At 50.2% G+C, this 69,990-nt stretch overlaps 4 protein-coding genes across 4 annotated transcripts in view; 3 read left to right on the top strand and 1 right to left on the bottom strand.

The window, feature by feature from the left end:
• Nucleotides 1–11,459, top strand: part of FCAMR (Fc alpha and mu receptor) — a gene marked incomplete at both ends in the record, with an annotated part of 12,429 nt that extends 970 nt beyond the window's left edge. The window contains 6 exons of the mRNA XM_080824491.1: nt 308–617; nt 5,357–5,695; nt 6,595–7,354; nt 8,013–8,131; nt 8,752–8,879; nt 11,307–11,459. Coding sequence (XP_080680617.1) covers nt 308–617; nt 5,357–5,695; nt 6,595–7,354; nt 8,013–8,131; nt 8,752–8,879; nt 11,307–11,459 — 1,809 coding nt within the window. The remainder of the gene's footprint in view (nt 1–307; nt 618–5,356; nt 5,696–6,594; nt 7,355–8,012; nt 8,132–8,751; nt 8,880–11,306) is intronic.
• An 8,075-nt stretch (nt 11,460–19,534) lies between these two features.
• PIGR (polymeric immunoglobulin receptor) lies at nt 19,535–37,510 on the top strand. Its single transcript, XM_080824082.1, has 11 exons — nt 19,535–19,666; nt 26,666–26,761; nt 27,496–27,840; nt 29,240–29,893; nt 31,168–31,500; nt 32,068–32,391; nt 33,265–33,439; nt 33,818–33,939; nt 34,802–34,933; nt 35,064–35,122; nt 36,177–37,510. The coding sequence occupies exons 2-11, from the start codon at nt 26,719–26,721 to the stop codon at nt 36,270–36,272; spliced, it is 2,283 nt and encodes a 760-aa protein (XP_080680208.1). The 5' UTR covers nt 19,535–19,666; nt 26,666–26,718; the 3' UTR covers nt 36,273–37,510.
• Nucleotides 37,511–43,609: 6,099 nt separating this feature from the next.
• Nucleotides 43,610–61,098, top strand: FCMR (Fc mu receptor). Its single transcript, XM_080824626.1, has 8 exons — nt 43,610–43,726; nt 50,506–50,841; nt 51,540–51,671; nt 52,697–52,919; nt 54,567–54,697; nt 55,046–55,201; nt 55,469–55,527; nt 57,785–61,098. The coding sequence occupies exons 1-8, from the start codon at nt 43,690–43,692 to the stop codon at nt 57,959–57,961; spliced, it is 1,251 nt and encodes a 416-aa protein (XP_080680752.1). The 5' UTR covers nt 43,610–43,689; the 3' UTR covers nt 57,962–61,098.
• Nucleotides 59,690–63,178, bottom strand: IL24 (interleukin 24; the record flags this gene model as incomplete). The annotated part of the gene is made up of 5 exons (XM_080824490.1): nt 59,690–59,773; nt 60,644–60,718; nt 61,176–61,334; nt 62,194–62,256; nt 63,008–63,178. The coding sequence occupies 5 exons, from the start codon at nt 63,176–63,178 to the stop codon at nt 59,690–59,692; spliced, it is 552 nt and encodes a 183-aa protein (XP_080680616.1).
• Nucleotides 63,179–69,990: the final 6,812 nt, after the last annotated feature.

The raw sequence follows: 69,990 nt of genomic DNA, 5'->3' as shown, positions 1-69,990 counted from the left end.
AAAAGAAGGGGTGAGGAGGGAAGGGGGAGGGAGCGGCTCTGTACCCAGCACACTGCCAGCACTTCTAACACAATCCAGTTTCAGTTGTGCAACAAGCCCCTGACGCATGTGCTCATTTCCCCGGGGAGGAAACTGACCCCCGAGGCCCCACAGCTCCCGCCTACGTTTCAACTTCAAGCACATGGTCTTTCCACGACCCAAGGCTCCCTCAGATTCAGAGCCCAGGCTGGCAAGTCGGGGTGGGGGGCGCGCTGGGATCCCACAGAGGGAGTTCCAACTCTTCTGAACACAGAAACCCCAAGGGTAGAGATCTTTTCGCCTTGGTGGTCGTGACCCAGGCCAAACATGCGGTCTTGGGGGTGGGAGATGGAGTCATGTTTCTCTCAAGGAGGCAGTTCCAGTCCTGCTCTGGGTGAGATACGGCCCATCAGCCACAACGCTGAGCACACTGAGGTCCTGGAGTGAGAAAGGGCTCACCTCACCCCAGGTCTCCCTGGGCTCCCCTCAGCTTCTCAGCTGCCCCCTCCGGTTTCCTCAAATACAGTGTTTTTTGCAGGTCGCCATCCAGAGGGCAGGATGGAACATGCCCATCCTCCTCATGTTGTTGCTCTTGCAAGGTGAGTCCCAAACATCGCCCAGATGTGAAGCTTGCAAAGCCGGCCCAGAGCCTCCCAGTCTGCGGAGTTTGCTGGTGGGCCACTCAGCGGTGTTCAAGGCTGCCTCGACACTTCAGACTTTCCACCCCTGGCTTTCTCTCCCGGGATCCCGGGCCATGCAGTGCATCCAGGGAAGGGTCAGGTCTGCGTCCGGGGGAATGAGAGAGGCAAGAGCTCACAGGAGAGGGCCAATGCCTGCCATGCTCACTTCTAGAATATTCCCTGTTCTGATAGTCCCAGTGTCTCTGCTCTCTTCCCTTCCAGTTGACTGAAAGTTGTCCGCATTTGCAAGATGAGGGTTCCAGGGCACAGAAGGGGCACTGTTGATTCTCCCTCATTCCAAAAACACTCAGTGCCAGGCGCAGGACTCGGGACGAGGGCAAACCTGCCCTCCTCAAAAGTGTTCAGAGTCTACAAAGAAACCGGCTGGGTAAATAAAATTTGCATTTCTGCATCTAGTGATTTAGTGGACACACGTTTATGGAGGGCTGACCACGTGCCAGTCACAAGGGACGACGGGTGGATGGAGGACAGAGTCCTTGCCCCATAGGTCCTGGCAGGCTGGTATGGTGAGGCTGGCCAGGTATAGATCAGGCTCAGATGACGCACGGCCCATCTCCGGGCTGCGGTGTCTAGATTTTATTTTGAGGGTGATGGGGAATCATTGAGAAAGGTGATAAATATGTCCCCAGAGTGCCTGGTCCTAGAACCTGGTCCTGAGTAGAGACTGAGCAAATAATCATTGAATGAATGAATGAAAATGCTCTGGTAACACCAAAAAAAAAAAAAAAAAAAAAAAGAAAAAAGAAAAAGAAAGAAAGAAAGAAAAGAAAAGGATGAATAATTGTGTTTGGTGTATAAACAAATCAGAATGTTTATGAACCAAAAGTTCATTTTGAGCAAGAACTCTCTGTCATATAATCACCCCACCTCTTTATTTGAAAATTTTAAAAATTTTTGGTAGAAGCATCCCCTGCCTCAAGCGAACACTCAAGCAGGCCCATGATTTTTCTGCTAACATATTAGTGTAGGTAAGAGTCCTAACTCAATTCCATTAAGTCTCAAATGCTGAATGGATACTTTTAATGGTGCAGTTAAATACTTCAGTCTTCCTTCAAAGATATGTCCCCTCATCTCCCCAAGGCCTGTGGTCAGGAAGGCAGCACAGGGGTATGGTGGCCCTCTCCTCTGTTCCTCCCTTTCCTCTCCTCCCCATGTCATGTGGGACCCCAGCAGGGTCACAGGAACCAAAGGGAGGTGAGGCAGAAGGCAGGGAACACTTACTGGATGGGGTGGCAAGGAGTGGAGAGCTGGCTCTTCCTCCTGTGGTCGTATTTGTGAACTAAGATGGTTCCCCTGATGGTCCATCTCCTCCCTTTGCCCAGGTTCTGCTTTGACCCCTCCTCTCAGATGCCGGTGGAGTGGCCCTCTCCCCTCCGGGCCCCGCCTCTGGGCCAGGAAAACACTCCTTCCTTTCTCATCCCTCTGCCAGATGGAAGAGACAGCACTGCAGGTGCAACCTCCCCCTCTGTCCAGCTTCAGACCTCTTGTGCTCCTCAGACCGAGTCGGTGTCCAGTCCATGAGCTCCCTCCTTCTGCAGGCCCCCCTCGCTGCTCCCCAGGGGAAGCCAGAGCCACAGACAACTGCAGGGAAATGATGGGGGCCTCGCCTCCACTGAAGGGCTGAGAATATGTATCAGGGAACCGAGGAAGGCACCCCCTTCATCCTAAAATGCTAGCCCATACCCAATAGATTCTCAATTGCATATAATATAATCTGTATACACCTTAAATCCATGTAACTAAGAGCTACTGATCAGGTATTCACCAAATGAGTTCTCAAGGGCAAGCAAAATTTGGTATTAATGTAAGAAAAAATGTTCATTGTAAGAGCTCATTCAGGATTCTTTTTTTTTATTTTTTTATTTATTTTTTATTTATTTTTTTTTTAATTTTTTATTTATTTTCAGCGTAACAGTATTCATTGTTTTTTCACCACACCCAGTGCTCCATGCAATCTGTGCCCTCCGTAATACCCACCACCTGGTTCCCCCACCCTCCCACCCCGCCCCTTCAAAACCCTCAGGTTGTTTTTCAGAGTCCATAGTCTCTCATGGTTCACCTCCCCTTCCAATTTCCCTCAACTCCCTTCTCCTCTCCATCTACCCTTGTCCTCTATATTATTTGTTATGCTCCACCAATAAGTGAAACCATATGATTATTTTTTTATTTTTTAAAGGATTTTATTTATTTGGCAGAGAGAGGTCACAAGTAGGCGGAGAGGCAGGCAGAGAGAGAGAGGGAAGCAGGCTCCCTGCCAAGCAGAGAGCCCGATGTGGGACTCGATCCCAGGACCCTGAGATCATGACCTGAGCCGAAGGCAGAGGCTTAACCCACTGAGCCACCCAGGCGCCCCGCTCATTCAGGATTCTTAAGCAGCCTTCTCCTGCGAGGTCAGACTGCCCCATCCTGCCAATGAACGGGGCAGAGAGCCTCTCGTATGTGCCATGTGTCGACTGCAAGTATTCCTGAGAACTAGGGTATGAACACCTCATCAGGGCACCATCACTGTTGTCCTGAGACGGTCCTTGTTTATAATTGTGAATATTCTAGACTTTTAAAGAAAAGTTGCCATTTAGCTTTATTAATAGTGACATGGCTGGTGGCATGCCATTTAATTAAACCTACAGTGAGTAGTGTTATAGTCATAGCATTTCCTATAATTAGACCTCAAGTCATATGCAGCAGGCAGGCTGGCTTCATGAGCATGTGCCCTGGGCAGTCACAGGGCCTCATACTCAGAAGGCGCTCGGTTTAATGCTCCACTAGCATCATAGAGAATGGGGCTTACTAGCCTCCGAGCAAGGAGTTCTGTACTTCCATTTTGCACCGGGCTTTGCCATTCTATAGCCAGTTCTGGCAACGGGATATTAAACTTGGATACTAAACTGAACCTTCTTGGGGCACCAGGGTGGCTCAGTTGGTTGAATGTCTGCCTTCGGCTCAGGTCATGATCTCTGGGGTCCTGAGATCGAGCCCTGCGTCAGGTTCCCTGCTCGGCGGGAAGTCTGTTTCTCCCTCTCCCTCTGCCCCTCCTCTGCTTGTGCGCTCGCTCTCTCTCTCTCTCTCTCTCTCTCTCTGTCAAATAAATAAATAAAATCTTTAGAAACAAACAAGCAAAAAAAAAACCCTGAACCTTCTCAGCTTCAGAGGGCCCTAGAGACAGAGACCAAATCGACCGATGCCAGGCAGCCACATCTGAAAGCCAGATGTTTAAGCGCCTGTGCAGGACCGTGGAGAGACTGCCCAGCAGGCTGTGCCAGCGACAGCCCCCCACGTAGCTGTCTGAGGAATCAGGGGAGGGCAGCTGAGCTCACTGAAGAAGTGCTGTGGAGAGAGGTGTCAGTGTGTTGGGCTTGTCTCCACCTGCACCCCCGGGGTGGGGGGGCGGGAGGGATCACGTCCCCCTCACGTTCACTCAAATAAGAGAAGGAACTTGTAGAATGCTGCTCGCCAAGGGGACCCATGTCCCAGCTTCTCCTGACAGCAGGACCAAAGCGTGCTTCCTGTGATCAAATGTGGGACCTACAGAAAGGAGCTGGCCCGGGCGACCCCACCACAAAGGCCACCCAGAAAGGGCTGTGACCACAGAAAGAAGGGCAGGTGGCCCGAAGTCACAGGTGTGGTTTTGGAGGAGGCACAAGAGGCCCCAGGAGAGGCAGTTCTTACAAGGAAGGAACTGCAGCCAGACGGCCTGGAACAGTCTGGGAGGCCAAAGTTCTAGGAAGAGCTCTGGATATCCCTTGTGCCCAGAGAGCTCTTCCCGTCACCTTCCCCTCTGCCCCGCCACAGGCGATCCCCGCGGGGCCTGACCTGCAGTTTTGAACAGAGGAAGGAGCAGAGATGGGAGTTGCAGTCAGTCCTGGGACTGGGCTGCATATATTGGTTTTGAGCAGACTGGACTTTTTCCAGTCTAAGTGAGACCGTGAACGTTCCCGCACCTGAAATCGTGCCTGAGATTTATCGAGGAGCAGAGCCAGTGTGAAGAGACAGTGCGAGACCAAGCTCTGTTTCTGCCACATCAGGTCAAGTTCACGTCACTCAGTAAACAGGCCGTGGACGTGTGCAGGCCTGGTGTTCGCCCCTTGCCAAAGCAGACATGTTCACGGCGTGGTTCGTCTGTGCTTTGACGGTGGTACGTGGCTGTTTGTATTTCTGCAGAAAAGTGTCAGGTGTGAATATTCTTCAACTGCCTGGTCCACTACGTGGACCACGATTCTTGCGTTCAGGGCACCCTTCCCTCTCCGGGGAATGCACAGTAACCCACCCTCCCCTACTTACCTCCTCTCTTGTGTGTTCCATCAAACAAACCGTAGCCCCTTCCGTCAGATGCTGACCGGGCTCTGGAAGGACTTGGCTGAGAACGTTGGGCACGTGACGGGCGCTAGCTAGATAGCTGGTGGGAGCATTCTCGCATTTCTGTCTCTCAGATGGGGCCTTAGGTGAAGCTCCATTCCACATTTGGGGGTGCTCCTGAGCTCCCAAGTGTCCACATGCATTCCTCTTTCCTTCACTTTCAGGACGGCATTTTCTGACCTGTTCCCTAATTCCGGCAGAGTCTGGAGCTTGTAACCTGCAAACAGTGACTATAGCCAGCGCTCCATTTCCTTTGACTTTTCTCCCCCGCTCTCTGCCCACAGCTGCAAATGCACTGAAAGGCCCGAGGCTGGTGTCTGGGAGGCCTGGGGCAGCTGTCACCATCCGCTGCCACTACAGCCCCTTGTCCATCAACAAGCACGTGAGGAAGTACTGGTGCCGCATAAGCCCCGTGACACGGATCTGCCACACCGTCGTGTCCACCACCAACTACACTCACCTCCACTACCGCGGCCGCGTGGCCCTAGCAGACTACCCGCAGGGCGGCTTGTTTGTGGTGACGCTGTCCCAACTGTCCCCGGATGACGTGGGGCGCTATCGCTGTGGCATTGGGAACAGAAACAACATGTTCTTCTTCAGCATGAATCTGACTGTCTCCACAGGTACGGGCTGGTGGGTCCAGTTTGGCGAAGTGAATGCGGGGAGGAGGGGAGGTGCAGGAGCAGATCGACAGGTCCAAGAGGGCTTTAAGCTTAAGGAGGGGCGGTGATGAGGAAAAGCTGGGGGGTGACACAGGGACTTTAGGAAGTCAGCTTTCATTCCAGAAAGCAATTACCTTCAGAAGGAAGGTAGGTATTTGGAAAACTGCCTAAATGAATGCATGCCAGCTGTCCTGCCCACATTCCCCCAAATTCTGTGGCCTGGATACTTGGAGAGGACTCCAAGAAGGGGGCGAGTTGAATAATGCAGCTTCTTAGGCTCACGAAATCTCTTTGTTCAGACAAGCAGACCACGTGAGACATTCAGGATAGAAGTGGTTTCTCCTGAGACCGAGCCCCTTGGCAGACATCCCATAAGCTACCAAGACCATGCTCTGCCTGGTAGGATCCAGAGACATTACCTGGAGTTGGGCACCCAGAGTCCACGGAAGGGGGCCCAGGCAGTGGCCGGCAGGGACAGGTGGCATGGCAGGGAGCAGGCAGAGCCTGGGTTTGCATGTGTCCGGTGAGATGTTGCTCATATATCTGCTGAGATGGCTGCTGTGTCTGAGAAGCAGTACGGGGTGGGCTGCGGAAAAGGGGCCAGCGTGGGAGTGCGGGACGGCTCAGTAGAGAGAATGTGGGCATAAAACAAGGAGAAAGGACCACAGAATGTCAGTATGTGCAACAGGCTAGAGAACACGCCTGGTTTTCCCTAATTTTTATTTTTTCCAACATATTAACCAAAGACTGTGTGGCTTAGTGAGGATGCAGTCCTTTGGAGCAGGCACACTAAATCCTTTGCTAAATCCTGCGGGCAACCAGGGTAGCCTTCCCATGTGGTCTCCCTCTGCCGTTCACAGATCCTTCCAGCACCAACCCCTCAGCCACTCTGGCTGCAGGTGAGCGCATCATGAGATCCTCTGAAACAGTGTCACCAGCGGCCAACGGACAGACCTCAGGAACCACCCAGACTGTAGAAAGACAGAGGACAGGATGGGACAGAGTTGCTCTGCCTCCAGGAACCAACAAAACAAGAGCGTCAGCTGAGGGAAAGCAGACCCCAGGGACAACTGAGGCAGTAGCTGTGGGGACAGCCAGCCAGGGAGAGGGTTCTGTCTGGGCAACAGTCCCCATTCCAGAGAGTCCGGCTTCAACAATCCGAGGTGCGTCCAGAATGACAGAAGGTATTTGGGTGTGGGACACCAGAGGCTCAGTAGCAAATACAGCTAGGCCCAGTGAGGAAGAGAGGGAGACAGCTACTGAGGCCGATAGACCACCAGAAGAAACAGACCGGGTCAGAACAGCTCTGGATGTCACTGGGAAGGTCCCAGGGACTGTTAGGCCATCAACTCTGGTCTCAGGAAAATGGGTGCAGGAAATCCTGTCAGAAACAGCGACAACTGTTGCTCAGCCACAAGCCCTGGGCTCCAACGAAGGAAGCACCCCAGCCGTGAGTGTGTGGACCCCGGGACCCACCAGCATAGAGATGGCGTCTGAGCAGGAAGCCACCAAAGGGGACCTAGACATGCCTGTTGGAGACAGCGATCCCCAAGCCACACCAAGCCAGGCCCCAGCTGCTGGGTCCGTGATGCCCATGGGCAAGAGGTCCTCCATGATGAGGTAAACTCCCAGACCCTGGTCTCAGCCGGGGCTCCGTATCTGCCCCACTCCCGGCATGCTCCTCCGTGGGCTGACCTCTGTACCCCACTCCATGTGCTCACTTCTCTCTTTGTAACCCCAGGACAACAAAGGGCAAGGACCATAAAAATCACAGACCTCCCTTGTTCAAGATTCAAGAGTCCTTGCTAAGAAACCCAGAGTATTTTCATGTGGTTTTCAAGTAAAAATCTAAACATTAGGAAAACAGAATATTTAGGTGGAAACTTTGGGACTTTTTTTTTTTTTAAAGATGAGGAACAAAAGCTCTAGAGAGGGGAGGTACTTGCTGAAGCCACAAGGAAAGATTGTGGCAGAGCCAAATGCCCAGGGTGGGTGACCTGACTCACTCGGTCCTCTTTCCCACTGGCCCCCAGGGGGGCCCATACCTGGGCAGTGCAGTGGGGACCAGGATTCAGGGCTTGCGAACCTGAAGACAGGGGTTCTGGTCCCAGCCCTGCTACTAACCCGCTGTGGGAATGAAGGCGGCCAACTTCCCCCACCTTAGCGTCTCACCTGTAAAGCGAGGGGCGAGGGCCATATGCCCTTCAGTCTCCTGTCCAGCTCCAACCGTCCCTCCCCTGTGCTCTTTCTCTCCCCCCACCGGCTACTTCCACTGCAGCGCTTCTCCAGGAGAGAAAAACATCTCTCGGATCCTGATTCCCGTCTCCACGGTGCTGTGCCCCCTGGCCCTTGTGGCTTTTGGCCTATTGCAAAAGAAGCTCCAGACAAAGGAGATGAGTGAGTGCCCTTGGAGTAGCCCCGAGGCTGGGGAGGGAGTGTTTGTTCTGCTCGGACACCTTCGGGACTGGGTCGGAGTCGGGGACAAGACCTCTGGAGAGAGAAATGCTAAGTTCTAGTTTGAGCCATTTCACCGCTCCTGGCCTTGGTTTATCAATGAAATGGGGGAACCGTCTCTGCACTTACGCCTCAGTGACATCCCAGAGCTGAAGGAGAGGCTCCTCAGAGGAAGGCAAGACAGACGTTCCCCACAGGCATGCGAACCGCAGGACCAGTCCCCACGTGGAGGTCCCAGATGTGGGAGTGAACTACGCTTGTGCCCTCTCCACGGCCTGGCTGAAAATCTCTTCCAGCCCATGTTTAAATGCTCCCCAAATGAGTGCTCCACAGTGGTTAGCTCTGATGAAGAGAGGGTGAGATTTACGGGAGCAGGTAGAAGAGACTACAATGATCACAGCCAGGACCCCAAAGGCCCGGCCCCACCCTCTTCAGTCAAAGGGCTCCACTGCGTTCTTCTGTGTCAGGAAGTTCCCAGCATCTTTCGGGGGTGGGGGGTTGGGGTTCTCAGGGAATCAAATTCAGTCCCCAGTCCCCTCACAGCACGCTCTGTGTCTGTGCAGCTCAGGAGACAGAGAGGACAGCAGCAGTCACCTTGATTCAGATGACATATCTCCTGGCACTGAGCCTGCAGCCAGACCAGCTGCCCCACACGGAAAGGAACATGCTCCAGGATGACTGTCCTCCCCAGGTCAGTCTGACCGTCCCAGAGACACACCCCGGACCCCGAGGAATGGAAGCATAAGCTGCTCCGTCACCATGGAAGGAGAGCCAGGACGAAGGACCATAGCTTCAGCCTTTCCTCATTCTTCCTCTGCCTGTATGAAGCGGAGCGAATGGAGTGGACACTCCCTCTGGGGAAGCAGAGGCTTCCCTTGGGCCCAGGAAGGTCAAGCACTTCCCACAGCCGCAGGTGATGCATGACTCAGAGAAGGCTTCAAGAAAGGTTTGATTGAACCCTGGTGGAGGTCACCTAGGAAAGTGTGGAATTTCCTTTCCTGGGGTTTTGAAAATATAGGAGTCCTCTGATTGCTGTAACTTCTTAGCTACCACTCCTCGCCCTTGCTAGCCGCCTTCTTTTCTGAAGTCCGTTAGCGCTCAGCCTGCTGCACACATTTCATCAGATTCGTGTACATGACGCTTGCCTTCTCAAGTACACTCTGAGCTCCTGTGGGGCAGTAATCGTGTTAGATCCACCTCACTGAGTCCCCAGAGGACCTCCAGCTCTGTGGGGCCCCCAATAAATATTTGAGATTGAAAGGCCGACTGGAGGGCATAGGCTTAGTGGCCTCTGAGATGCTGAGTCCCCTTCATTTGGGAGTTCCCCTGGTTGACTCCAGTGGAAGGTGCCTTCTCCATGGAAACCAAAAAGAACCCCCATTCTTCAAATCACCCCTTCCCATTTGAGCCCATACTCATTATGCCACAGACCTTTTCACCCAGGCAAGATTTTCTGGTATTTTCCTAAACGCATGGATGAGGAGGGAATTTTTCAGTAGATTCTCACCTTCTTCATAAAGCTCCTCTTGTTCCGCTGTTTATAAATCTTTAATATCCAAAGGACTGTTGATGAAGCTGGGAAATGGTCATTTTAAGGGGAGGGCGGTGTTCACAGAGAAGGTGGCCAGAAGGAATTTTATGTGGATTCTGCTTCATAAACACTTCATTCCATGTCTATCGGGGAACTTTCACTCCACCCTTGCTCCCACTGTCTTTTCAGGGGTCACATCTGCTCTTTTATTCTGTCAAATCTGTTAGCCAGCTGTCTGAACTTTGTGTCTGGGCAAAGCAGCCTTTGAGCAATGGGAGAGAAAGAAAGGAAGGACTCTGGTATCCAGTTGAGAATTTTCGGATCGACATTTCCAGAAGGATCAGCCCTGCCTCCATTGTTGTCAGCAACACTAGAAACCCTCCATTAATACCACCTCAGCTGGCGCTGAGCACAGATGCTGTCCCCAGAAAATCACGGAGATTTAGTCTTCCAAGTTGGTGAGAGAGACCCCATTGTTTCAGAGAAGTAGGGAAGTTGGATGTGTCTAGCCGAATGGAATCATAGGCTTTCAGAGCTAACAGAGGCTTAGAGTCCTGGGTGAAGCAACTGAGGCCCTATGGGGAGAAGTAATCTGGTTAAAGCTAGCAAGTAATAGAGTAAGGATCCGAAAAGGGGACCCCTAATCTTTATCTAGTGCTTTCTCTCTTCGCCATTGCTAAACAACGTATCAAAGCAAAACTAATAAAATCAATGACGTTGCCGTTTCTTGCCCCAGATAATTTTTATGAACACTCTGTCAGTTCTCAGTGACCCTCCTGCACAGTCTGTAAGAGGGACAGGGAAGCCAGAAGAGCCACATTACCCCATTCAACCAATGAGGAAGCGGGTGCGGGGGCGGAGGCCGTCCAGCCAAGGTCACTTGGCCCATTAGAGACAGGGTCAGGCTGAGAACTCAGGCGGTAAAGGATCATTCCACCTACCCAGTGTTTACCAGGGGCGTCCACAGAAGGCGAGTTCTCAAGATCGTTAAGAGGTGTTCTGAGGGAAGAAAAAAAGTTGCGGTAGATCAGACGAGTTTGGGAAATGCTGGTTAAACAATAAATGGGTTCTTGTGCATATGACTTTTTGGAGCCTTTGATACACTAAGGTACCTTGTGAAAAGCCCTGGGGTGTGGGGACATTAGGAGTGTTTCCCTAGCGTTTTGGACTCTGGTGTCTTGGTGATGCAATCTCCCTGGACTGGGTTCCTCGGATCGCTGTTTGGGAAAGCTGGGTGCGCTAAAGCAGGGGTCTGCAATCCTTTTCTGTCAAGGGCCTGGGAGTAAATACTTTAGACTTTGTAGGACATGTAGGCTCTGCTGCAACTAGGCAGCTCTGCTGTTGTGGCCCCAAAGCGACCAAGGACAATACGTAAAAATGACACTGGCTGTGAGCCAACACAATTTTATTTACAGACACAGGTGTCAGGCTGGATCTGGCTCTAGAGCCAGGATTTGCCAACCCCTGAGCTAAGCCATACAAGCATACAAGACTGTCCTGTTCCCACTCTGATGTCAAGGATCAGGCCCCACTCTTCTTCATAAGCTTCCCTGCCTCCCCCTGCCTCCCCCTGAATAACCCTCTCAGGGACCTCTCCTTCCTCCAACCTCCTGTAACAGTGTCTGCTTGGGGTTCAGCGGGGAGGAAGCCCAGTCTGACAATGCCGTCTTGGGGAAAGAGGGGAGCAGCCTGGCAAGAGTGTTAGCCAAGTGGCTGGAGGCGGGTGACTTCCGGAAGTAGAACCGGTTGGCGCGTCCGGGTGCATTAGGGGAAGCTGAGGTCTGCCAGGAGGAGGGGCCGGCGATAGTTCAAAGTGTCAGAGCAGAGTCAAGATCAGAGTCTCAGGGCCTACAGTTTATTACTAGGCAGAGATAAGATCAGAGGGAAACTCTCACCTGGAAAGAAATGGGGCAGCCCCAAGTCTTTATAGCTTTCCTCTATGGGCTAACTGATGCCTGCAGTGGGGCAGGAGTCAAACAGACAGAGTGGGCCAACTCCACCACGTGGCATGGTCAGTGGCTTGGCTTTTGTCTTCTATCCCCAGCTAGCATGGTAGTCACATCACTGGGACGAGGGGCAGGGAAACATCCATCGCTAGGCTAGAATCAGGGAAGTCTCTGTGGAGATTTAGAATTCAAGATGCAGGGAGCACCGACTTTCCCGTGATCAAGCAGGTTCTCCCCAAGAGGGCAGAGCTCTTAATGTGGATGCTCCTTGCCTTGGTATCTCTGCGTAGCAGGCACCTCCCTTGGTTTTTGCTTTGCACTTGATGCAACAGTTCTGTAAGGCAGGCATGAGAATTCTCGCTTTCCAGATGCAAAAGCTGAGGTCAGAGAAACGAAGAAGTTAGACCTCTAGGGAAAGGGCAAGTGGAGAATTGAACGCAAAGCAGTCTCCTCTCATGGAGAAATTCTTGATCCATACCCCTGGCTGCCTTCCTCCTCACTTGGGTTTATGTCCTGGAATCTATTCAGGTCCTTTCCTGTTTAACCTTCGAGAGCTTTCTTTGTTTTCCTGTTAGGCCCGTGTGTAGAAGGTTTTATAATCATTTCCAGTGATTTGTTTTCTTTGGTCACCCAGCGGGTGGATTCCCAGCCTGGCTAAGCGAAGCATACAAGTTCATGGAGCTGGAACGGAGAGCTGAAATTTCAGTCACTGCCCCGAGGTCCTTCCCGGCATTATAGAGCCCAGACCTTTCATTCCCTGTGGGGATGTCCATCCATCTTAGGTAACCCAGGGCAAATGCTTGACAACCCAGGCAACTTGTCACTGTTCTCCATTAAGGTTTTGGGCTTTCTTCCTCTCCTCCAGTAGCTAGTGTGGTCTGGGAACTCCGGAATCAGTTTAAACACAGCTTTAGTCAGACACAGAAAGGAAGGTATTTCCACGGAATGATCTGTAATGCACTTAAGCCGAGTCAACATGAATTGTGTGATTATTTTCCAAGGGTACAGACACTCCAGGGCTAAGAGCTTGACAAATGTTCGATGGAAATGGAGATCCTACACAAAAGGCAACAGACCCTCTGGCAGGGTCCAGCCCACCAAGCTCTTCCCTTCCCATTAAGGGATGCCACTTGGCTCGAGGACACTCCCCACAACCCCGGGGCCAGCCTGCTCCCTTCACTCTAAGCAGGAGGACAAATTGTCATCCCCCTGCCTGTTCCCGAAGGGGTCAGCAGAAACCCAGAAGGACAGCAGAGGGGCAGGGGAGGACACTATCCCACACTTCTGGAGGGGTGTAGAAATCATGAACACTGGGGCACTGGGCCAGTCAGCCACTATGTGTCCCCTGGTCCCATTTTGTTGAAGACACAAATTCCCTGGTTAGCATCCAGAGTCTTCTCTGTTCTGCCTTTTCCAACCTCTGGCTGAGTTCCCAACCTTTGCTTATTTGCTGACTTGGTCTAGATCTACCAGTTCTGCTCTGAGAGAATAAGGTCAAAGAAAGGCCACTCTTTTCCCTAATGTTACAAATTCCTGACTCCCCCCGAGGATCTTAGCTAAGAGAGGAAACGCCAGGACTACCATGACCAAAGGTGTTTTCCATGTTGCCCGGCAAGGTCAGATGTTGCCCTTGAGACAAGAGTTCAGGAAAAGAGCATCGGGGAGTTTTGCCTCTGTAGAGCCTGGCATGGGAAAGGGCAGATGGTTAGTGAATGCAACGGCCTACACTCTTCATTTTGCCAGCACACGACTCCACCCGCACAGCACAGACAACTAAAAATTAACTATAGTACATATCCCCAGAAAAAGTGGATTTTATACCATTGCACAGATGGGAATGTTGAGGCTCGGAGGGGCATGGGCTGCAGGGATCACAGAGGATGTTTTTCCAGTGGCCGTCCGACAGGCACACTGTGGGCTGAAGGCCAGGCTCAGATCAGGAACAAGGAAACAGCACTTCTGCAGAAGGACCCCAGTGGCTTATGAGAGGGGCTGGGCCCTGTTACCTGACACCCTGCCTGTTGACTTTGGATGTCTACTCTGAAAATCTTCCTCCTTCCGCCCCTCCCTGGACAGGGTCTGGAGGTAGGAGAGGGCAAGAGAGCAGTTTGGAAACTTCAGAAGAGGCTGGTTCATTTGTTCCTGCCTCTCAAAACAGAGACCAAAAGTCTCTGGGGCTCTAGGATTGGCCCAGGGAAACTGAGAGAGGCTCTGGACCAAGGCCAACTCTCCAGCCCAGCTTCACTCCTCCCGGCTCTTCACAGCAAGTTCTTTGGGACAAGACCCCGCCAGTTTCAGGGGGCTCCCACCACAGTCCCTGCCTTCATCGCTCTGCCACCCAAATGACGAAGACAACCCTCCCCCACCCCAGGACCCCCCAAGAAATGTTATTTTTCACTCTCTGATTCAGAGTGAACAGAACTAGGGAAACAGGAGAGGGGTAGGACATGTGGGCAATGACACAGGGAGGCAGGTCATCAGGGAGAAGCAGGCAGCTCAGTGAGTTCATGGGGAAGAAGAGCGTTCAGGCTCTCATATGTACTTTGTCCAGTAAGCCGCCCTCCCCAATACTCTCCGGTGACCAGAACCACCTTCTATCCCACCCTCCACGCATCCACCACCCAGCTGGCCATTGTCCGACTTTTCACTCATTCAGGTTGTTCTTGACATGGACGCGATACTGCCAGTCCCAGTCGCAGATATCAGGCTCTGAGCTCCTTGAGAAGGGCCTGGAGAGCCTCTATGAAATCAGTCCATAGCCAGGCAAATACAGACTATTTATAGCTCCCTAACTGGGAGGCTCACCTCAAAAAAGGCTCAGGCCTCCAAACATATGTGTGCACTCAGGAGCTGCCCAAAAGCCTACCCGAGCTCAGCCAACTAGACTATGGCAGTGCCCACTTTCACGGTGGGGTCCCAGGCGGCGAGCACACTAGGGCCTGCCTTCCCGGCCCGCAGCACTCAGCTGAGCACCAGCGGCCGTAGTCCCCATCCCGTGGCTATCTCCAGCCCAGGACAGGAAGAGTCCCTGCTGTGCTCCTGCCAGCGCAAGACAGCGAGGGGCAGGGATGACTAGAGTATTACCTGCTGATGACTAAGGTAGGGCTGCTTGGACATGATAATCCCACACAGTCAATATCCTTAAAGGTGGGGGCGGGGGGGATTTGATATTTAGTTTTGGTAGATTCACGGTCATGATTCTACTTTCCCAGTGATGGACACTGACATGACTGTATGATCGGTTTGCTGAGGAATGCTGGATTTGGGGGCTGGCTGGCCTGGGATTAAACATTGACTCTACATGAGGTTAAACATTGACTCAGCCAAAGATTTGCTCTTGGGAGCAGAGAACTGGCAGTAAACAGCCGCGATAGGCTGTTTTATGTGTCGGCTCTTATCTCCCTCGGCTGGCGAAAGCCACACTCATAGGGGCCATCTGCAGGGAGGGATGCCAGGATGCCAGAAGGATAAGGGAGGTCCGGGGAAGGACCCTGCAGCTCAGGCCTCCCCTTCTCTCTCTGGGTGGCTAGGTCAACCCTAGCTCTTGCAGTGTCCGGCTGATGATGCCAGCCTGCGGGGTCGGACCTGCATAGGCCTGTATGTTTGGTCCTCTCCAGTCTTCCCTGAATTGGCAGAAAGTACAGATTGAAGCCTGTTGCTGCCCATGCAAACATGATTTAAAAGACTCATCTGGAGAGTGAAGTGGGAAGTGGAAGAAACTTCCTAATGCTGGAAAACCTTGGTTCTCAACCCATCTCGGCCATGACCTCATTGTGTGAACTTGGGCAAGTCATTCCACTTCTCTGCCCTTGGTTCCTCATTGATCAGTGGGAATCACTCTTGGTTCTGAAAGCCTGTAAGATGCCAGCCTCTGCACATATCATACTTAGTATCTGTAACAAACACACAGGCCAAGTCTAATTAGGCCCATTTTATAAAGGAGAATACTGAGGTCCAGAGACCCTAAGAAACTTGGCAAGGGTCCCCTGGCCCAGCAGGTGGCAGGGCTTGGATGTGAACCCGGGCATTCTGGGTCTGGAGCCTGTGACCTTTCCCCAAGGCTGCCTCAGCGCGCTGGCTACTGCCCAACTGGTGTTGCTCCTTGGCAGTGGTGTGTGGGGTGACGGCTCCTCAGTTAGACCAGATGCCCTTGGGGAGCAGGGGGGCACACAGCTAATGTCTGGACTCTCCCTGGACCTCACTCAGACTGGTCATGGGCATCGTAGATGCTTACAGTAGGCTACAAAATGTACCCCCAAAGACATGCTCACCTCCTGATCCCTGGGATCTGTAAATGTTACCTTACTTGGGAAAAGGGTCTTTGCAGATATGATTCAGTCCAGGCACTTGAGATGAAGAGATCATCCTGAATTATCCGAATGGGCCCTAAATGCCCTTGTAAGAGAGAGTGGAGAAACATTTGAGGCACACACAGAAGGCAACATGAGCACAGGGACAAGACGGGCATGATGAAGCCACAGGCGAAAAAATACCCAGGGATCCAGCAGCCGCTGGAGGCAAGGCAAAGACTCCCCCCTTGAGCCTCCAATGGGAGCACGGCTCTGTCCACTCCTGATTCAGACTCTCGGCCTCCAGAACTGAGAACGTGTTTCTGTTCTTTTAAGCCAGCAAAATTACAGTGATGTGTTACAGCAGCCATAGGAGTCAAATGCAGAGCGCACTCAAACACAGAAGCCTAGGACTGGAAAAGCCTTGGAGAACGCGTGGCCCAGGCCTCCCATTGAACGGAAGAATCAACCACAGCCCTAAAGGAGAAATCGATTTGGCAAAGGTCACTCAGCAAGGTAGAGGCAGAGCCAGGACCAGGACACGTGTTCCGAGTCCAGACTGGTGCTCATGTTGAGTTCCAGGGTCACAAAAGTCTAATGAGAAGCCCTAGTTCTTATTATTAGTATATTCTTCTCCTATTATTATTTCAAGACGGAGGGGGGAGCTTTAAAGCACGTGATGGGATGTGAGTTTCAGAGGGTATGATTACTGCTCTCATTATCGTTGTTGCTGTGCTGGGCAGTTGGACCCTCTTGGCCAGTCCCTCCCCTCTCAGGACTGGGAGGCAGGGGCCACGCTTTAGGGCCACTAAGTTCCCGATAGGGAAGCCACAGTGAGAGAGGGGAAGTTGGGTGGCTTCAACCACACCACTAGCATGTGGCTGAGCCCAAAATAAGATGCAGGGTTTTGACTTCCCAACTCTTCCCTACATCTTACTTCTTGTTTCCCCTTTCGCCTAAGCTGGATCAGTAGGCCCTATGGGCTGTGCGTATGTGCGTGTGTGCTAAGACAGTTTTGGGGTCCCTGGGAGCACACACCACAGGAAATTCTCCCCAGTGCAGAATAAGGAAATGGAGTGGGAGATCTTGGGATCCCGAGACAGCCTGAAAAGCAACCATTGCATGGGTGTTCTTCCCTCCCACCCTGCAAACATTTATCAGGTTTCTGTCCTTGGACTCAGTGGGCCTCCCTTAACTCCTATTCTAGCCCAGACCACTAGATCCAAGTTATCCCCTGCCTTGGGGAAAGTGAGTTAATGCAAAATAAGAGAAGAAAACCTACAGAAATCTGATGATTGGGTTTGAAAAGAGAGAAGCATAAGAAGGAAACCTTTTTTTTAAAATTTTATTTATTTATTTGACAGAGAGAGAGATCACAAGTAGGCAGAGAGGCAGGCAGAGAGAGAGGGGGAAGCAGGCTCCCCGCTGAGCAGAGAGCCCGATGTGGGGCTCCATCCCAGGACCCTGGGATCATGACCTGAGCCAAAGGCAGAGGCTTTAACCCACTGAGCCACCCAGGTGTCCCAAGAAGGAAAACCTTTGAAAGGAGTTGTAACCTGGCAGAACCAGGCTTGTCCTATCCCCATCCCCACACCATCTCCCTCTCCCCTCCCACCCTCCCATGTATAGCCACCCTGGGCCAGGGCAGGAGAAAGACTGCTTAGCTGTTGATGCGCCTGTGTGCCCTTCCATTCACCACAGTGGAGCTTACTCCAGGTTACGGGTGGGAAGTAGACATGGCAACGGTGGAGCTATCCAGAACAGTTTGGGGGTGCCAGACCTGGGGCAACCGTACCTTGCTTGTCCCGAATTGTACTTCAGTGGGCGATGGTTTTGTCGACACTCGCTGCAACTCCAGTTACATGGGAACAATGGAGCTCAGAAGGCTACAAGGGGCGTTAAGGTAGAATGGGTTCTGCTGCCCAGGATCTCCCAAAGGCGTCGGGAGGATGCAGGTGAGCCCGACTTAGCCTGCGTCCATAAGAAAGGCAACGAAAGGCTGAGAGATCACAAAAGTCCTACCTGAAGGAGCCCCGAAGTAGGGACAAGGAGAGCATAGAGTAGATCATACAGCCTCAGGATGGGCAGAGACAAGGGCCACTGACTGGCCACCGACCAGCAGAACAAATCACATCTCAGAAGACAAAGCTATTTGCTGCCCCAGGATGAAGCCAACATAGAACCACGACAAAGCAAGGTCAAAATAATAGGGCATTCCTTCTTACTGCCTCGACAGCAGTGTTGACATAAGCCATCCCCTTGTGCATGCCCCGTTCCCCCAGACTTAACATAAAACCAGAAGGGAGAAGAGAGACAAAAAGGAAAGTGAGTCCTGAATGAGACTGAGTTTTAAACCGGGAGCGAGGTGCAGGAGAGCTTGTTGAATGGCACCGAGGTTGCCCGGAAGTGACTAGGTAATTTTATTTTCTAATATTAGCCAAATTGCGCTTTTGGGGTCTGAAATTAAGTTCCATGCTAGAAAATGCAATTTCTTTTCCTGCCATGCAAACCAGTCGTTGCAGGTTGATACTCACTCCTGAGTGAGTGGTGAGCTAAAATAAGACTCAGGGCTCTGACCATCTTGCGTTTTCCAGGGCTCTATTTCTCCTTTCCTCCTTCCCCTTCTGGGCTTGGCCTGAAGGACGCTGTAAGGACAGCTTGGGTCAGTCCCGCACAGGTAGGTTGGGGCAGGATTCTGTGGGAGCGGGTGTGTGGTGAAGGGTGGGGGAACATACAAGTGTGTGCTGAGTAGGCTTCACTTGTGTGACATGGGACTGCTGAGATCATTTGGGGCACCTCTGGAAGTCCTAACCGGATCATGGCCGGGAGACCACCAATGACCTCCTGAGGAAGGGAAGGAGGTCCCCCACCCAGCTTGGCAGATAAGCACCGACTTTGCTATGGCGTAGAGCCCAGGTCCCAACATGGCTCTCAGGTCCGCCATTTTCAGGAGAGCCCGGAAGAAGCCCATCTTTAATCCCAGGAGGGAGTAAAATGGGAGAGCCACAGTTCCCCTAAGTTCCTGGAAGCCCTGGGGCTGGTGAAAGGGGGCTCTTCAGAAGATGTGTAAAGAGCGGACTTCATCCAGGCTAAGTTTCCTAGAAAGTAGGGGGTTCCCGAGTTCCTGAGTAGGTTCTCCTACTTTCCTAGAAAGTAGGGAGATGAGGCCAAGGACTGAGAGCCCTTCCTGCCACCTGTGTTCCATCAAATGCATATGAACCTTATACCATACCTGGACCAGGGTTTTATATCTAATAACTGGCTCTACCCACAACCTGTAGGTTTGGGATTACTATCCCTATCTGTCTGATGAAAAGAAATATAAAGAAGACTTGCCTAGGATCTTGTAGCTAGAAAAAGTCAGAGTAAGTTCTTCGTGCTTTACTCTGTCTCTCATCCTGCAGCTGAAATGATGGAGGGTTCCCTGGTAACAGTCTCCCCAAGGTCAAGGGGAGCAAATGGAACCAGTCAGAAAAACGGAAAGGAAAGGAAAGCAAGGGATCCGTGAGAGTCACGTGCCCCTGGCCGGCCGCCAGGCCATGGGAGAGTGTCCCTTTAAGAGCCCAGGTGTGGGTCAAGCATTGCACAGTTTCAGTTTTGGCAGCAACATCCAGTGTCCTGCTGGCAACTTTTGGAAAACCCCAGGCTGTGGACCAGCCAGCAGGCTGTGCCCCCGAATCTGAGTTGCTGGGAGAGAAGAAAGTGGCTTAAAGTAAGTGTGGCTGCTCTGGGTTCTACAACGGGATGCCGTCTGGGAAGGGCCTGGGATGGGGGCTCAGGCAACCTTCCACATTCACAGCTTGCAGATCGCGGGCTGAGGAGGACAGGGGCCGCAGCGTGGGCAGCTGAGCATGTGGCCGGGGAGCAGAGGTCCGTGGCCCAGAGATGAGCAAGGGTGCATGTGGGTGGGGGACTCTCCCCAACCTCTTTTCTGAGAAATATCAGCCAGGGAGAAGAAGGAATGTCTGCGGTCAGCATCTGCAGGTTTTCTCTAAGTTCATCACCTGAATTCCCAACTAACGCCTCCATAGTTTAACTGTGTGACCTTAGGCAAGTCACCTCATGGCTCTCTGAGCCTCCATTTCTTAATCTGTAAAATGGAGATCCAAATCATGCCTATCGCTCAGGTATGTGGGGTTCAAATGGGAAAATATGTGTGAAGTTGCTTTGTAACCTTCAGAGCAAAATAGCAATGGTTTGGTGTTTTTCAAATTGGTTCAGTTACTCAAGGACTTAACCAAGCATCAGACAGACCTGGATAAGATCATGCATAGCAGTCCTCCAGTCTTGGAAGCTTTCCAGCTCCAGCTTGCCGGGGAGGGCACCTGCAGCCCCCTTTTCTGGGTTTTGGAGAGGCTCTGGGATCCTTTCCTGTTTGAACCTTGTTTTGATACCGTTGATTCCTGCCGTACGGAGGCATGATATATATGGTCATATCACCCTGCCCTCGCTACGGTGGGGAAAGGTACGTCCTCCCGGGGTGAGTAGGCTGGGCAAAGCCCCCTCCCAGGCACAGACAGCATTCCGAGTCCCGATGCTCCCCTTGGCTCTGCAGCCAGGAGTCCCCTTTCCCTCCACGTTCTCGCCTTGCCCATCCCGACAGCACCCCCAGCCAGCCACGGGACCCTCGTCCATAAGCACAGTGGCTGCACCGGCTCCATTCTCAGGGCCCCCAGCGCCACTTGTGCAACTGTCCTAGGCCTGGGGCCAACCAAGCTGCTGGTGGTTTTGCACCAAAACCTGCACCATTGCTCTCCCCCTTCACTAGAGGAATTACAGGTTCTCGAACATCTGGAGAGGGGATGTGCCCGCTCATGGGTTAGGGTAGAAGGCAGCTATCTGCCCACCCAGAGCCAGCCCTGGAAGTCTTCATCCGTCCATCCTTCACCTCAGTCCTGGATGTGGGCATGTAGCCGAAAGAGCAATGAGCCAGGAGGCAGGAGAGCCATTAGCTCCGTAGTCGTTCCTGTCTCTCGGCGCCTCTAGACCTCGGTGGCTTTATTTTATCAATAGTGTGAAGACAGCAAATTCCATGTCGTGAATTCACTTACCCCCGGCTTTCAGAGCATGATCTCACTCCCGCCTGAACTAAATCTAGCAGGCGGGCATGGTAGGTACAGAATCCTGCCTGTCGGTGAGGAAGCTAGTCCTCCACGAGTAACTGCGAGTGGTATAAAGTCACCCAGCAAGTATGAACAAGGACAGTTTGGTACAGACATTTTGACAGGGTCATGAGGACCTTTTGACATCACCTATAAAACAAAATACCCAACTTTTTAAAAAGTGAAATTATCCATGCACGTGCTTGGCCGAGACCCTCCTCAGCTATGTCTTGCCCTCACTCTGGGTGGGCCAGGGCTCAGATCCCAAAGTCCCTGGCACCGACCATGTGGAAAAAGGCTTTGGAGGCAATGTGTCCAGTTACAGGAAACAAACCTAATGTGCCTTACACGTGGTAGGGGCTACATCAATAGCAGCTATTATTATTTTTCAGGAAGAAATTTCTCTGTTGGCACCTACCTCTGGGTTCAGGTATCTTTACAGGAACTACCTTTCCTGTGAATAGTGAAGAGGAGAGAATGGACTGACTTCTCTAAGAGTGGCTTTCCTGCTCCCTCCTCTCCTGACCGCTTCCTGTCAATTTCAAGACCCGCCTAGTACAGCTTAGCCTCTGTTCTTGGTCCAGAGCACCTGAACTTGAATCCCATGGCAGTCACTTACCAGCTTTGTAACCCCGGGCAGATTTCTTACTCCTCTGTGCCTCAGTTTTCTCATCAGTGAAATGGGTTTGCCCATTTTATTCTCCCTCCTAGGGTCGCTGCAAAGATTAAGTGAGATAAACACATGGAAAGCCCTTGAAAAAAACTCCGTATGTGCTAGCTAAAATTCTATCTCCCACTTCTAACCTACTCTCCTCCTTCAGACCATGCTGGTCCAATCTGAGTAGCTCACTCCCGGTCTTCAAGGGATGCCCAGTGGACAGACTTCTATTCTCCTCTCACTCTAGGACAGGAAAAACAGAGGACTACTGACTTTAGAGAGGAGATTGGAAAGGAACTAACATTTTTTAAGCTGACACCATACTAAGGACTTTACATATGTTGTTTTATTTAATCCTTAGAGCGATTCTCTCTACTACATGCAGTTGTCTCTAGTTTATAAGTGAGGACTTGAGGCTCGAAGAGTTTAAATATCCTGCCCCCGAATTACACAGCCCCCAAGTGAGAGAGCTGAAAACCAAGCGGTGGAGCCCATACTCTGTGCCACTCTCCAAGTGCTCAGCAACCATGAAAGTCAAGTGGACAGACCCGCACTGCCTTGCTTAAGAGTGATTGTAAGCTCCTACTTCGGAAGGGCACTTTATACTATTTGAAGTACTTCCATACGCATATCCCGTTATCCCCTCCCTATTCCCCCATCCCACAGAAGCATGTCTCTCTAGAAGACTCAGGGACTATGATGTTCATTTTATAGGTGAAGGAGTTGGGCCAGTGTATTTTGTCCAAGTGCTAGAGCTCTTCGGCTAGCCTGTGACACAGAAGGACTTGGGACCTCTGGGTTCTCTTCCATCCCCTAGGCTCCTCTTCATGCAACTGCCCCTTGCGTGTCCCAAACTAAGAAGGCATTTGGCAAAATGAAAGAAATCAGCCCTGACTTGGCCCTTCCCATAGAGAGGATAGAGATGGAACCCTTTCCAATCCCATTCAACTTCGCTGAGCAGCTGGTCCTCGCCAGATGTTCTCACACAAGCCTCTCTGGGTTGTAGAGACCGATCCCAGTTGGCCCCTGCCTTCCAGGAGAGAGCCATTTGGTTGAGTGGACGAGATAAGTATCTACACATTAAGGTACAATGGGGTGGAATCAATAAAAGGTTCTAAGTTTTTACAGAAAGGTCGTCTAGACCTCCATGAAGCTTATTCCCAGAGCTTCATGGAGCTGGTATTTTAAATGTTTAATTCTGCTTAAATTTTGCATTCATACAGGCCACTTTTGACAGGGGTGGGATTAGAAAGTCTTGAGTATTTCTAGGTCATACATTCTTCAGACCCCTTGTCTGTTCTCTCTCCACCTTCTTGTCCTCTAGAATTCTTATTCCCTTCCCCCAAATGTTGCCTTTACATGGAGACTGTCCCACACGTCAGGACTTACATAAACTACATAAACTCTCCTAAGCGCCTACTTGTCATTTCATGTCTGAGGCCCTTCCAAAGCACACAGTGATCATGCAGTTTCCGGGATCACTCTAGTATGCGCTCTGCTCCTGCACCCGAGGGAGACAGAAGGGATAGCCCCACATGGACTCAGGCGGTGCCTCTTCTAGAAGTAGGGGAAGGCGCTGCTCAGGTCAGGCCAAGGAAAGCCCCGTCCCCAGCCAGGCCAGCTGCTCCAAGCTTCTTGCTCCTCCAAGTTCACACTCACAGGAAGATGTCAGAAACTGCCAACGTGGCTTTGAGTCCCTGTCGTGCACACTCTCCCTCCTCTCTGAAGCCCCTGGGGCTGAGAGCCCTGACTGGCCCTGTGCGATGTACCAAACAGAGGAAGAGCTCCGAGAGCCTGAAGGTCAAATGGTGCGCCGGCAGCTGTGCTAGGACCTAGTCTGTCCGGGAGATCCCTCTCCCTCCGAATAAAGAAAATGAAACTATAGATTCGGTGGACAAAGGTTTGGATTCCAACCTAGTAGAGCTGAAGTTCAGTCACTCTAACCAAAGGGGAAATGGGTATATTAATTTTATAAGGTAAAAAACTCTATTCTCCAGTACAGTCGACAATCCTGCCCCAATCCACAATGTGTAGACATGTTATAAATGTGTCAGGGGTAGTAATTTGGTAACATGAGAGTGATTTAGAATACCCCAGCCTACCTGGGGAAAAGAACAAGTCCTGTTCTAAGGACAAGAAAAAGTGCCTTCGTGCTGGGTATCCCAGCCTATGTAGATTCCAAAAGGACAGGTCCCTCTGCTCATGTAAGGAATGATAATATGGTAGTGATTTAATTCTGCTGTGGGTCTTGGGGCCAAGAATCTCGCTAACCTTTTGATCTTTCATCTACAACATGAAGGTAATTTTATCTGTCTCTTGGGTTCCTGTGATGATGGATGGATTCATGTGAGAAAAGCAGTTAGCAAAGCATCTGCTGCCCTAGTAAGTGCCCAGTAAATAGTATGCTCTTTCCTTAAGCAAATTGCTTAAGCCAGCTCTAACCACCATGGCCTGGGGCCTCCCAGAGACCTGAATTTCCCAGGTTTGGGAAAAAAGTTTGGTTTGGAGAAGAAGGGATCTCTAATGATTGTCAAAGCCCAGGGTCATGTCAGCTGCTAGCAGAGAAACGGTGCTTCAAGTTTATCTTTGGACAAAGATTTCCTGCCCCCTAGAGTGGGGGTGCCCTTGCCTTCCCATCATCTCACCTGTGGTTAGACTGTGTGTTCCTCACCAAGGTCACTCTCTGCCAGGTTTGCCCTTCCAGCTGTGCACATCCGATGCTCTCATCCCTGCCCCGAGGCTGTGCAAAGGCTCATGGGTCCATGTGCATGTCGTCTCCCCAGGCGGAGAGTCACAGCCACGTAAGCATGTCACAAACGAGAGGAAGCCTGGGCCAAACGTTGGGACTTCCACTTGGGAAAAGCAGGCACCTGCCTCTCTGTGACCCAGAACAAGTCCCTTTTAGCAGTCCAGGGAGGTACCCATTCCTGGCATACAGAAATGTTAGAGAGCTCGCTTGTCTGAAGGTGAGAGTAGGAACCAGCACGGAGGGAAGCTCTGCTGGTTTGGCGCTTCAAAGCACGTGGCATTTTGTCACTGTACCCAAGGCCCGATTTACCCAAGGTAATTTCCCTGGGGCTCTGCACCCAGTCCATGCCAAGTCTTCCAGAAGAGAGAGACTTGCCAGCCTTCTGAGGCCTGGTCCCCCCTGAAAGTCTGTCTCATGGTAACCTGTAGTGACCACTCAGACGGTTCCTCAAGCCAGCATCCCCCGAATGCATCCAGTTTGGGGCTGACACTGGCATTTGGCTGAGAACCTCCCCCAGGAGTTAATCATTGGCCTGGCGTGAAAAGTCTGGGGCAATTAACTGGCATCAAGAGAACCTCAAGCTGCCATCTGGCACCATATCTGTCCCCTCCTTGCCGAACCCACTCCCCTTACTCTCCCAAAGAACTGGAGAAACAGAATACCTTTATCTGCACAAGGAAATAAAAAGGTTCCTTGCTGGGGAATTCCCTCCCGGAAAAGAAATAACCAAGATAAACAGCTCTATTGCCTTTGGCTCAAGCTAATGAAGGGAGTCTCTGGGGGCGGGAGCAGGGGCCAGGGTGGTAAGGGGAGCCTAGGACTTCACTCTCTGGGCTCCCAAGTGCTTAGGGCTCCCTTATCTTTATAGGTGCTCATTATCACCCTGGGCTTATTGACAAGGTTTTCTCCCTTAATGTTCTCATCCATCGTCAAATCCACTCCCAAGGTTAAAGCCTGCTGAAGTTCGTGGGAAAGTGGGGCTCCTCTGTCCACCTCTCTCCTCCTCTGGGCTGCAGTTTGGGATCCTAAGGATAGCGGTGGTAAGGTTGAGCCCTGGTACCCTCAAGCTGCACCCACCCCACCCCAGCCCAAAGCTACATCCACAGACATGGCAAGATTTACCCACACGGGACCCTGCAAGGGGCCTTATTTTGGATTCTCCAGCTTCCTCTGCCCTGAATGACAAGGCAAGATAATAAGCCACAATACTTACGCTTTAAACTCTGACCCCATAACCAAATCTCTGGGAAATCTTGGACCTATCACTCAGCATCTCAAGATCTTGATTTTCTTATCCATAAAACAGTTGTAATTATATCCATTCTGTCTTAGCTAAAGGGCAGTTATGAAGCTCCAGGAAGGCATGAATGACAATACTTTGATAAACAATGGAGGCTCTGCAACAGACAAGAATGAGCACAGGGCTAAGCCGGCTACTGTGTTTGAGGTGTGACCCAGTGCATCAGGAGAAGGCAAAGAGCTTGGACTGCGGAGTCAGACAAGTTTGGGTTCAAATCTTGCCCATCTCCCCCACCCCCATCCTGCCCACCCCCACAGTTAAGTCTTATACGACCTTGAGGAAAGCACTTAGTTTTAAGCTTCCGTTTCTTCCTACGTAAAATGTGGGAAGAACAACCACTTCCGAGGGTGATATTAAGTTTAAATGAGATAATACATGTACATTATTTAACACAGTGCCCGGAAGGAGCTAATGTAAGAGACCATCATTATGACATTTAAACTTTAATCCCTATCAGGCCTTCTCGAGGGGTCTCAGTTTGCTCATATGAACACACCATAAAGTATGCGAGGGCTGTAGGGAGGGCAACCGAAACAGAGAGACGGGACCACTGGTCGGTATAACCCATGATCCCGTGAGCGGTTCTGAGACCTTACAGAGCTAACCCTAGGACCATGCCACCCAGACGGGGACACAGGAAAAATGGCACCTGTGTCCTTACTCCAAAGGAACATGCAGTTTAGTTGAGAAGACAAATAGCTACTTGGAACTATTAAGGAATGAAAAGCTCCGTGGAATAATGGGACTTTGAAATATAATGGGAAAGGCGGAGCCATTCATTCTTTCAACAGGCTTTCTGTCCGTCACTGGAGCTACAAAATCAAATAGGTGTTACAGGAACTGTAAAGCCAACTGGCCTTGGAAAACACAAGAGCTTCATCCTTTCTGCTACTCTCTTTCAGCTTCCCACAAAGAAGTCGGCCTGGGTGGCACAGCCCCTTGAGAACCACAAGCCATGGGGCTCCTCTTCCTCGCCTGCCTGCTGGCTGTCTTCCCAGGTGCGTCTGTCAGGCCCCCGTCCACCCCTCCAGGACCCAGGGTGCCGGGAACACTGAAACCTGGCCTGTCCCCGGGGATGCCACTCTCAAAACTTGCACTGACTCAAGGAGGAGTCACACAGACGGTATTGAAAGGTCACGTCTGAAAAAAGACATGGTGACCAGTGTTGGGGATTGGGAACAGGAGTGGCAATTACTTGTTTCAAGGCCAAGAGTCTAGTTAGGATTCTTTACCAGGAAAAAAAATAAAAACCAGACCTAGACCTCAAATCAGACCTCTCAGGAGTTGCTATGGGGTTTGGGGGAAATGACTTTTCCTTCTGGCTCCCAATATTTTTATCTGGAAAAGAAAAGAAAAGAAAAGAATCTACCAAATGTTTTTAGAAATATAAGAAAATAATAGATAACAAATGCAATGGTGTTGCACCCCACAAAGTGGCTTTTTATTAATGGACAAGGATATGAAGTAAGTTTGCCGTTCCATTGTCCTTAAAATGGCGATCCTTAATGAGATAGTTAGAATGTAATAACGTTTAATCAGTCATTTTACCCAATTGCAGCAAGTCATGTAGAATTGTCCAGCAGCAGTTATCCTGCTGTCGTACATCGCAAATAATCGACAGAAAGCACATGTATCAGGGGAGAATTTCATCTCCTCAGGAAGGCTTTTGGGATCATTTGAGCAGGTTTTACCTGCCAGGGCCTCGGAAAACCTCTGCCTTTTGTCCCCACAGTGGTCTCCATGAAGAGTCCCATATTTGGTCCCCAGGAAGTGAGCCGTGTGGAAGGGGGCTCAGTATCTATCACGTGCTACTACCCAGACTCCTCCGTCAACCGGCATACCCGGAAGTACTGGTGCCGACAGGGGGCCCAGGGCCGCTGCACGACCCTCATCTCTTCAGAAGGTTACATCTCCAAGGACTATGAGGGCAGAGCCAACCTCACCAACTTCCCAGAGAGCAACACATTTGTGGTGAACATTGACCATCTCACTCTGGGCGACGCTGGGCGCTACAAGTGTGGTCTGGGCATTAACAGCCGAGGCCTGTCCTTTGATGTGAGCCTGGAGGTCCTCCAGGGTAAGAACCCAGGCTCTTTGGGCTCCTTGGAAAAGTGAGAGGGACTCATCTCAGTTGCTGTGGGAGGGCTGGAGGAAGCATTTCCTGAGAGGGAAGAGGTCCGGCATGGGGTGGGGAAGACTGTGAGTTCTCTTTCCAGAGGCAAGGACTTTTCATAATAGAATATGGAAATGAGACAGATGGCACACCCTTGGGGATGGTGAGTACAACTTTCTAAGTCTTCAGGGCCTATGACATTTGAGGGTTTTACTAAAGCGGTAGCTTAGAAGAGCATCAGGAGGACAAGTTCTCTTACTGTTTGTTCCAGGGCGGGGCAAGAGGTCTTTGAACTGAGGGAGACAGAAAAGGCAGGGAGAGGTTTCTAGGGATCCCTAAATTCCTGCCATTAGTGCACCCTTCAGATCAGGACCTTAAGGTCACCAGAAGGCTTCTTTCAAAATGCATTTTTGATCTGGGATCCATTAGTCCATCAACACCCTTAGCATAAATGAAATGATCAATTGTTGCCCAAAGACCAGAGCCTTGCAAGAGTGGGCCACTGAAGAAGGCTGTTCTAGTTAAGAGAAGAGAAAAATAGGAAAGATCTTTCTGACAAGGGTTCAACAACAAAGGGCATTTCAGATAATCAAGGGAAATTAAGAGAGAAAGAAGTCTTAAAGGGGGAAAATTGGAGGGGTTCTCAAAGATATGTCTCAAAGATATTGCCCTGGATGTGCCTCGGGGTTATCTGTGGACTGAATAAAGAGTTCATTCAGGTGGTCATGGAGAGCCATAAAATGGAAGAATTTTAAGAGCCGAGGAGAACTTGGAGTTGACCTTATACAGGATGTCTGAAAGAACACTGGAGATGATGGGTATACAGACTCTGATTAAACACTTGAAATGGCAGAAATTCACTACTTTACAAAGCAGATCCTTCCATATTTGGACTGTTGTAAGTTTTAGAAACTTCCATCACAGTGCACTGAAATCCATCACCCTATCCTTACATTCATTCTGTTTATTTTGACATACGTTACTTTGGGTTCCTACCACGTATAGTCATCGTGCTGGGCACTGCGGGGGGGAATCACACATGGGTAAAGTATGTCTTTGCTCTCAAGGCACTTACGGGCTATGGGGAACATAATTAACTCTAGGCAAGATCAGATGTAATAAGAGATAACAGATGTAAGTGTCAAGAGAGCACAGAGGAGGAAAAGATTAGCGCCGGCTTGGGGAGGGCTTCATGGAGGAGACAGCAGTAAGGCTGGTCCTTGGAAGACATTCTGGTAGTGTCCTTCTTGGAAGGAAGGCAGTGAAGGTGATAGGTATACCCAGACCCTCACTGGGAATACTGAACAGCCCTCTATTGCAAGAAAGTGAAATCACAATTGGCCACCTGCCCATTATCCTGCAGGTCCTGGGCTCCATAATGGCGTTGATGTCTACATTGCTGACTTGCGTGGAACAGCGACCATCAAATGCCCTTTCAAGCCTGAGAATTCTGAGAAGAGGAAGTCCGTGTGCAAGAAGACAGACCAGCTCTGTGTTCTAGTCGTTGACTCCTATGGCAATGTGAACTCCAACTATAAAGACAGAGCAGAGATCGATATTCCGGACACCAGCCAATTAAAGTTCAGTTTCATTATGAAGGGAGTCCGGCTCAGCGATGCTGGGATGTACGTCTGCCAGACTGGGGATGGCCCCAGTAGTGAGAAGAGTAATGCTTATCTCCAGGTGCTGAAGCCTGAGCCTGAACTGCTTTATGGAGATCTGAGGGGCTCCGTGACCTTTGACTGTGCCCCAGGCTCCAAGATGCCAGATACAGTCAGATTTCTGTGCCGAAAACGCAACGGGGAAGACTGTGACATGGTCATCAACACCCTGGGGCAGAAGGATCAGGCTTTTGAGGGCAGGATCCTGCTTATTCTCAAGGAGGAGGGCTCTTTCAGTGTGCATATCACCAACCTGAGGAAAGAAGATGCCGGGTACTACCTGTGTGGAACCCACTCTGACCGTCAGCCTCAAGAAGGCTACCCCACCCAGCCCTGGCAACTCTTTGTCAATGAAGGTGAGACCTGAAATGGGGAGGGGAAGAAGAGTGTCAGCCCAGCAGGTGGGCACCTGTCTCATGCCCTGGGAGTCTATCCATTATCCATCAGTCAGTCAATGTCGTCCTCTCCCCATCGAGCCCTGAACTACATGCTATGTAGGCAGCTGGACAGGAGTGCTAGAAAACACAGCCTCAGCCTTGTATTATCTACCAATTTTTCTCTGTCAAAGGCCTTCTGATGGCTGTCCCTGATTAACAAGAAGGAGAGCGAAGCTCCTCATTGAGGCAAGACCCGCAGAATGTCTGGGTCTCAGAGAGCCATGGTGAGGACCTAGCATGGAACCCCAGTGCCATGGCAAGGCTTACAAGGGCCACCTGTCCCTTCTCCCTAGTCTTTCAAGCAGGATAGCACCTCATCCCTTAATCTGTAATGGGAGGTTTATCTTGGGCTTTTCTTGGCCTTATCTTGGCCTCAGTGCTGTCCCAGGAAAACAATACCCCAGCCTCTGAGTTTCCCCCTCAACATCTCGTAAGGGTATTTGTGATTCCACCACCTGGCCTACATAGCTCTAGTTTGGCAGGCCAGCAAGGTGGTGAAATCATTAAATCCCTGCTCCCCTCACCGGGGAGCACCCTGCAGAGAGTTACCCTCATGAGAAACAGCAAACCAGTACTTGCAGTTCAATGTCACCTGTGACTTTTCCTTAAGGGGATCACATTCCCTGGGCAGTACTTTTATATCCAGCTTGGCCCTCACTACATTCCTCAGCATCTTCATATGATGTCCATCTTCCCACTGGACATCAGCTTTAGTTTTTGGAGAGCGGCCATCTTTTTTTTCCTGAGATGGCCCTCAGAGTCGTCAACTAGTAAACCTTCTGTGCTATGTAGTTTATATTTTAAAGCATACCATCCTAAATATATTTTCTTAATTTGGAGAAAAACCATCTGGCCATTTTAATGGGATGAGCTAATAAACAGACAAAAATTTGTATATAGTGAGATTTTATAAGAAGCCCAAGGAGAACTGAGAGTCGTTCCTTAAACTCCTTCCATTCTCTGCCAAGAATAAAGTGGGGAAAGGAAACAAAATGCCCAGACTAGTGGTGAAGGTCACTGGAGTCTGGCTGGACGTCTTCAGCTACAGGCTCTGTACATTAGGAAAGTCTTTCTCATTTTCTGAGGAGAGTGAGGTAAATGATCTAAACTTCACTCTCTGCCCTAGCTGAGACCATGGGGAAGAGCTACCCAGACCGTGTTGCTGATGTTCCATTCCATCTCTGTACTTCCAGAGACCGTAATGCCCCAGATTCCCTCTGTGGTGAAAGGTGTGGTTGGTGGCTCTGTGGCAGTGCTCTGCCCCTACAACCCCAAGGAAGCAGACAGCCTGAAGTACTGGTGTCGCTGGGAAGACACTCAAAATGGCCGCTGCCAGCCGCTGGTGGAGAGTGAGGGGCTGGTTAAGGAGCAGTACAAGGGCAGGCTCACACTGCACGAAGAGCCAGGCAATGGCACCTACACGGTCATACTCAACCAGCTCACCCCCGAGGATGCTGGCTTCTATTGGTGTTTGACCAATGGCGATAATCGCTGGAGGTACATGGTGGAGCTCAAGATTGTCGAAGGTAAGAGCTGAACCGGGACAAAAGGGAGGGGAGGCAGCCCCAGGACCCTTCAGTCAGCAGTGACATCCCCCTCAACCACTCTTCCTCTTATCTCATCCCATGCTGATGGGACAAACCTCAGGAGAGAGCCCAACGATCGAGACATCATGTTTCTGTAACTATATCAAGCACCCTTTCCTGCACATACTCCACACTCTCCAAACCACCACGTGTAGCACCTTTTAGTATCATTAACAGTGGCCTCTTTTACAGTATATATGCCATCAGCTGAAGTAGAGTGTGGCTCTTTGTATTGAGTCTAGAAGAGAAGATCAAGGAAAGCAAACTGAGGCCAATGGGTAAGACCCTATGTTTAATGATAGACTAGATTAATGCATGAGGGTCATCAATAGTAATTATTACATAGGCACATAATCACATTCTTTATGTGTTCAGTATAATGTATTTATTTATAATGCTCTCCGGAGAGGAAATGGGCCATGGACAAAGGTCCCCACCACAGTTACTTCCCTGTAGTCTCACCAGTGCCAACCTGCATGCCTATCTCTCCCTCCTGCCCTGCTCCAGGAGAACCAGGCCTCAAGGCAAACAAGAATGCCGTTGCTCGGGTGGGGGAGACCTTCAAGCTCCCCTGTCACTTCCCATGCAAATACTACTCCTTCGAGAAATACTGGTGCAAGTGGAATAAGAGAGGCTGCAAAACTCTGCCCAGCCAAGATGAAGGGCCCAGCCAGGCCTTTGTGAACTGTGACCAGAAGAGCCAGATCATTTCCATGACCCTGAACCCAGTCTCCAAGGCAGATGAAGGCTGGTACTGGTGCGGGGTGAAGGATGGGCCCCGATACGGAGAGACCATGGCTGTCTATTTGTCAGTCGAGGAAAGGGTAAAGGGTAAGTCTCTGAGGTCAAGGTCTATGTCCCCTGGGGTTACCAGAGAAGGTTCCTGCCTACCAGCTCGTCCATCAGAGGCGGCCCCCCAGTCTGGCTATAAGCGACTGGAGGCAGGGGGAGAGTAAGCCTCTGCTGAGTCTCATTTAGCCCTCTACAAGAAGCATCTGAAAAAAGCATACAAACCGAAAAAAAAAGTAGGTTTGCCATATAACCACAGGTTCAAGACAAGTCCTATAGTTGCCCCTTCAGGCTATTTTGAAGCCCTTACTGTAAGAGAGATCGTCTATATCGTGAAATTTCAAAGTCACTATCACATGGGATACATTCTGCCAAAGCCTGCTCTCGGAAGAGGCCAGATATCGTCATGTATAAGATATAACAAAAAAAAATTAAGGCTAATTCTTCGAGCATGTTTGCATTTTAAGGCTCTTTTTTAAACTGTCACATGAAATGTTTTGTCCCTAGTGAGGGTATTATAAGAATCCTAGAAATCCTACCATACCTGGGTCCCACTGGTCTCATTCACTAAGGGGAGCCATTGCCAAGCTACCACCAGGGGGCAGCACAATCGCACCCAGCAGACCTGGGGCAGAGTTTCAAAAAGCTGAGAAAAATGTCAGTCTCCAAACGATCGGCCAGCCCCTATGCAGAGCTGGAGCTATGCCCTGGAGCCTTGGAGATGGAAATGAGTTTGGTATGAATGGGACAGAGATCATCTATTTCTACTGTTATTCTGGACTCGACTCTAATAGCCTTGAGATCTCACCCTGACCCCGTGATTGCTACTGAAGTCCCACTCCTGGCATTCCCTGACACCAAGGAGGGAAAACAGAGAAAGAACAAACAATCCAGCCCCTGCCTGTCTTTCTCCAGGGTCCCAAGACATCAGCCAAATTGATTCGGCGTCCGGTGAAGAAGTGGTAGAGTCGAGTGTCAGGGAGGTTGAGAGCAAAGTCATTCAGAATCCCAGGCTTTTTGTGGATGACAAAACAGTGAAGGATGTCGGAGACCCTGTAGATGGGAGCAAAGTGTCCGCAGATGCCAGCAGGTGAGGGAGAATATCCCAGAGGATGAGGACCTGATCTTGGGCTGTGGGGAGCACAGAGGAGGGCCTGTCCTCCTCTCGCTGGTGGGGCAGCCCTCTCTGCCTTGGCTTGTGCTCAGGAGGGGCCCGTGGTACTCTTTGCCCTTCTCCTGAGGCCGGGGGTGTGGGGGGGGTGTCCACCATTTAGTTCAATTTCCCAGACCTGGGATGCAGAGAAGGTTCAGTCCTTGCCTTTGCCATGTCTGGGAAGTCTCCCTAGAAGAATGGAGCTAAAGGGCTGTACCAAGAGGAGGGAAAGAAAGGGCTGGGGGGACCCAAACTGCTGGGATGTCCTGGGACCCCAGGCTTCCCTTCCGGTGACTAACTCAGCCCTTCCTCCAGCTCTGCAGGACAAAGCGGGAGCTCCACAGTGCTTGTCTCCACCCTGGTGCCCCTGGGCCTGGTGCTGGCAGTGGGGGGCGTGGTTGTGGCGGTGCTCAGGGCACGGCATAGGAAGAACGTTGGTGAGTGCCCGAGAGGCCCTTGCCCCCCATCTCCAGTCCTGATCCCTTGGACCTCAGTGGGGGGGCTTAGCTGCCCTTAGTGTGGGGCTGCCACTGTCTCTTCTCTTTCACAGGCTCTGAGAAAGGGTTCTGGGAAAGCAGGGTGGGGAAAGATAAACTCATACCCAAAACTCACATTGAGTGCCGCTGTCCCAGGAAGGCCACCTGTCATGGCTCAGGGTCCAAGTTCAGAGGCGGGACCTCCAGGACGAGGAGCTCAGGATGCAGGGGGAGCTACACTTCCGGCCGACTTTGAGAACTGGCTGGCTGTGTGACTTCGGGTGTCCCCATTTCATGCCTCCATTTCCTCAGGGTTCAAGGCGGGGATAATAATACATGCCTCACAGGGCTGATGTGAGGGCAGAACGAGGCACTGTGCCTTGAAAGGTCAGGGGCTCTTGGGGCGCCTGGGAGGCTCAGTCGGTTGAGCCTCTGCCTCTTGGTTTTGGTTCAGGTCATGATCTCAGGGTAGTGAGAAGGAGCCCCGCATTGGACTCCGCTCTCAGTGGGGGATCTGCTTCTTTCCCACTCTCTCCCTCTCCCTGTGTCCCTTCTCCTGCTCCCTCTCGCTCTCACACACACAAATAAATAATCTTAAAAAAAAAAAAAAAAGAAGGGTCAGGGGTTATTGAGTCTTGATTCTCCTTGAGAAGGGACGGGGAAGGAGCCTCTGATCATTTCGATTCTGCTCCGGGTCAGAGTCAGAGATGAGCAACGTGCCACACTGTCCTCTCCGGCTATCCTGTGGGGCTCCCGCAGAGGCAGCGTGTCCTGCTCACATATGTCCTCTGTCCCTACATCAACTCCTCTTTCTCCTGGACAGACCGGGTTTCAATTAGAAGCTATAGGACAGACATCAGCATGTCCGACTTTGAGAACTCCAAGGATTTTGGTGCCAATGACAACATGGGAGCCTCGCCAGTCACTCAGGAGACAACGCTCGGAGGAAAAGATGGTACGTCCCTCACTCAAAGGGAATGCCCGAGCCCCTGGGGGAGCGAGAATGAGACCCGACCCTGCCTCTGGGGTGGGAATATAAGGCCAGTAAAGGCTAAGACATCCCCCCTCCCCCGCTCCTCACACAGAGTGCGGCACCGCCACCAAGAACACCGCGGAGACCGAAGAACCCAAGAAGGCAAAACGGGTGAGAACGAGGAGGGAGAGGGAGGCCTCACTTTTGTGACAAGGAAGTGCAGCACAGGGGGACGGCAGTTAGAGCTCAGGAGAAGCTACCTCAGTGTTGGGGCTGATGTCAGAAGAGGGAAGGCAATGAAAATAGTTTTCAGGAGAACTTCCTGAGGGCAAGGCCTGCCTTCCTGGCTGTGCTGTTGATGTGACTGAGGCAGAGGCCGGAGGTAAGCGGACGGGCTGTGAACATGCCAGAGGCAGGGAGAGCGAGGGATGAGAAGGAAGGACAAAGGAACCGCAGACACAGGGTGGGGAAGGTCAAATGTCAAATGCCGGTGATTAGGTGGATCCCCTTCCTGGGCTGTGGAACCTGTGGGCTCCAGGCCACCCAGCCTCCCTTGAGAGTTTGCTCAGGACCAGCCTTCCACTTGGGTCTGAAAGACATCTGCCGGCCACGGGCACTTCGGTAGTCACCAGAAGCCCTCCCCCACCCCAGTCAAGTGCCATGTTGCTTACAACCCTACCAGAGGTGATTCCTGGCTCTGGGTCACGTATTTCCCTCCTCCCATCCCCTGGGCCTCCTAGTCCAGGGTTCTAATGCTTGCTATCCTATCTACTCTCCCTGGCAGCAGAGACCCCAAATCTGGAACAAGTAGGGGAGGAGGCTCATCCTGGAGACAGCCTTGCCCTCTAGCCCTGTGTTGTTGCTGAGCTCCATCTCTGAGCAGGCAGTGAAAGAAAAACGTGAACCACTGTGGCTGACATCAGTCTAGACCACCTTGCCCATGGACTGTGTGGGCAGAGCTTCCGGGGACAGGCCCAAGCAACAGAGGTGGTTCCACTCCACGTGTCGGAAGGAGGTAGTGAGACAGAGGGAGGTATTTTTAGAAACTGCAACTTTCCGCTTCTCAAAATTAGTCCTTGGTGAGCCTGAGGAGCTAGAATAAGAGCAGCAGGTAACACAGGCTTGGGTTGCTTAGGCCAAGATTATGAAGCGCCTACACTCCCTCCGACCCCCACCCGCTGAGCCAGTGCCCCAAACACTGACTCCTGTCCTCTTGCCCCCTTAGTCCTCCAAGGAGGAAGCTGACATGGCCTACACCGCCTTCTTGCTCCAGACCAACAACATGGCTGCCAAAGTCCAGGAGGGCCCTGAGAAAGTCTAGGCACCAGTGGCTCTCTCCGCTCCCACCACTCATGACAATCGCCTTCAAAATCATGTTGATCCTCAGGGGACCTTGGCTCCAGCGGGCTTCGATGCGTGCACTCACATCCCACTTTCCCTTCCTCAGAGGGTTTGCTGGTCCCTCCTCAGTGGTATCCAAGCCTGGCCTAACTGTTCCTGGTGGGGTGGAGGGACCAAGAGGGGTCCCCTCTGCAGCTTATTTTAATGAAGGAACCCAAGATGGCGAAGGAGAATTAAGATCTCAGAGGCACCTGTCAGAAAGAAGAGAGATCCTGTGGGTGGGAAGATCATTTCAAAAAGGCAGCTTTCCCACATCCTTCTCGTGGTATTCTCCGTGGTATCCGCCGTGGTATTTGCCATGGAATTCTCCTCTCCCCGTCACCCTTCCTTCTCTTCATCTCCCCTCCCTTCCATCTTCTCTTCTTTCCTTCATTGAAAATACATATTTGGATACTTACTAGAATCCAGGCTCTTCTAGATGCTGGGACAGAGAGGCCACAGACCCAGCCAGTAGCCTTTTTGTAAACATCCCTAAATTCTTGGAAGCTGCAGCTCCTCTCAGTATAGTGACCCTCACCGAGGCCTGAAATCCCCACCAGGGACACTCCCCTCCACCCACAGTAGGAGAAATCATAAACTGCCTGGAGTCCTGGGGCCTGAGGGATCAGGTTACATGGGCATACATACAAGGACTCGTAAACACACCTGCTAACCATTTCACAGGAGAGAAAACTGAGATCCCGAGAGGTGATGAGGTTTGCTCAAGGGGACCACATAGCATAAACTAGTATCAAAACCAGGGGTGGCATCTCCTGTCCTCTTGACCAGGCCTCTCTCTACAAGAGCCCCTGCACTCCTGATGGAGGCAGAGTTCTAGAATAAAGAGGAGGTAGAGGAGGAGAAAAACATAATGGAGACTGGTCTTTCATAAACCCCACCTCAGGGAAGAGGACTCTTTCCCTTTCTGTCACTCAGATGGACCCAAAGGGAAAAACGAGTGGTCAAACACTTGTACGTCACTTATGTGAAGAATTCCCAACCAAAGGAAAGTTAAGAAGGTGTCTGATGATGCCAGGGAGGGGCTGATCTCCCAAGAGCTAAGGTTTAAGGTCTTTTTCCCTCTGAGCTCTGTACTTCAACCAGCACCTACCAGCTGACACTCGCTTACAAATCAAAAATACGACTTTATTAATAATTAAAGACCGTGATTGCCACCAAGGAGGCTCAGGCTGCATTTGTCCCCATACCTTCTATTTCCCAGACAGCCTTTTTGCTTTGGTCCCACTCTCAGGCACTCCAGCCTGTGGGCCCAAGCCAAAGTTCCCTCTCCCTCCAAGGCTGGGTTGAGAGCGGGGGTGGGAGACTGCCTACAAGTGGGACCAAGATGATCTGCAGAAGAAGAATAGTTTGGGCTCTACACCAATGGTCAAGATCCCAAAGCTCTGTGTTATAGAATGTAATCAGGACATTTGAATGGAACAAACTGAAAGCAAGTATAACCGTACTTCTCTTTGGCATTGAAAAAAAAATCTTGGGTAAGCATCCATGGAACACTTGACCTTGAATCTCATACCTTTCTGGGATATCGTCCCAGATGGAGAGGCTATTAATAAAAAATCAAGTAACCAAATGAGTAAACTCCCTCCACAGAAATATCAACCAGAAGCCAGGTAATTGATAGCTTAGCTTTTAGAGTAGTTAACCCAGAGTGTCTTGGGGTACAGCAATTAGATAAAGGACCCCTTTGTCTTCCAAGGCCATTCCTAGGTTCTGGCACTAAACCTTGTCATGTCCTATCAGCCCCCAGTCCATGCTGGACTCATCCCCAGGGCCTCTGTGTATGAGAGCTCTCTCTAGGAGAAAGCTCTTCCCAGGCTTCCATCCTGCCTGATGTGGGGCAGAACCTTTGCTTCCACACGGACCTTGAACATACTGTTTCTGATACTTCATGCTTCTAAGCCTGCCCTTGACAGGACTCAGACTTCAGTCCTCCTTGGTCTCCTCTCCTGCTTTACCAGCTGCAGTGCCCAGGCTTTATTGCCAGACCATGACCTAGGTCAGAGCATGGGGCTCCACCCCGGCCTGGAGAGGTGGTCGTCAGGAATGTTTATTTCTCTGTTCTCTATAATGGAGTGGCACATCTAGCTTCTTCTGGCATGATGGCCCATCATTCCAGAAGAACCAAAACTACAAAGTCCATCAGAACCAATCGATCTTTTCCCCCTGGAAGGGGCTCCCTGACCTCCAGTGCATCATCCTAGGGCAGAAGGACTAAGAGACAGCTTCCATATTAATGCCAATAACCCACAAGCCTATCCTGACCTCAGACAGCCTATCCTGGTCCCTAGGATCAAAGGCCAAGAAATGCCACTGAAGCCACAGACAACCTTACATTATTTTTAACTGATAGTATAAATAGGTGGTAGCAGATAGAAAAATGAACTCCCCAAAGTCCACTTTAAATCTTTCCATGAATAAGGAAGCTGGTCTGTAGCCAAAACGGGATATCTAATTAAGTTAAAAACTCACCAGTTTGGTGGAGTATATTAATTTCCCAGGGCCACTGTAACAAAGTACCATAAACCGGGTGGCTTAAAATAACGATAATTTAGTCTCTCATCATTCTAGAGGTTTGAAGTCTGAAATCAAGATGTCCACAGGGTTGGTTCCTTCGGGAGGCTGTGAGGGGACATCTGTGAAGGGGCTTGTGCCTTTCTCCTCGCTGCCAGGGGCTGCCAGGCACCTCCAGCAGTGCTCAGGGATCCTTGGCGACAGCTGCAAGGCTCCAACCTCTGCCCGTCCTCCCTTGACTTTCTCCCACTGTGTCTCTCTGTGTCTTCACAAGGCCTTCCTACAAGGACACTTGTCATTGGGTTTAGGGCCCACATTGATCCAGTGTGGCCTCATCTTAATGAATTGCATCAACAAAGTGCCCATTTCTAAGTAAGGTCATACTCCGAGGTTCCAGGTGGACATAAATTTTGGAAGGACATTATTCAGCCCAGGACTGGGGAGTAACCATCAACTGTGGGGTTAATGATAAACCAAATGCAACGATCAGTGTCCAGCGATCACTCAGAGAACTATTTAAATATTTCTGATGACAAAAGAATCTTCCTCAAGTCCTTGAATTACCTTGATTTTTTTTCTTTAAAAAAATCTATTACATAATAATGATTACATATTACTGAGGTCCAATAGTGCCTGCGAATTTGCTTATAGCAGTTGATTTTAATGTGTGAAGATATATTTATATATCTCATTTGTCCAAGACTTTCCCAAGAGTCAGGACAGAACATGTCTCCCAAGAACAGTAGACAGCAGAGAGAAGCTGACTGGCATAAGGTCTTGAAACTGGTCCCCAAGGCAGGGAAACAAGGACTGTCCCCTGACCCCACAAGCTTCTCTGAAATGATGAACTCTACCAAGGAGTCTATACAATAAAAATAATAAGAGATCACCTCTGAAAGACCACATATCTAAGTAGACGGGGGACACACCATGAGAGGAGATGGTGAGACCATTGGCCCCCAGCTGGCCGGGGAGCTGAAACAGGGAAGGAAGGGGGAAGGGGAAGGAAGATGGTCCTGTAAGACTCCAGGAGTTTCTCAAGCTTGGTAAGCCCCTCCTAAGGCTGATAAGGAAATGGGCAGCCAATGCACGCTCACTAGAGTCAACGTCTTTGACTAAATGTATGGAGGTGATTACTCTAAATTTCAGATTTTTGCTCTTAAGTCACATTAAAATTCATGCAAAATTCTACGTATGCAGGTTCTAACCTTAGAATACTACCAGAAGTATAGCCATATTCAGCTAAGAAGTCTTACCATTTCTTGTAGCAGAAAGCCATGAGTAGGCTTATAGTAAAGGTTAACTCTCCCAAAGCCCCATTCCTGTGGACTGGCTCACTCTGGTCCAGGTTGTTGGAAGGTGGAAACTACAGGATGCCTGAGCCAGGTACCTCTACCTGAGTGGGATCCCCACTGAGTCCAGCAGGTGGGGGGATTTTCAGGGTCTGTCTTTGGGGAGAGCAGTGTTGGGTCATGGTGAGGACCACCTAGGATCTCAGCTCTTGGTCTGGAAAGGCCCAGGAGATGGCTCTTCAGAGACTGGCGACATGGGAGGTCAAAGTGGGATGATGCTATGACAGAGCCCAACCCATAAGGACAACTTCCACCTCAGTGACAAGGGCTGATTGCCATGACACTTACACTGTACTTCAGGCATCGTGCTAAACCCTCTGTAATGCTCTCCTCAGGCAATCCTCACAGCAACCTGATGAGAATTCTCTTTCTTACCCCATCTATAACATAGGGAGGGTAATAAAACCCAAGTTTTTAGGAGGACTAAGTGAATTTTCCTGAAGACTTAGAACACTTCCCAGTGTACCTGGTGTTATTTATTCTATCCACCTGCCTGTTATGAGACTTGCCATTTTTTCCCTGGGCTTCATCCCTCTGGTCAAGCACTGGCCCCAGAGGATGGTAAGCCCTCAGGTCCCCGCATGTCAGTGGGCTTCAGCTTCTTATCCCTTCCCCTGGGAGTGGGAACTCCAGGACACTGCAGCTGCCTGAGAGGCAGAAAGGAGAGAGAAAATACAGTTGGAGAAAACAAGAGAGGGAGAAGAGAATGAAGACAGTAAACTTCTTCCACTTTGAGTTTAGCTAGGGTTCGGCCTTCCCCTGGGGACCCAGTCCTCGAGACCCTGGTGCAACATCTGGAGGTAGAGACGGACAGCCCAGGTTTGGGAGTTTTGATTCCTCAGACTCCCAACATTCCCTTCCTGCCTGGCAGTCATGAGACCCCTAATTCTTGCTCTTAACCCCAGTGTGATATCTCTAAGGGTTTTATCTGGGCCACACATCTCCAGACAATGCCAAGCAGGAGACCGCCATAGTGCATCCAACCTGCATCTTTATATACACATGTTCACACACGTAGCCTGTTCACACACACACACCATACACTCTGCACACATTTGCACACTCACAGACATATGCCACACGTTCACACATCACATCACACACATTCACACATGTAGTCTGTTCACACACACATACCACACACTCCCACACACTCCCCCACACACACACCACAATTCACACATCACATCACACATGTTCACACATGCAACCTGTTAACACCCACCTTCCACACACCCACACACCCTGCACACATTCACACACTCACAACCACATACCACACATTCACACATCACACATGTTCACACACACAGCATGTTCACATCCACACATCACTCTCAGACACCCCACACATATTTGCACACTCACAACCACACACCACATATGCCACACACACAACACATACATTCACATACTTACAACCATATGCTACACATTCACACATCACACACATTTACACACTCAGTCACGCATCTCATAATCACACCTCACATGCCACACACACATTTTTACGCCACACATCATATACTCACACACTAACCTGTCACACATGACACGTTCCCATGCCATTCCTCCCACTGTCCCACATGGTGTGTACATCACACACACATCACAGTCATAGAGCACACACACACACACATCACAGTCATAGAGCACTCATCGCTCACATACCACACACCCACATCTACACACTCACGACCACACGGCACACACTCACACACTACACATTCACACACACACACACACACACACACACAAACCCTCTTAGGCCCACTGTCACGCACATGTCACATTCTCTCTCTCCAAGTTTGTCCCAGGCCTTGAGCCCAGTGAACGGCAGAGCCCGGGAGTGGGACAGCTGTGGGGAACTGGGAAGAGCCCTCTCAGTAGGGTAGGGTGGAGGCCAACCAGAACCAAGACCTCTGGTGGTCACTCACTGACCAGAGTCCTCAGGCCTGTCCTCTGCCACCTTGGCCCAGTTCGTGGTTGGAGGAAATCAGAACAACAGTAGCTCTGTGCTGGTGGAAACCCATGTAGGGGCGGGGAGGGCAGGCTGCCCACCCACACACCCATTTCCTCTGCACCTGCTCTGGGCCTCCCATGCGACTTCTACTGAGGATGTTGTCTTTTTGTGTTTTGGAGAGCATGTGACAAATCGGGGGTGTGGGGCCAGGGAAGAGCAGTGTGCACAGGACCACTGAGAAGCCTTCCCAGAAAAGAGGTGGGAAGCCTCAGTCCTCCATGGGCTCTAGAAGCTGCAGCACCTGGAGGTGGGGATGCTGGGAAGCCACCTAAAATGTCACCACCAGGAATGAAGCCCTGGGGATACCCTTTTAAGGATCAGCCCCATGCATCTCCACAACAAAAGGTTCTTCAACCACCTCTATGACCACAGCTCCTGCTGGGCCTCATGAAAGCCCTATGATGTACACAGGGCAGGGACCATCCCTATTTATCAATGAGAAAACTGAGGCCAGAAGCTAGTAAGCACCAAGCCAGGACCAGAACCCACATCTTCTGACTGGAATCCAAGGCTCTGTCTGCGACACCTTGTGACCATGGGCCTCAACATTTTGTTCTTCTCCATCAATCATTGGACCTCCCCCGATGGTCTATTGGGGGCTTGAAGGTCAGCTCTGCTAGGCTGTGTGACTTTCGGCACTGTCACATCATCTCCCGGCAGGCCCCTGTGGTCACTGTGTGGAGGCATAGGCCCCAGCCTAAAGGCAACCCCTTTAGGGGCATAGCTGGGGATATGAGGGGTGATTGATATCAGGTGCTGGGGAAACTGAGGTTCATTAAGACTCGAGGAACAACGATCTGTATGAGGGAATGCCAGGCTCATCTAGTCCCACCTTCATTTTCTAGATAAAAAGATCTAGGCTTAGAGAAAGGGAGTGAATTCCTCAAAACCTATGGTTAGGATTCCCACATAGTAGGTGCTCAAAATTATTTCTCATATAAGTTCAAGGTCTACAACCAGAATCTTCTGACTTCAGGCCTAAGCTTCTATCCATATTGTTTCCTCCAGGTGGAGAAAATTGGTGATAAGTCTCTTTTGTCCCAAAGGCAGGGATAAAGCAAGTGACTGTGGTTCTGAAGTTAACAAACAGACATAAAGCGTGAGGACCTCCGAGAGAAAGTCCCCAAGGCAAAGAAATAGCATACCTGAGCATTTCTAGTAGCTTTCAGGAGCTGCCTAGAAGCTTTTTGAACTCTGGTGACCCATTCGCCCTCAACATAACATGTTTTCTTAATTCCTAACTTCCGCTGTGGTTTGCTGGTATTTTCTTTTTTAGTCTAAGACTAGTTAGCAAACAAGACAAGTTGTCATTTCCTCATTTTCAAGCCTTGCCCCTCGTGGGGCCAGAGATCTCTTTCAAGCTCCAGATTGTAAAGGTTTCCTGGGTGAGCAGTGGGTCTCTGCTCTGGTCTTCAGGGGCTCTTGGATGGGACCTTGCTCTGGAAGGAGCCATGGACTTCTGGCTTTGGTCACTTTGCTTCCTGCCAGGTAAGTGCCACGGGAAAACACCCCGCATATCTTAGGAGGTTCGAATTGGCCACAGGTAGGGGAGTTGTGGGCCATCTCTAGCTCTGCTGTTCCTGGATGGGTTTAGTTGCAGACCAGTACCTAGGGCAGAATAAGGATGGAGACCATGTAAGGGCCTCTTGAGAAGCCCTCTCTACTTTCTGCTAGTGCTCCTCTCTCCACTCCAGACACATCTCCTGTGGGGCTCAGGTGTTGACTCATGAGAGCTGAAGGTGTCACTCCTCCTAGACACATTAACTTGATAATGGGGGATTTTAAAGCAAGTGCCTCCAAATTCCTTTCTTCCTACCTCTACATTCTCTTCCTTTGGGTTTCTTTCACTGCTCATTTTCAACTTCAACTTTAAATGAAGCCTCCCTGATCCATTCAGTAACCCTAGTCCATTCTCCAAGTTCCATGTATTAAGTTACAGCTCTCTTCTAGGAATCCCCACTTCAATATCCCATGAAGATCTGAAATGCAATATGCCTAATACTTTACTTCAAGTTCCTCGTTGGTCCCCAACAAACCAGACACTCTATCCATCTTAACTATCTCTGATATCAGCTACAGAATGCAGAATGTTTTTTTTGCCACCTCTTCCCATTTATCCCAACCCAGACTTTGACACAGTCAATGGCCAATTCATGTAGTTTCTGGATTAGTATTACCAGAAGGAGCAGCAGTGGCAGTCTCTACAAAAAGGTAACAGGGAATGGGAAGGAAGAGAACACACAGTCATCCCATAACTATCTTTCCCACTTCTTTCAACCTGATTTGCCCACAACTCCAGATTCCTCTTCATAATGCTTGACTCTAATTATAGGAGTGCCCTTCCCAGCAACCTTCAATGGTTCCCACTTCCTACAAACTCGTCCCTTGTGCTCCCCTTTTACTCTCTGAGCTTACCACAATCCCCTGAACTTCCTAACCTCCAGCCAAAGAGGAGTCCTCCTTGAACATGTGCTAGACATTCTTGCCACCATGTTCTTCCTCATGCCATTCCTTCTGCTGGGAACGTCCCTCCTCTCAGCTTCACCTTTTACCCTTCAAAGTCTACCTCATCCTCCACTTCCTTTTAATAACACTTTTCAGAACCCATCTTCTGAATCTCCATAACTGACCTCATTCTGTTTTATATTGTGACTTGACATATATTCACTTCATTCTGTTGATGAAACAGTAAACCCCTTGAGGGTCAACATTATTTTCTTATTCATATTTTCTTCCTTCCTGATAGCTTGAATATGGAAGAAAGTCAAATATTTGTTGAGTTGAAGATTAAAAACCCCTAAAAATCTAAGGAAATGCAACTTTAATGAAATGTCAGACTCTGTACGTGGTAAGCAAAATGTCAGACTCTGTGGGAGATAGTAGGACTTAGGTGAACAAGTTGATGGTTAACTAAACTTAGGCCTGAGAGGAGAGAGGGGTTGGATGGAGGTAGAAGATCTCTAATAGTGAAGGGTACTTAAATTGTACCACTGCAGTCTATCCCAAGCAATACCACCATTCTAGCTGGGCCAGAGTGATCCCTGCTCTGGGTCCAGAACATCTCCCTTTTGTGCCCTTCCCCAAAGGGTGAGGAGTTCACAGACCCAAGGAGATTGTCCACCTCAAGCCCCATTCATGTCCCCTCTTCTAAACCTCAAGTTTCCTGTCCAAATGACTCTGGGCCCACTCTTAATGACTGTGTGAGCCTCTATCTTGATCTTCTATCCTAGTATTCTAATTCCATAGAAGAGTGGCCACAGGTGGCCATTCGGAATGAGATGGGTGGAACTATTACATATAAGCTGGGTTATCTGTCATGTCCATACCAGGACTCTTGTGGTGTGAACAGGAGCCAGGGATGAGAAAAGAAGGGAGATGGGACAGAGGCTAGGAATGTGGGGAACATTATTCCCAAACAGAAGTGGTTTAGAATGGACATCTAAGGAGCATTTGAATTTGCCAAGATGGGGTATAGAACACACTTTTTTCAGCAGTTCATTAGCTTTATTTATAACTTTAAAATACTTATACATGTGCTCGCTTTGGCAGCACATATACTAAAATACTTAGACATACGATAGCTGGGCCTTTATTTGCACTTCTGTACCAGGTTGTACAAAGGTTGGAGTGGTCCTGGTTCCCAGGAACCAGGTCTAGGTCCCAAGCCATAGGCCATCGTGCCTGGAGCCCTAAATGAATTTCTGTAATAAAGCAAGGCAGTATTACATGTTGGAGGCTTTCAAATCTTCTTTTACCTTGACCCCCAAAATAATAATACATACACTTGATGTTGTGACCGGGTCCATGCATGTGCACATACACACATGCACACGCGCACACGCACACACCCTTAAATTTATTCTTGATTTTTTAATATAATATGGGAATGAGTTTTGGTTTTCAGCACCTGGATAGATGCTGGTGTATCTTCTGAAACAGGAAGAGCTTAGAAGAAATAGGTTTTGGGAGAGAAATCAAGAATTTTTTTGTTGTTTTTGTTTGTTTGTTTTGCCATTGTAAGTTTGAAATACATCTCAGATATTCAAGTAGTTCCAAGTGGAGATATCAGAAAGGTGAGTCTAGGGAAGACAAGCCTGGAGGTCAATGTTCTGGTGAAATCTACAGAGAGCTAGCATTACAAGCCATGGACCTAAAGGAGCTAGTGTGGGGAGAGTAAGGGAAGACCAAGAAAAGAACCGGCCCAAGTTCCAGGCCCTGGGGGAACCCAACACTGAGAGATGGATAGAGAGGGAGAAGAAAGTAGGGAAATTGAAAAGGAGCATTCAGAATGCGGTGTCAGGGAAGCCACAGACATAAGTGTTTCAAAGTAGAAGGGCTCAGTTCCCTCAAATGCTGCCAAGAGGCAAGTAAAACAAAAACACCAAATGTAGGGAAAACTTGGGGAAAAAGGAAATTTGGGGAAAAAAGGAAACTTTTGCTGAACTTGACCAGCAGTTCTGGTGGAATCTTGGAGACAAAATTCTGACAGGTGTGGGTGGAAGAGGAAGTAGTAGGCGTGGAGGTGGAGGTCCATGATTATGACGACTCGTCTGAGAAAGAGAACAGAAGAGAGGTAGCAAACAAGTAAACGGAGGGTTTTTTCAACACAGACGTTATTAGAGCAGGTGTGTAAGCCACGGCAATGCGGGCAGAGAAGAGACCAACGGTACAGGGAGGAGAGAGGGACAGCGGCACCGGAGAAGTTCTAAAGAAAATGAGCAGGACGGACTCAGGACGCAGGAGGAGGGACTGGCTTGTGGGAGGAGAGAGGGCACTCCATTCCTCGTGACAGGACAAAGAGCAGACCGCCAGCCTGGACATACATGTTGGGTATGCAGAGACGAGAAGCTGTCAGATGTTTCTCATTCTTTTTTAAAAATTCACACTCCATCTGACAAATATAAAAATCTCAGGCCAGCTCCCTTCTTCCAGACATAGTTCTGCTGTGACTTGAGTTGACAGGGTTCTCATCACCTGCAAAACCATAGTTACAGAATCCAAAGTCTACCTCCAGAGCGCCACCCCAGCCAAGGCCCTGTGGGCATTCACCATGTTTCTCATCATGGAAATAATGTGTTTTTCCCCATGCTCCAAATACACACACACACACACACACACACACACACACACACACACTTATATCCAATTATATGTTGAGAGGGACTTTTCAAAGCACGTATATCCCTGTCCCCTACCATCACCATGAAAACCAAGTCACCAGCTTAGAGATCAATGCCGCTGACTGAGGAGTCCCTCTAAAATACCAATATTATGCAGGGTGGGTCCTTAGGCACCTCTTCCGCCCCTCCCGTTAGTCCCCAGAATCATTTGGAAATACAGCTATATAGTTTGGAATTGGAAAATTCAAGGGCGCCTAGGATGCTTATTTTAAAATGCAGGTGCACTGGCCCCGCCGTAGATAAACGTAACCACCTTGCTGAAGGGGGAGATCAGGTGGCTTGCAGCCTAGTAAGTTTCTCCAACACGAATCTAATGCACACGGAGCATAAGTTCTATTTTTAAAAAAAAATATTTTATTTATTTATAGAAAGAGAAAGAATAAGCAGGGGATAGGTAAGGGCAGAGGGAGAAGCAGACTCCCAGCTAAGCAGGCAGCCCAACGTAGGACCCCATCCCAGGATCCTACGATCATAACCCAAGCCGAAGGCAGATGCTTAACCAACTGAGCCATCCAGGTGCCCCTGTGCATAAGTTCAAAGCCAGGAGGTTATATCTGTCTTTTCTCTCTTTGGGAAATCTGCTTTACTAAGCCTTGTGTGTGGGCTAGGAGCTCCTATGAACTCCACAGAGGTCTGGGGTCTGGCCATTTCACATCTCACCGACTCGTGCTTCCTTGGGACCAGAGATCAGTGTAGCCAGCAGCTTTTCTTGTGTTTCATCCATTCAGAGTTCTCACAGTAAGGATGCCTTAGTCTGTTCTGGCTGCCTCAATAAAATACCATAGACCTTGCGACTTTAACAGAAGATAGTTATTTCTCGCAGTCCTGGAAACTAGAAGCCCAAGATCAAGGTGCAAATACTATCCTTGGTGATGGTCGTCTCCCTGGCTTACAGACAGCCCCCATCTCCTTGGGTATCCACGTGGCCTCTGCTTGTGTCCGTGGAGGGAATGAGAACACTAATCCCATTATGAGGGCTTCACTAACCTCCTCTAACTCTGATTACTTCCCAAAGGCCCCACCTCCTAGGACCATCACATTGAAGGTTAGGGCTTCAAACCATTAATTCTAACGGGACATAAGCATGCAGCCCGTAACAGAGGATCTGGGTAAGCCAAGGCTTTACCCGAAGCTCATCCCTGAGCGGAGTGAGGTCACTGGAAGTGTCTGCACAGGTGGAGGCCCCCCTCTGGTCTATCTTGCCCCTGCCCACACTACAGCATCTTGCTCTTAGGAAAGCAGCATTCACTCCCCTTTCTGGCTGGGTTGGTCCAAAAATACATGTTCACTGGCAGGTGCTGGGCCTCACACACAGGTGCGGGCTGTCTGGTCACACAGGGTAATTCCCCCACCCCTTGACTGGGTCTTTGTCTTTTGAATGGGTCACCCTTCCATTGCCATGTTCCAGTCATGAGGCTGCCTCACACACCTCAGTTGCTGGCAGGTTGGAAGCAAGGTTGGATTACTTGTGTGAGGGCCGCGGCAGAGATCACGTGTCTGGCTGGCCCCTGTGCTTCTCCCTACCCCGTGGGCCCCAGCTACACTCTCAGACTTGAACAGGCTCCTGTAAATAGTCCCCGCCCAGCACCTCGTCCCCGCTCACACTCCCAGGGTGGTTTCAACCTCTTCACTGTTCTCCACATGCTCTCCCGTCTCTGCAGAACGTCCTCCTCAGCTCCCTCTCTGCTCATCCAGAAACCCCAAGCCCTGCTTCTTTCCTTGACTTCCCTTCTTGCCTTTCCTCACCTTACTAAACTCATTGGAGCTATTCTTAATGTGGTCGGTGGATGAACTCCCAGAAATTCGTCAACTCCTCTCTGCCCCCATGAACACGCCATGTTCTCTCTCCCACCCTCGCCTCTTTGGGGGCCGTACTCACTGCCTGGAAGAGTCTTTCCTCCTCCAAGCAAACCCCCTGGCCCCTCCCCCCCCACACACATTCCAGCCTATTCCCTCTTCCCAGAAATATGTGGACATTTATCGGGACCCACTTGGCTGATAATTAATCATAGTCGGACTTAGCCTCCTCTCCAGCTGACTCAACAGCATTAGACCTGCCTTCTCTCAGCCAGAGCATAAGCTCTTTGATTTCAGGGACTCATGAGCCATGACGTATTCCTCCCTGTGTCACCCCCTCCCTGCACACACTCAGTGCACACGCCTGGGCCCATAAGCACGCACACTGACACACTCCCTTGGGTTCCGTCCGTGTTCCCTGCTTCAGGGAAGGTGATCATCACTCTCTCGGCAGCCCTTCACGCCCAGTCTTCCAGGTCACAATGGAGACATCACTTCTTCCAGAATCCCTCCCTCACGCTACACCATAGCGCTGCATGTCCTCACTGCTTCCTTCCTCACAGGGAACATTGCGTATTTCCGTCGTGGGCTTTACCCCACTGGGCTGGTGCTACAGTGACTGGCCGTTTGTATCGCCCACTAAAGGAGTCACTCTGTGCATGGAGGGAGGCCAGCAGCCTTCCTGCCACATGAAAGGCATTCGATAAATGTTCTGGTTTTGGTTTTTGCTTTTGTTTTTTTAATGATTTAACAAATGAAACCAAGGGTGAACAGGTGTTTTGGCTGAGTGGATCTGAGCAAAACAGAATTAGCCAGAAAACCTCCTGCAGCAAAATCGCCCTGTGCCTCCCAGCTCCACACGGAAGTCACTGGGGCACTACGGGCTGTGTAGGGTCGCCGTGGGAGAGCCTCTCTCCTTGGAGTAGGGCAGTACTTTGACTATATTCTTAGGGGGTTGCTGTCTGGAAACTTATGGGTTTGGGTTTGAATGAGGTTGAAGGTTATGTTAAGGCTTAGGCTGGGAGAGATCTGGCTGGAAGCCAGGTTTGGGCCAAAGGGACCAGGGCATAGAGGTGGGCTGAGGACATACATAGGGTCAGGGATGAGGCCAGGGCTAGAGATCAGAAGAGGGCTGGGGCTAAGGGCCAGCTGAGGCTTGGGCTGATGATGAGATGGGCTGGAGCTAGGGATGAGTGCGAGGCTGGGCGGGGCCTGGTTTGGAAATAGGGCTGGGGTTGGAGTTGTGGTTGGGAACGGGGCTTCCTCTACATTAACTCTCTCTCCCTGCAGTGGCTGGGGCTCTGAAGATCCTCCCAGAAGTAAAGATGGAGGGAGTGCTGGGTGGGTCCATTACCATCGAGTGCCCACTTCCCCAGATGCATCTGAGGCTCTACTTGTGCCGGGAAATGGCCAAGACTGGAGGCTGTGCCACCGTGGTGTCCAGCAAGAACTTTGTCAAGGAAGAATACAAGGAACGAGTCACCCTGAAGCCTTGTCCAGATAAGAATCTGTTCCTCGTAGAAGTGACAGAGCTGACCAAGAGCGATAGTGGGGTCTATGCCTGTGGGACAGGCATGAACACAGACCGAGGCAAGACCCAACTAGTCACCCTAACTGTCTTCAGTGGTAGGTGTCCCAGGCTCAGTGCACCCAGCAAATGTCTCACCCGCAACAGCTGAGACAGCCACCGGTCCCCCAGGATCTCAGGCTATTGCTATTGCCATGTTAGCCAATCCAGAGATAGTTGAAACCTCACAGTCCCCCCAATTTCCCATCCAAACCATATGAAAGGAACAAGACCAGCACTCTTCTTGCAACACTTACTGTGCTGTACTGTATCCATCCTACCCAAGGCCTAAGAGGAGTGGGGGTTTAAGATTGAGGAGGGGCTCTGAGACAGGAAGAAGTTTGAAGTGAAAGGACATGATTGTCCTACACATAAGAAATACCAGGGACAACTATTAAGGAAAGACAGTCATTTTTCAAGCCACATTTGTAAGCCAAACTTGGTACTTTATAATCGGATCCTTTCCATATGTCTTCTGAATCTCACCTTCTTCCATTCCTCCACTGACTTCCTAGTCAAATGCAGCCTCGAATCCCAGTGGTGTTTAGTGCAAAAGTTGGCTGAGTGAAGGTGAAAGAGAATTTCTTTTGGGGAAGTCTCCAGTCCACTTCTTTTTGTGCTCTTCCTGGTGGAGTCTGCCATCGTCCGCTTGCTGCCATCCACCCTGGCTGGGTCAGCTTCAACTCCTACTGACATCCCTTCCCCAGGTCTCAGTCTGGTCTTAGAGCCCACAGGTGTATTCCCCTTGCTTCCATAGAGTATGAGCCATTCTGGGAAGAGGAGCCGATGCCTGAGCCCCCACCTTGGCTTCATAAATTTCTACACATGCCGGTGCCGCCTTGGCTCCAGATACCTGAACGTGACAGTTCTTTTGAATTCGTACCCAAAGGTCAGTTCATCAAAGCTAAGGTGGGAGAGGAGGTGGGCGAGATGATGTGGCATTGTGACAGTGGAGGAGAGGGGATGCGTTCAGTTCATCGAATGGTTGGCAGAGTACAGCTGAGTTTCAGATGTGTATTTCCCTGTCTTGGGAGAGGGTACCTCCCTAAGATCAGCATCCTATGTCCTTCAAGCACATCCTAAAGCCTTGTCCACTTGGCACTAATTGCAGGACTTACACATCACCACCAGGTGGCACCACAAGTAATGAAGTCTGTGCTCCATTCACAAAATCTTAGTTCTTTTATGAATGACTTGCAGAAGCCAAGACTGGGCAGAAATTTTCCAGCCAGAGGTCCTGATGCCTCCTGTTCCCCATAGGGCCATCTACTTTTGCTGGAATACAGTGATTTTAACGATTCCATTTTGCAATAAAAGATGAATGATTATACTAATTATACTATAATTATATACTGATGATTATACTAATGGTATCTTTACATTACTATATCTTTTTCCTGTTTTAAACGCATTTTGACATGCAATATTTCCATCACATCTTCACATATATCTTGTGAGGTAGATACATTAATTGAACAGTTGTTACCCCGGAGGACTTTGCTGGGTTCCAAGAGAGATAGTGTAACTGAGTGTACCATATACCCAAGGTTGTGACTGATAGGTGTAGGATGGAGAAAAGGCAAGCACACAAATACAGCATAAGGCAGAGTGGGGATGGAACTACAAACAGGGTTTTCCCCATGCTCAGAGGAGAGTAAGCTCTTCTGCCTGGGAACTCCAAGAAGGCTTCCTGGAGGAAATGGCATTTTGAAGCAAATATATATAGAAAAAATACAGAATAGCAAATATACTAGGTATAGAGGACATGCTAAGAAGGCATTTCAGCCATGAGGACTTCAAGTACAGAGTCTAAGTAAAGAGAAGGAGTGCGTTCAGGAAAGAGAGGGTAACCTAATCCTGCTGGAGACTTGAGTGTGTATAGGGAAAATCACTTATTTCTGCTATCTCCTGCAGTTACCACACCAGCTGAAAGGACAGAGGCCCCTCCAGAAATCCACTCCTCCCCCACCACCCCAATCTCTCACCACCTTCGAGTTTCCAGGGTGTCTTCAGTAGCAGCTGCCAAGCCCCCAACCTTCCTGCCATCTACCACAGTCTCAGAGACCTCAGCTCCAGAAGGGCTGCTTAAGCCCCAGACAGCCAGCTACAACTACCACACCAGGCTTCACAGGCACAGGTAAGAGGTCTCCACCACCCAGAATGGGCTAGAGGTCAGGCAAAGTAGTCTAGAGGTAGGAGACCCACTGAACTCTTCCCACAACATCTGCCAACAGAGACCCTTCTTGTCTCTAGGACCCTGTGGACCATACTATCTATGAGTGTAGCACATTAGCTCATTAGTCCAATGACAAGAATACACCTGGCAATGCCCCAGCAGGCGATCCTGTAGGAAGGAGACCCAAATCTTTAAGTTGCTCAGCATTCATTCAGATCTGCTTTGATGGGGAACTAAATAAGAAAAAAACTAATGATGAAACTATTAACTATTCAATTGATTTCACCTGTTTTCTTTTGCTTTTTCAGTGTGGCTAGGAAATTTAAAATTACATGTGTAAGGTAGTATTTCTACTGGTCTAAAGGCTGGGGCACACCCAGGAAAGTCCTGCAATGGACCGCTAGGGGGCAGCATTAGAGCAGCCTCCAAAGAAAACCTGTAAGAATTGGAATTATTTTTTCCTAAACAAAGAAGCGTGTTGGTGAGGAAAGGGACCTCCAGCATCATTTGTGTTTTATAGATGAGGAACTGAGGTCATCAGAACTATGTGTTTTCAAATAGAACCAGGACTCCTGATTCCTAGTTCGGTAGACTCCACCAGCTGGCCAGTGGAGAACTCAAGTCAGTTCAACCAACATTTTCTTTCTTTATTTCCTTTTTTTTTTTAAGATTTATTTATTTGAGAGAGAGAGAAAGCACAAATGGGAGGGGAAAAGAGAGAGGGAGAGATAATCTCAAGCAGACTCCGTGCTCAGCACTGAGCCCTCTGGGGGCTCACTCTCACGACCCTGAGGTCATGACCTGAGCTGATACCAAGAGTCAGAAGCTCAACTGACTGCGCCACCCAGGTGTCCCTCAACCAACATTTTCTCAGTTTCTACTATCTGCCAATGTGCTCTGTCCTGAAAATGTAAGAAAGATGAAAATGTGAAATATCCAGGTCTTCTCTTACTAACGCCAGTCTGACTGTAATAAGTGTTGTAATCCGTATAAACACAAGAACTGAGGACAGTGAGAAAAAAATAATTCTAGTTTGCCATGGTTGCAGGAGAAAATAGAACTGATGTACTCACCCTTTAAGGAAAGTAAAATTTCAATCTGTAGACAACCTGGAGGGAAGACCTTCTAAGTAGAGGGCACCCCATGTGAGAAACATCTTTTCCACTGTTATAAGAAACTTAATTTGCTTAGTATTTGCACTAATCTTGTGAAGAAACTGAGATGCAAACAGTCAGAGGGGAACTGACATTTACTGATCGCTGCTTGGACCAAGTGCTTTTCCTTCTTTATACCTACAATTTTGTTTCATCCTTGAACAGTTCCGTGAAATAGGCTTTACTCTACCCATTTCTCTGGAAATGAGGCTCAGCGAGGTTCCCAGGCTGATTCAAGATCACACGGCCAGTAGAAAGCTGAACCTGAATTTAAATCCAGGTTTCATGACTCCATAGACAAGGCTCTTTGAGGGCGGGGTGGGGGGAAGGCTTTTCTTAAGAAAGGGACAAACTCTGAGCCATTTCCCAAAAAGTTGGCTATTTGGGAGTGCTGCCTTAAACCTCCCTCCCTCCCAGACCTCTTCCTTCCCTCTCCCTCTCCTTTCTTCCTCAGAGCCTTCCACCAGGACCCCGTGCCTGGGTTGGAAGACCAAGGATTTCACATCCTAGTCCCCACCACCCTGGCCCTCATCCTGGTGGCACTGCTGGGGTTGTTGATGAAAAGGGTCATTCAAAGGAGAAAAGGTGAGCGGCTGGGGGCTCAGGACGAGGCGAGCTGTGAGAAAGGCCCATTCAGACTCCGCTGGAAGGCTCCCCCCCAACCCCCTCCCCAAGGGAAAACTCAGGAGCTTCAGATGAGCAGCCTGGGGCACGAGAAACGTGGCAGGGGGTCTACGGTCTGGGAAGGGGGGTGGGGACGCCGCCCTTTGGTGTTTCGTGTTGGGCCAGGCTGTGGCTCATACATTCAGAGCATCTCCACGGCAGACCCGGCCAAGCGCCCCGGGGAAGGGAGACAGCCCGCAGTTTCCTGGGACCCGAGTGACGGGCACGGTGGCTAAGGGCCCCTGACACCTTTCTCCTCTTCCCGGGCAGCCCTCTCCAGGCGGGTCCGCCGAGCGGCAGTGAGGATGCGTGCCCTGGAGGCGTCCCAGCGCCCCCCGACTCAGCGGCCCCGCGCCTCGCAGCCGCCGCGCTCCCAGAACATCTACAGCGCGTGCCCGTGGCGCGCCCGGGCGGCGGACGCTGAGGGTGAGCCGGGGGCCGGGCGCCGCGGGGATAGAGGGCGGGGCCGGGCGGGGGCCGCACCGAGCGAGACCCTTGAGCACCCAGCAGCCGCAGAAATTGCGCGGACGCCGAGGCTGCGCCCGAGCCCCCCGCCTCCCGCAATGCCCGCACCTCCGCTCCCGCTCCGCCTCCCCAGGGCTTCTGGCGGGCCGGGGGCGGGGCGGGGCGGGGCGGGCAGGGGGCGGGCGGGACCGTGGCCACGCCCTCACCTCCGTCTCCTGGTCTCCTTAGGTGAGGGGGAGGTACCTCTCCCAGGCCTCCGAGCGTCGGCGCCCCCTGCCGCTCCGCAGGTAAGCTCTGCCCCGCCCCTGCTTGGCCGCGGCGGCCAGGAGCCGGCCCTAGACCTGGGCTCGGCCCTGGGGGGAGGCGGCTCCCGAAGCTGCGCGTTAGCCGGAGGGCACGGCTTTCCCAGCAGCTCCTGGGCCCCGAGTCTGGGAAGAGGTTGTGTCAGTTTCCTCCTTTGAGGGTGTCGGTAGACTGAGAGTCCCACAATCGTGGTAGGCTGCCTTAGCTGGCTTCTAGCCGTGGGATAAGTTAGGGGTTAGTAGAGGCGAGGGATGGCAATTCTACACACGAAGGGCTTTCACGTGAAAGAGCTGCGATTTCCAGGAGGTCTTAGGGAATGGAATCTACCCAGTTTTACTTCAATATGAGGGAGAACTTTCTAGTAAACTCTGTCGATGAGAAGAGGCACTTTGCCCATCACTGGAGGTAGTAAGCCTGGCCTAGAGGATGACTTGGCAGACAGATGTCAAGACGCAGACAGGATTCAACCCTTGGCTGAGGAGGAGTCCTCTGGAAATCTATGAATGGCCGTGGAGAACTCCTGTGTCTGCGGATAGCCACTGGCAGATGGCAGTATTTGAACTGTCCATTCATTTTTGTTTATCCAAATTAAGAAGAGAAACTATTTTATTCTCTAAAGTAGCCCAGAGTAGTTAAAAACTACTACTACTATTGCCCTAGGAACCAGGAAAAAAACTAAGCTTGGTGAATGTCCTAGTTTTAATTGGGGTGTTGACAAAGCTGATGCAAGAGACCCTAAACTACAGGGCTCAAGAGATGGAAGCCTGTTTTCCTCCCAAGTCAAGTCAGGGGACCAGGAAGAGGTGGCCAAAGCCACCAGGTCATCCAGGGACTCAAACAACTTCTGTCTTGTTGCTCCACTATCCTCTGGAGTCTCGTCTGGTCCACTATCAGTGCTCAGTCACAGCCTCATGTCTCCATTCCAGCCCCTAAGAGAAAGCAAAAGGTGTTTCTTTAAGACCATGACCCTGAGGTTTCATGCATCCCATCTAGTCACATCCCACTGTCATAGCCTAGTCATGTAGCCACACCTATCTTCAAGGGAGACCGATACATGGACTCCCTAACTGGACAATTGTGTGCCTTGCTAAAAGGGTACAGTGATGCCCAGTAACCCGTAACAGCTCTGCCATAGTCACCTCCAGCTTCCTGACCTTGCACCCCTGCTAGAGAAGGCTCGTAGTAGCATAGGTATGGCCCAGCATCACCATCTACCGTTACACCAGCCCTTTCCTCTTGAACTTCCCCGCTGCCACACACACCCTCACCCGAGCCTGTACCTTGCTCCCATCTTACACTTCCTCCCTGCTTGAAACTCTCATTCCCACTATTAGGGATAAAACTCTTGACCAAACCAGTCCACCACAAGGTGTGTATGGTTAATGGCTCAATATTTTAGCTTTCATAGGGAGCATCTTGATTTTTCAAGCAGAGTAAATTAATCTTGGGTGACGGATGGTGACAAGCAGTGGGAGATAGATCTTTGAAACACATTGCAGCCCATTCTCTCTCTGCTGACGTTCACAAAGTAGTAGTGGCTTTCCATGACTGAGCACTTCCTGAGTGCCACCATGCTCATGGGCCTGAACTTGCAGTTCTCAGCACTTGTATTTCAATACGTGACTCTTCCTCCTGAAGCCTTCTTGGGTGGATGTTATAATAATTGTGCAGTGTTGGAATCAATGCACAGTGCTCTCCTCCCCCAAACTGACCCATCCTGAAGGCAGATGATCCTGAAGTTTCTTTCCGAGGAAGAGGAGCACCCTGTGCCCCAGCAGCCTACGGTCTTCCTCCTCTTCCCTACCCAGCCCCTTCCTGGAATGTACTGTTATGCCACATCACAGCCTCTCTTAGTCCTTACAGAGGTGCACGGGATGACTCACAGTGCTTCTGAATAACTCCCTAAGAAGATGCATATTTATTTCACAAGTCACACTGTCTAATCCCAGAGGGGAAACTCCTCTGGCAGCTGAGTCTCCGTCAGACCCATGCTTAGCCAGGTGACTTGAGCCTGAACCCCATTTAAGGCATTTCCTGCCCACATTAGATTTAAGTGGTTTCCAGTTATCTGCGATGAGACGCCACCCTGAAACTGCCCAAGGCAGAGCCACCTCTGTGTCTTTGCCTTCTAGAAATCGGCGACCATGTACATGCCCCCCATTGCCCACTGTGGAAATCTATCTGGAGAGATACTAAAATCACCCTACTCAGATCCAGTGATGCTTGTTTGCTGGTTCCCAGGTATCTGAAGCTCTCTGGCTCCATGCCCCGTCTCTGAAGACCAGCTGTGAATACATGAGCCTCTACCACATGCCTGCTGCCAAAGCGGAGGACACGGGTGCTGATGATTATGTCAATATCCCCTGCCTGACTCATCTAGCCAGCTGTCCCCCTGGGCCCAGACCCTGGTGCCAATGAGTCCTATCTAGCTGCTGGATTCCAGTACTTGCTCTGTTTCCAGAGCCCTCATTACCTCCCATGCCAACCTTGAGTCTCATTCCTGTGTCTCCTGAGAATAGCTCAGTAACCTCTCCCAGCTCTTCTCGCACCCCTCTACAGCCCCCTGTGGTTTTCAAGTGGGCCCTGGGCACGCAGAGCATTTGTCCCAGTGCCAACTGCTTCCTCTCCAAGCCATGGGATTCAAAGAGTATCTTCGATCACAGGGTCTTCGCTGCCCCGGCTCTGGACTCACGGCATCAGGCTGGAGATAGGCATAGGTGTTGCTTCAGGAGACTTTCTCAGGCTTGGGCATCACACCAGTAGAAGGTTCCTGGACCTCCTAGTGAGGCCATGCCTCAGTCCCGTGAGTTAGTTGATACGATGAAAGGTTGTAAATTTTCAGAGCCTAGGCTTGTTAGTGTCAGTGCTCCTAAATCCTCTATATTGTCTCCTTCCCTTGATGTACATTAAGTGCCGTGACCTCAGTGTCTCCCCTCTTTTAAAAGTAGGATAGCTTGTGTTATCTCTTTATCTTCCTTTCATGGCTTAGCAATGATATTTGTGCACTTCGCATTGGTCTGTTTTGGCCATCCCAAACCGTTAACATCTCTCTGCATTCAGAAATGCCGCCTCATCTCTTAGCCAGGTGACTTCTGGCAAGGTAGGGAGGAAAGTGGCTTCTTGGAGGGCCTACCACTCAGCAAAAGCACTTATGTCACGAAGGGAGAGATCGCCTATCTCCTGCATAGACATTCTCTTAAGTTTTCCAGGCAAGGGCATAGGCAGACTGAAGTCAACTACAAAGTTCAGCCAGAGCTCGGGACGAGAGATCACCCCAATCTTGCTGTTAAGAAGAAGACCTTTCCTGGAGGCATATCTCTGCCTTACCCGCACTTGCCCACACTTAGGAAGAAGAGGCTGTCAGAACTGAGTATCCTGCTTCTCATTAGCAGGGAGTGGCATCAAAGATTGGACAAGTCATGTGATGACGCCATTAGCCGTGTCAGCTTGACAATGGCACCCTCTCCAGCAGCAAGTAAGAATAAGTAGTATAAGAAAGGAGGGCCCCCAAAGAGAAGGGATGGGGAGAAGGGGATGGGGAGAAATGAAATGTTTAGTGAGCCTGCTTCATGCCTGGTCCTTAGCCTGCATTGTATCTTCTGTCATTTACATTCCAAACGGATGCCCCTCAACTCCTCCCCAGTGCTGTGTTCCTGCAGATCTCATGGCAATGTGGTTTCTATGTTCTGAAGTGCAACTTCATATGCCAACACCCCTCATTGTTCCTCAATCATTCAAAGACAGACAAAAAAATCCAGTTTATTAAGCATTTACTTAGCACTTATCCACTGCCCCCTATGGTGTCAAGCATCATGGAGGATAAAAAAAGAAGCATGGGGCACAGTCCCACTGCCAACACAGAACTTACAGTCTGACGAATAAATACGGCATCAATTAAAACACTGATAGGAATTAAATAGAGTTGTAATAAATATAGAAATCTACTTTGTAGATTATTCACAGCATCCAAGAGAACCTTCCATGACTGTCTTTGGGGCCACTTCAAGAAAGAAGTCTTTGAGCATAAGCCTGGCCAAGAATGATATCCATCGTCGAAGGGGTGAAGTGCTCAGAGAACATCACTGAAAGGGATATGGCACATTCGAAATGACATGGAGAACGAGGAGGGTATCCTGGTTTTGGCATTCAGAACTGGTAGAATTTCTCCATCCAGGTCAAGAGAACGTCCACTTCTCCAAAGGCTTTGGTCTGGGCTGATTGGATGTCCAACTAAAGAGAAAAGAGAGTTGATAGTCTACGATATTAGCCACAAGAATAAATTTCCTTCCCATCCTGTGCTCCTGGAGCTCGCTGTATCAGCTCTGGGATGGCCTCTGATGAGCGCACCCACCCATCACTTATTCCTTCGCAAGGGTGGAGGAGGCAGTGAAGACCAAGGGACCAGTGAGTAGCAGTGGGTAAGGAGCAAGGGAAAAGCACCTGGAGCTCCTGATAACAAGAACTATGGAATCCCAGTGCAAGGTGGATTTTGCCACCTCCCAAGTTTACTACGCAGATGAAGAAACTAAGGTCCAATTGCCCCCCTTCCTGTGTATATGATTCTTCTCCACCATTTATTTTTAGGCTGATTGATCTGTTCCTCAAAAAAGTGATCAAAATCATTTATTTTTTGGAGGGGTCTGCAGATGAAATTTGGATTTTCTTTGTTGTCTTTATTTGGGAGATGGTAATATATTCTCCCTTTTTTTCTCACAAACTAGACCATTTGAGCATTATGGAAAATACTGCAGATATGTAGCACGTGTTTGGGGTTGGGGCGTCCACTTCAGCCTCCAATTGCCCAGCTCAAGTGATCATAAAACTTTCCCAGAGAAAGTCCTTCATAAGGAAATCATCTTGTAGGGAAATAGAAATGCACTTCAATAGGAAAACTGGCACAAATATGGATCATGTCACTTGTGGAGCTTGTGCAAAGTAGATGATAACTGATGCAAATATCCCTGTGGGTGTGCAAAATTAGGTGGCTTTGGGGCATGCCTGGTGGGGTCACCTGCAGTGAGTTCTGCATGAGACACCCACATGTGACGGTTCAGGCTAGTCTACTGGTGGATAGGCAAGCTCTCAAATCCTGGCCTTTACCTGTTTAAATGTTCTCTGGAACAGTAGAAACCTCCGGCGTGCACTCTCACTGACAGAAAACATGTCATTTTCCTGCTGGATAATAGGGAGGGAAAATTATACCAAGGGTTGGGTAGCAGCAGAAACAAGCCCCCTCCCCCTCCTTCTTAGTGATGCCACCGCAGTTCCCCAGACCAACTCTGCATCCCACATTCTCAAGGTAGCCATTGCCAAACTCCCAACATGGTGGGGGCTGACTCCTTTCATTTTCACAGCAATCTGGTCACGTAGCATGATTATCTACATTTTATACATAAGGAAAATGAAGCTCAGAGATGTTGACTGCTTTGTAAAGGGTTTTCCAGCTGGTTAGAAGCAGACCTGAACTTGAATCCAGAGCTACTCATTTCAGAATCCAGAGCCTGTGCTCTTTCCCATGACACCATCGAATCCCTGTCATGCAATAAAAGCCAGGACTGGATAAGAGGAGGGAGGATGTCTTCTCAAAATACGTCATTGCCTGTGGGCCTGGTCACAGCATTGTTCTACTCACACTGGGTTGCAGTTTTGAGGCGATGACAAAAAAGTTGTTGGCCAGAGTTGAGAATGACTTCCGGATCCTGGAGTCAGCTGCCTTATCCAGATAGTTTTTGAAAACGGTATTCAGGTAAAACTTCAGCAGGGAACGGATGAGGTAACAGCTCTCAACGTCCTGGGGAGGATCTGGGTTACTGCAGAGCCGAGCCTTCCCCCAACCATGGCCCTGGGTGAACAACCCATGTGCCACGCGAGGCAAGATAAACACATAAAGAAAGAGATCTTCTAGGAGATGCTGACCAACATGAAATCTGAAGGAGCCTTCAGGGGCACACAGAGCGGCGCCCTTGGTTGGTGGGAGGAACCACAGACCCAGAGAGGACAGACCCACAGCCAGTCAGTGGCAGACACAGACCTAGGTCCCAGAAGTCCTGATTCCCCATCTGTTTAATGTTCTTTCCTCTACACTACATGGCCTCTCTAATAGCTGTGTTTGTGTAGGGTTGGGTGCTGGATCGTAGAAAGTACCCGACACTTGGTGGTTCAGAGTTGAGAGTCCAGGGAAAGAACTGGAAAGAGAAATGAGGAAAGAAAACTAACACCCTGGAACACAGGGATTGCACTCAAGCCCCCTTGAGCGCCAGAGGGAAGCTCAGTGCCTTGCAGGGATCAGGGCTCAGTACGTGCACTGGCTGACTGCCTAGCTGGGTGTGGGGATGACGGTAATGAGTGAGAAAGAAGGATGGGAACCAATGAGACTGAAGCAGGTGTGGAATCCTGGTGACTCTGGCTGAATGGAGAAAGAGGCTTATGAGCCTCAATCCGCACCACCCTCCATGTCCCCATAAACACATACCCACGTAACCCAGACACGGGGGTGATGACCTAGACGTTGACTTCTCTGGCTCCCTGCCCAGCCCTGTCCTGTGTAGGCTCAGTCCAGGCAGAAGTGGTCTCTATCAGCCTCCCCTCGACCACCCATAGGAGACAAGCCACCAGACACAGAGGCATTGTCTTCCCCAGTGTCTGATTACCGAAACGTTCTGCAGAATCTCCTTCCGTAGCAGTCGGACACTTGTGATGTTATCCTTAGCTTGCTTTGGGAATAGAAAGAGAAGATGCATCCAGCTTGAGGAACAACACAGAAACCAACCACGCAAATACATTGCTGGCCCCCAGATCTATCCAGTTTGAGATCTCAAAGGCCAGAGGAACCAAGGGAGGACCCAGGAAAGGCTGAGCTGAGGTAGGCCCCCGGGGGGTGATGGTACAAGTTTCCAGCCACAGAAATCACTAAGCTTAACCCCCAGAGGCAGATGGAATCCCAGGAGCTCTCAGAGCCTTGATGGGGGGGAACCTGTTGTTTCCCTCGGTCAGGAGGAAATAAGCCTATTTGGTTTAAGAATGAGTAGGGGCAGGGTTTTACCCCCATTTTCCGTGGGGTTTGGCATGGGGTGGGGGTTGCACCTTTGAGGTGCCTCTTGCCCTTGGAACTTCCCCTCAACCAGCCGTATCCTCCAACTCTCAGATTATAGTCAAAGCATCCCTGTGAGAAAGGTGCTTTAGAGCCAGTATGAGCACCAGAGCACCTTCAGGACCTGGAGAAATTCTCAGTCATGTTTCACCAGCGGCCCCCTCCCACCTCAGCATCAACCACTCTTTTTACCATTAGCTAAAGCCTTGTTTCCTCATGTGCAAGAAGGAACGTGTGCTTGTGATGCCTCTGATGTCATAAACTTGTCATATAGGAAAATAATCAGCGAGTTGCAAAGGGCTCCGTAATCACAAAATAGCCTTTGGTAATCCCGGGAACCTCCACAGCTGTGTCCAGAGCCACACCTCACTCACCACAATGTCCTTCACGGCCCAGAAGGCCTCCCACAGTTCCTGGAGGACTACTCCCTCCACTCGGCAGGGTCCGAACTGGAACTCTTGGCCCCGGACCCCTGGAGCCTGGCTGCAGAGAAGCAGGGTCAGACTCAGGCCGAAGAGGGCAGTTGTCCCCCCTGGAAAGCCCATCTGCCGCGAAGGAGGATCCTGCTGGAAGAAAAGGAGGCGTCGCAAGGTAGGACTTCTGCCCCGGCCGTAGATCAGTGTTCCTTGGCTCTCCCTGGGCCACCGTTGGGGACACACGGATGTGAAATCTGAGACCAGAGTAAGTTCCCAGTTTAGAATATGGCAAACGCGTGGCCTTGCTGGGGTGTGCTGGGGTGGGGCGCGGGTCTTTCTGCCCCTCTATCTCATACCGCTGGTCTCGCTGTCTCTCCGCCCTTCCCCACCGTGCCCACCCACGTCCCCAACACCCAACGCCTCCTTCCTTGCTTCGTGACCGTTCTCTCCAGCCAAGAATTGGCCAGTCAGAATTGAACCATGAAGAGTGAAGAAATGGGGGCCAGGAGCTTACAGTGCCAAAGAACATGTGTAGAACATTCTCCAAACTCAGGAGGATAGGGACCTTAAGTAGGCATTCGCATGTCCGAGCTCTGCCCTAAAGTCACCAGGCCCCCTCGGGCAGGTCTTTTCTCCTCCCCAGGAGACGACCATCCCGACGCCTCATCACCAGGGGGCCCGGGGATGAGTCCCGGCCCACAGGGAGGGACCCAGACAGCAGGTTAGGGTCACACACTCACTCAGCTACCTCAACTGACCGACTCACTCCTGACTCGAAGAATTAAGTTTTCAGGTAACCGCACAAATGGAAGGAATCAGATTTCCAAGTGAATCACCTTGAAAACCTCCCACTAAAGCACCAGTGGGATGACTGTCTTGAAGAGGCCCCAAGCTAGGGGACGGCCACCCACTCTCTGTTTGTCACACCCGTGTGCAGAGAGTTTCCTCTCCCTGCTCTCTTTGCCCTTTGCTTTTCTTCCTTCCTTCTTTCCTCTCTGCTTTCTCCCTCCCTCCCTTCCACAAACATTTAAGAACCTGTCTTACTCGGGGCACTGGTTTCGCACCTGCAGCCTCCCGGTTCCAGCCTGGACTGGGCAGGGAGGTGGGAAAAGACCTGCATCAGGAGTGGCTGACGACACGCAGGCCAGAGGGGCACAGGATGAGCGCCCAGTCAGATGAGCCTCTGTCACGGAGCTCGTGCCTCCGTGTCTCCCTCAGAGCCTTCTCATTCTCTTCCTTCCAACGCCACAGCCTTTGCAGTCTCTCTTGACAATTCGTTTCTGGGCCTCATGACCCTCCCCGTCTTCCTTCCATCCAACCCAGACCCTTCTTGGTGTTAAAGCGGAGACCGCAGCTCCACATCCGTCCCCCTGGCCCCGTTTCCCAATGAGGCAGTGGTCGGGTGCTTGGGAGCAAAGTACTCCCGCAACCCCCAGCACTCACCACAGTCCCGGAAGGGATGCTTGAGGGCTGGCTGTTCAGGGGTGGTCGGGTCCTGTTGAGGGAGGGGCAAGTCGGACAGGCACCTTCCCCATTCAGTGATCAAGGGTGTAGCCACGGGTGGAAGGTTCTTCTCCCAGCAGTGAAAGCCGTTTCAAAGGTAAAGATGTGCAGGCTCTCAAGGCTCTGTGGAGATCATATATATGGGGGCTGGGGGGAGGGGCGTAGGGAGAGGGGGAGGTGGAGAAAGGGAAATTGGTCATGCTTTCCTAGAGAATTACTTCACTGCCTACTCACCCCTCACGTGAAGACAATGGGGCGATGGTGAGCCGAGGTGAGCTGAGGCCTGGAGCCGACTTCTGGCTGTGCCACCAGCTCTGTGACCAGGGACAAGTCTCCTGGCTACCCTGAGCCTCAGTTTCTGCATCTATAAAACTAAAACAAACAAACAGACTCCCCCACCCCACAACGCAGGTGCAAGGAGCAAATGAGAAAACGACAGAGTGCTTTGCAAACTGTACACACATGGGAGTACATTATTGCTGTGCAGAGCAACCCAGTCTCCTTACTCCAAAATCATTCAATAATTGTGCTCTGTTAATGACGGGACAGTGACCTGGAGGCTGAGGATCGCCCACACGTACTTCTGTGATGGTTCAGGGCCTGGAAGTTTAGAGTTTCCTCACATGCAGCCCCCGATGGCCCCGTCTCAGCTTCAAGAAGAATAAGGCAATGAGTGCGTGGCCAGGCCTGGAAAGCTGAGGGACCCTGGTGTCCTGGCAGGCAGGCCTCAGCCTGCGCTACTTGGCTGGGGTTTGCCCACGGGACGCGGCATGTCAGGAGCCAAGATGAAGACACCCAACCGTATGTTTGGGTGTCAGACTTTGGTTGCCCTGTGGGCGAAGTGAAGGGTAGACCCGAGCCGCATTCCTACAGCACGTTGCTCGGAACCTGGTCCTGAGGGACAAGAGACTTCCTTGTCAGTAGATTCCGGAAGGCTGGCGTGTGCCAGCCCCTCTTGGGAACGTGTAGTGCTCCTGAGAATAATGAAGACTGAGAAGTCCCGGGAGGGCCGGGGGCAGGGACATGTACTTGACTTTGTTTAATGCAGCATGTCCCATGAGTATTTGACCATGTCCCTGGGACACATTGTGGGAAACGCCGGACCCTGGATCAGGGATTGACAAACTAGGGGCCAGGAATAAGCTGAGAATGGCTTACCCTGTGATCTAAGAATGGTTTTACTTTTGTTAATGACTAAAACAAACAAACGAACAAAAAAATAAAAAAATGAGACGTACATGAAATTCAAATTTCAGTGTTTACAAGTAAAGTTTTGCTGGTTCACAGCCACACCCCGTCTGTTACATATTGTCTATGGCTGCTTTTGTGCTCCAGTGAGGGAGACTAGTAGTCATGGCTGAGACCGTATGGCCCACAAAGCCCAAAATATTTACTCTCTGCCCTTTGCAGAGAGACTGCTGAGCCCTGCTCTAAATTACCTTCCTGGTAATTCATCTGGGACTTGGGATCATCTGGGATCAGGCAAGACACATGGGAGTAGAACGTGATGCGAGGGGTGGGATCATTTCCCCAGCTCAGTGGAGGATGAACAGGTACCCTGGAAGGAATTGTCCCTTCCCAGTCTCTCTGGAGGGCAGACCCTTCTCAGTCTCTCTGGCACCAACACCCTTTCCCTTCATCACACATTCAGTGGTGTTTGTTTCCTTAAGCAGACAAAATACTTGCCGCCGTCCCCAGCCAGCAGCCTGGTCTGTATGAGGACCAAGCTTGAATCCTTCGCTCCTTTCACTCCTAGAGGACCTGCATCTCTCCCTCCAGTCTTTGGCAGGAGCCCACACCACACCCTTTCCTCCCCTGTGAGGATCCAGAGCATTACTAAAATCCCTAACTACTACGGGAAGAAGATGCCCCGAGGCATTCCTGAGATGAAAAAAAAGAACACAAAGTATGAATGTGGCAGCAGTAGACAAGGGGGAGACAGGAGAGGACAGGAGAGACAGACAGCTGAGGCAGGAAGCTGAGAGAGAAAGTGAGCCCCAGGGCAGCTGCAGTGCTAGACGACTGCCTATGGATAGGCAGGAGGGCAGGAGGGATGAGCTGTTAGCAGGGCAGGCTAGAACAGAGGCATGAGGTCATGGGTATAGCTCAATAGATTCCAGAATCCCGACCTGGGGTCACGAGTAGCTCATTCTGTTGAAGGAAGGCATGGTGTGATATGGATATTCCAGGCAAACATGTGCCTGAGCTTAACCTAGCACGATTACCTGGGAAGAGAGGGCCAGGAGAGAACTCAAGGACCTTGGCCCAGTGTCAACTGAGGTTGCCCCTTACGAGCACAAGATTTACACACAAGCAGGTTTGGGTTCAAAATGTGATTGAGTGGCCTATGAGCTGTCTGCGTCTCAGTTTTCTTATTTATAAAGTCAAGTGCTATAGGCTCACAAGGACACAACGATGGAGAGCCTGTTCCTCCAAGTGTGGTCTGTGGACCAGCAGCAACAGCAATATCTGGGAGCTCATTAGAAATGCAGAGTCTCAAACCCTTCCCCCAAAACTACGCAACCGGAATGTGCATTTTAAGAAACGCCAAGGTGATTCTGAAGCATATTAAAATTTGCGAGGCACTGTGTAAAACACACGAAGGACAACACAGTGTCTTAACAAATAAGCACTTCAAGTGAACTTGGAAGGACTAGAGCAGTGATTCCAGGGGCACAATTTTGTCCCCTGGGGACATTGGACAATGTCTGGAGATGTTTTGGGGCATCCTAACTGGGGAGTGTGGGAGATGGAGATGCTACAGACCTGGAGTGGAACGGGCTAGGGCTGCGGCTGGACACTCTACAGTGCACAGGACAGCCCCTCACCGAAGAATGATGGAACCCCAAATGCCAACAACGCTGAGGCTAAGAAATCCTGGGATAGAGGAAAGAAGTGGCCGTGAGGGAAAGAGCTGAAATAGCAACAACGATGGATAAAAGGGGAGCCCTTACTGGGAAGGGGGCTGTGGACAGATCACATAGTCAGAAAAGTGGGAAAAGCAAGATGGCAACTTGGAAGGCAGAGCCCAAAGGCTCCTGGGAGGGAGCAGATGGCCCAGCCCACCCCACTGGCTCACCCCTGGGCAAGCTCTGAGTCTCTGACTTGGAAATTTTGGAGAAATTGGGGCTGGTCCTTTGGGCTATATCCAGGTATTTTTATCCAAACTCCATCCTAGACCAGACTAAGACCAGAGGCTCTTCTAATCTCTCTCATCCAGAATTTGGGGAATTTCCCTTACAAAAATATTGGGGGGCGGGGGCTGGGAGGTTGGGGGAACCAGGTGGTGGGTATTAGGGAGGGCACGCATTGCATGGAGCACTGGGTGTGGTGAAACAACAATGAATACTGTTACGCTGAAAAGAAATAAAAAAAAAATTAAAAAAATATTGGGTGGGAGAAAATCTCTGAGAATAAGCTTTGATTTACAAGGCTACTTTCCCCCAAAATTTTCTTAGTTCCGGGGGGTTTACTCAGTTAATCTCATACCACCTGCCATCTGTGGCTCTCTACAGAGTTTCAGTGTCATGTCTGAGAAGTAAATCCACTCCTCCCCCACATCTACTTAAGTCTCCCTAAACCTATAGGGAGAGAAAGGGACTGAATCAGGGTGGAGAAGGGTCCCATCTGCACTCTGAGGTGAAACACTAAAGGGCTCACTCTTAGAACTGAATACCCCGTCCTTCTGAGACATGGAAACGGCCTGAAGGAGAGAAGCAATAAGCCCATTAACTAGGGTTTCCTGATAGCCAGGAGAGAAAAGAAAGTTACATCATCATATTTTCTTCCAATGAATTGACTTTAATCTTCACTCTAAGAGTGATCGTTATCTCCCTATTTGGCTAAGAAACTTATGCGGTAATAGATGGGAGTTATCTGGGCATTTTGTCAGTCTTTTCCCTGTCTTAGCTGCTATCATTCCAGGAGCAGAAATGAAAGGTTTGTGTCTACTGGTCGGCTCCCTTAGACTGGCACTCTGCCATCCTACCTTCTTTTCTGTTGTTGATGTAACAAACAATTTATTATTACAGGCATTTCAAAAGATGAAAGTAAAAACAAATTCTTTTACATTTCTACAGCATGCTTAGATATACAAAACAGTTCCAAATAAATGTTCTCATTTGATATACACCATAATCTTTTGAGATAAGGAGGAGAGATAATATTTCTTTGCAGATTAGAAAGCTGAGAGTCAGAAGAGTCCAGTGATTTTCCCTTGGACACATAAATAATCGACAGAAGCGGAAGTGGAGTGCAGGTCTCCTGATTTTCAGTCTAGTACTCTGCCTTGTAGCACCCTTTCTGGGCCACTTTTCAATCGTGCAGACGTGCATTCATTTACTGAACAAACATTTCCTAAGCACTACTAAGTGCCAGAAGAGCTATACCAAAAAAATGAATCACTATAATAGTATTTATGAAAAAATGTCTAGAAAAGACAAATCTATACAGACAGAAAATAGAATTGTGGTTGCCTAGGGCTTGAAGTTCGGGATCTGGGTGGGTAGGAGGAATGGGTGTGACCACTAATGAGTTCAAGGTTTCTTTGGGGGTGTTAAGAAAATGTTATAAAATTAGATTATGGTGATGCACTCTGTGAACATTCTAAAAGCCATTAAATTGTACACTTTAAACAGGTGAACTCTATCGTGTGTAAATTATCTCAATAAAGCTGTTAAAAAATCAATTAAGATGCAGTCTTCTGAGCTCTAAGGCATCAGTAAAGTGGAGATACACTTGCAAACAGATAAATTGTCACACTATGTCTTGGGTGCCCTTAACAGAAGGATCGAGTTCATGGGAACATGTAGGTGCGACAGGATCTCCCTTCATCTTGGGACAGTGCTGGAAGGGGTAGAGAGACTTTGCAGTAGAGGTGATGTTTGATCTGAGGCTTGAAGCCTGAGCAGGAGTTTATCAGAAAAAGCAAAGGGAGAGCACCTGCCCAAGACCGCTATGACCCTCACAAATTCCATGGCCATACAACTACTGTAAGGGACCAAGGAAAAGAAGGATCTAGAAGCTGCTAGAAGAGGACCACCAGTGATTGTTCTTTTGCTTAAAGATTCATGGAAACCAATGGGGAACAGCAATTTAAATACAACTTAAGAGCATGTCAAGGGACCTAGGGTGCTGCTGATCCTCAGAGCAGCAGGCAGGAATGGAAAGTGGGAGGGAAGAGCCATGGTCCTCACTTTCTAAGCAAAGGCTTCTGGCCAGTCACAGGAAACAGAACCACACAAGACATCCAGTTCTGAGAACTGCCCCTGCTCCCCAGAATTAGGCTTCTGTACTCTCCCACAACCTGCAAGACACCAGCTTTGAGTCCCAAAGACATGAATTTTTTAAATACCTGACAGTACACAGGTTTGGGAAAATGATGGTTATAGTCTCCTGAGTAGATCCAGGTCGAGGACTGTGGTCCTTCTTCCTGTGTT

The sequence above is a fragment of the Martes martes genome, assembly GCF_963455335.1.
Source record: "Martes martes genome assembly, chromosome: 15".
Classification (NCBI taxonomy): Eukaryota; Metazoa; Chordata; class Mammalia; order Carnivora; family Mustelidae; genus Martes; species Martes martes.
This window is presented reverse-complemented; position numbering and strand designations above follow the sequence as displayed.

Excerpts from the sequence above, each read along its gene's own strand:
- PIGR (XM_080824082.1), top strand. The coding sequence starts at position 26,719 with ATGGGGCTCCTCTTCCTCGCCTGCCTGCTGGCTGTCTTCCCAG. Across the intron at positions 33,440-33,817 it reads GTGTCCGCAGATGCCAGCAG|CTCTGCAGGACAAAGCGGGA; the intron begins GTGAGGGAGAAT and ends CCCTTCCTCCAG. Across the intron at positions 33,940-34,801 it reads ACGGCATAGGAAGAACGTTG|ACCGGGTTTCAATTAGAAGC; the intron begins GTGAGTGCCCGA and ends TCTCCTGGACAG.
- FCMR (XM_080824626.1), top strand. The coding sequence starts at position 43,690 with ATGGACTTCTGGCTTTGGTCACTTTGCTTCCTGCCAG. Across the intron at positions 43,727-50,505 it reads GTCACTTTGCTTCCTGCCAG|TGGCTGGGGCTCTGAAGATC; the intron begins GTAAGTGCCACG and ends CTCTCCCTGCAG. Across the intron at positions 51,672-52,696 it reads TTTTGAATTCGTACCCAAAG|TTACCACACCAGCTGAAAGG; the intron begins GTCAGTTCATCA and ends TATCTCCTGCAG.